A 72089-nucleotide genomic window follows, 5' to 3' on the forward strand; every position below is an offset into this window, starting at 1 on the left:
GATATCTATTCTTGTCAGTTTTAATTGGGACCATAATAAGCATCAGCACAAGAGTACCTAACTTTGTATTGGGATAAGATTAACAATTGTTTAGTTATTTCTTATTTTCTGCATAGACTTATCATGTAAACTGGTGGATTAGTAAATCTATTTATTGATAAGTCTGTAAGAATCGCCAGCTCCATGCTATAGTTTGAACATTCTTGATCCCATTATATTCATATTTATGATTGACTAATCTCTCTCTCTCTCTCTCTCTCTCTACTTCTACTTCAATAAACTTCAGAAAGAAGTTGACGCGCCTATCTGTTAATGCCAATGGGTCCCTGATTCCCAAGGATGCCGTTGATAAGAATCTAATCAAAAAGAGCTTATGGTAAGTCTTTCTCCAAATTGTATTGATCGTTTATTTATTCCAACAAATTCGGGGTTAGTACATCAAATGTTAAAAATTATTAATTTCGCTAGTGAATTTTAATTTTAATTTTACTAATGGTTTGATAGTCAATGCACTTACCTTTGGGTTGTCATTGTCCAAAAATTTCCATAGAGAAATTTTGATAGGTAATTTCCAGAGTTTTTTATTTTTTATTTTTTTTATTGGCACCGGGTTCAAGGAACAACATCCCGACTAATCCCGAGGGTGCACAGACACTCGCCAAGGAGTTTCCCGCAAGTGCATCTCGGGTAATTCAAGAAGAAAATCTTTCAATCCGATGGCCTCTAGAGATTGTTTGCACCCAAGGAGATTTGAACCTTAGACTTGGGGGAAGCATACCCCAAGCGCAAGGCCTTTACCACTTGAGCCATCCCCTAGGGCTTTCCATAGAGAAATAACAAAGTGCTAACATGCCCCTTATTGAAAACTAAGGCAAGAAGCGTGTCATGGATTTATATTAAACTATAACCAAGTTGTTTGACCAAAGTAAGAACAGTAGTCCTAGGAGAAGCTGTAGATTGAATATTTCACTGCCTTCTAAAACCACTTTATATATTACCCAACTTGCTTGGAATAGGAGGTTTGAGAGGCAAGGGAGTTGTGTCCAGTGGAAAGATTTTTTATGCCTTTTCGTTGTGTATATGTGGCAATGGAAAAGTTATTTGTCTAAAGGTGTGAGCTCCTAATGCATAATCCCAAGCTTTTATATTGAGATCAGTTTGATACTTGATACTTCCACTCCTATTTTCGTTTTGTTTTTATTTTTTTATAGTTGGATGGTTCAGATTTTGAATGTGAATTTTCTTTTTGGTGGGTTTCTGATATACCTCTAGTGTACTTGAGTTATATGCTTTTTTGCTTTTGTTAAATGTTAGTATTCATTAAAAAATTCTTTCAAAACCACTTACTCTCCATTGTTAGGATTTATTTTCATTAGTATGTTGCCAAGTTGGACACCTTATTGAATATTAGATGCCAAAAAACTTGTGTTTGTATCGTAGTTCTTTGGTGGCTATGACCTGTTGATGGAAGCCTCAATCTCACTCACTTGTATTTGGCATGTTGGGTGATTAGATCTCGGGTTTTTTGCTTGTTGGTTGGCTAGATCTATGGTTACCTCAAGGCAACACAAAGATTCAAATTGGTTTGTTGGTGAAAATCAAGATTAGCTCGGGCTAGTACTTAACTCTCAAAGATTTTGAAGAGAAAATTCTCATTCCTTGAATAAAGGCATAACAATAATGAATAAACAATGCAATAGCCGAAAATATAAATAGAAAAACCCTAGGGTTAGCGCCACCTTGCCTCCCCTCTCTACCCTTAACCTAGATCTAGATCTAGATCTCAAGCTTAGATCCACTTCTAAGTTCAAGGAATCCTAAGTTTAAATAAACAACATCTAATGTCTAAAATAAAGGAAATAAACTAGGAATTAAACATAAATATATTAAAAAAATAAATAAATCTCTAAATAAAAGGAACATGGCCGGCCACCACTATGAATGGCGCCCCACCCCTAAATTTTAGGAACTTGTCATGTTGTCATCCAACCCCTAAAATCAAGGAATTGGCCAACACATAAAACTCCTCTAGTTGTACTTGTCTTGGATGCCCATCGCCTCACCACCTGAGCTATGCATGCAACCCTGCTAGCCTCGGCACGCCTAGCCCTCCTAGTGGCATTGTGAATGGCTCTTCTTGCATCTCCATCACCTGTATGCACCTTTGGGGCAAAGGGTAAATGTGGCACCCTATCTAGCGTTTGCTTGTTAATATTATTGAATATGCCTTATGGGTGTGGAGGATATCTTTCATGATATGGAGGTTTAGGCTCCATTTGTTTCAGCCTAATGTGTTTTCCTAAAATAGTTCTTCACATTTTTATGCTAGTGCAGCTGAGAAAATGCTAGTCAACAGAATAAATTTATGTGTTCAGCCAAAAATACTAATGGGAAACAATGACTATGCTTCAGCCAAGTGGAAGTCATTTTTCAGACTTAAGAAACAATGGACTCCTTTCTTTTTCTCTCTCGTCTCTCGCCACTGCCACAAACTATTGCCTCTCATCATGGATGAGCTCAGCACAAAGCCCAATAATTTTTCTTCAACTTTCAGCGTCATCAATGAATCTTTCTGGAAAGCAGTCAAACTCAAATGGTTCTACGGTTGAGTTGGATCTCAGCCACATGAGCCTTCCCTTGTCAATTTGAGGCTTTCCTAGGCTCGGTCCTCTCTCTCTGTCGTCAAAAATCCTGCTCCTATCCTTTTTAAGCCGTCTTAAACCCAAATCTGGTGATTCTCAATGAAAACTGCAGGTTCTCCAAATGTGATCCGGTGCATCACCTCTACATCATTAGGATTTTTATTTTGGGAGGCACGTGGAGCTGAATCCCAAGTTGCTGTTTTTTTTTTTTTTTTTTTTTTTTTTTATTCATTTGTATGAAGGTGAGATTTCTAGGTTTAAATGTTAGTGGTAAAGGAGAGGAATGTCCCTTGTAGAATGGTAACTTTTTAATATGCTTTTCAAAAATAAAAATTTGTAATTAGATTGATAGAGGGGTTTTCATTGAATAGATGTAATATGTATGGTGTGTATTCATGATGCCTGTGCCTGGTTCATACTGTGGTTTGTGAATCTGTGATCCGCCGCCTGAAATAGAAAATTGAAACTTATTGTGTTGCAAAAGGATGTGGGCGCTCTAGGAAGAACTGTTATTATTCTGGGGGTCTAATCATTCCTTTATGCACTTTTAATTTGCTTATACCATATATTTTCATGCCTTCATTTATTTTATATGCAAGACTCAACTGATTGTGTTTCTGATTTTGCTGTGAACACAGGTTGAAAGCATTGATATCAATTCCAAAGGTACAACCACGATTTGCTCTTTCTATTTCGAAGAAGTACCCCACCATGAAATCCCTGTTAAGTGTCTACATGGACCCAAGTAAATCGGTATGTATTGGCACAACTTTTTATTTCCAATTGTTTCTGAGCCCTCGATGCAACAGTATGATCTGTAGGCTCATGTAACAATGTTCCATATTGGTGCCTTTTTGTCATCCCCTGGAAATAAAATTACATTTTGCTACCTAGTTGCTAAATATACTATGCACCTAAAATAATAAAATGTATACTAAAGATCTTGAAGAAGGAAATGGGACTAATTGTTCTAAGGCTGTTAGCAGAACTTCGATCAATCTCATTGCGTTGGAGTAGAATTGTGGTATTGAGAAATGCAGTTACTGTACATTGCATGTATTAGAATTATGTATGGCAAAGCTGTACAGGATATCTAAACGAGACCTTTGTGTTCTGACATTTTATTTCCAAAATTATGTATGTCAGCATGCTTATATCTTAACCTCTAGAATAGATAGATTGTCTATTTGAGGAAGAGCTAAATAAGATATGAATAGAGGACTAATCGTCTATTTCTATTTTTACATTAGTGAAAACTTCCATGTTCTTGACAATAATCAATGGAATAGAAAAGATATAGAAATATAAGTGTGTCAATGCAATGATGTCTCTCCATATTTCTCAGAGTTGGGGGCATATATACATCTAACTATCTAGGTAGTGTCATGTTAACTGCTGGGGGTTGGCTCAAGTGGTAAAGGCCTTGGGCTTTGGGGTATATTCCCCCAGGTCTAAGGTTTCTTCTTGAGTGCAAACAATCTTTAAGGGCCATCGGACTGGGGGATATGCTCCTTGGATTACCTGATGTGCACTTGCAGGAAACTCTTTTTTGAGGGCCTGTGCACCCTTGGGATTAGTCGGGATGCTGTTTCCGAACACCTGGTGCCAATAAAAAAAAGTATAGTGCCATATATGCACGAGTACTCATTATGTTTCTGTTAGGGGAATGAATTCTTCTTTTTTCATAATTGTAACTTCTGTACTGCTGGTTACCGAGAAGATGAGTACCCTTAAACCCCCAAATGGCAGGTGCATGAAAAGGAATTTCTTCTCAAGGACTTGACAACAGAAGGGCTGCTTGGTGAGGACAGAAGACTAGGCGAGGTTTGTTCGAAGAGAGTGTACAGAATACTTATGGCACAAAGCGGAAGCATCAGAACTGATGATGTTGAGCACGGTGCTGATTTCTTCAGATGTCAATCATCTTAAATTCTCTGCATTGTATTCTTCGCCAGTCCTCTACATATAAATATATATATATATATATATAAGCAGAGGTTTGTACATCCCTCTTCTTTTCTATCATCTGCAATTTCTCTGCCATGAATCTTTCTTGTTAGCAACTTTGATAAATTCCTAGAATTCTAAAGACAGGTGACCCTTTTGATGTTGCAGCTGGAAGGCGTAGCCCTCAGCCTTATTAGATAGGCCTGATGACAAGCTGATGTAAATCAAACTTATTACTAGTATATATGAAAATTGTACTTTTACATGGCAATCGGGTACACACTTTAATCTCAAAGCCTAATTCAAGTATTTAACAATACCTCCCAAGATGGTGTTAAAAACCTTCACTTGTGTGTGCTAAGAAGTGAAAAACAATCTTTGTGATTACTCTTATTGGCAAAGTGTGCCACTCAACAAAAGTTGAGTGGAGTGTAGATCGTTGGGTGGACAGCTGCCGCAAACAAGCATGCGGGGACCGGGGAGTAGGAAGAGTTCCTCCTCCCTGTGGGGAGAGACTTTTGTTTTTTCATTTTAAAGTTTTTTCGTTTTGTTTAAAAGTTTTGGGATTTTAAAATATATTTTTATGTTTTTTCTTGATTTTTAGTGAATTAGTTGATTTATAATCAAAATATGTTTGAGCTTTTGATTGGCAGACATGTCATATTTGTCATTTGTCTATATGTACCATTAAATATTAACGAGTATTGGACGGAAAGAATTAGTCCTGGTTTGGATAGGGTGGTGATTTCACATAATCTCAACTTATCTCTTTTCATCTTATTTCATCATTATAACTTTTTTTAACTTCCACATAAAATATAATAAACAATTCAATTTTTTAAAATTTCAATTCAATTTTTTCAATTTCAAAACAATAATAATAATGTTTTATTTAACTTTTATCTTTCGTCTAAAACTTCCTTATCTCATCATCTCTGAATCTAAATCAGGTCCAAGTTTTTTTAAACTCAAGAATTAAATTTTAAGGTTGCATTTGGATGTTAAGCTAAGTTCAGTTCTTTATGAATAGTATTAAGTTGAGATAATGAAATGAGTTCTGTGGAGCCCATTTAGGATGAGTTTAGATGTGTTTGAATGTTAAAATGAGCTTAATACTATTTATAAGAAGTTGAAAAATGTATGTGGCTCACTAATAATTGGAAAGTTGTTGTAATGAATGAATAATTAATTTATTAATCCTTTATTAATAACATAAATCAAACATAAATTCCCTCATTGCATGTAAAAAAAATAAAAACAAAATATTTCCAGTGTTATAAAAACAAAATTTTCTTACTCCAAATTTATAAAAACAAAACAAAATAATTATTAAAAAAATTACAATAGAATCATGCCCACATTTTATTATATTATTTGTTGATATAGTATTTAATTAGCGTTAAAAAAATGGATGTAATTTGAAAGAAAAAAAAAAAAAATTGAGTTGCCTAGTGCTTGAGACATTTGTCTCTCGCTCAAGTAGGCTCTAGGTCTGCTACGGATAAAAGAAATGGAAGGTAAATATTTTTGTTTTTTTGTCTTTTTTGATTTTTTAAAGGAAAGAGAGAGAAAAAAGAATCAAGTATGGACCGATGGTTTTAATTTTTGTCAATTGTGAATCATAGTGTCTCAAGATGAAATATACTCAACTAAGACTTAAGTGTGTTTGGATGTTGAATGAAGTCTAAAATTAAACTGCACTCAGATGAGTTTAAGAACCAAACAAGCCCTAAGTCAAAACTTGAGGTTTTTTCTTCGTAATGTGAGACTTGCACTTAATGTGTTCTAATGTTTACGATTCAGTTAGAGATCATGGGCCTCAGCACCATTATGTTATTGAGTAGTGCTACTCTGCCACCTGAGTAGCACCGCTCAGTTTGACCGCATGTTGGTTTTTTTTTCATTTTTTTCACATTTTTTAATATATTTTAGTATTTTTAAAAAATAAAAAAAAATACATCAATACACTTACAATCATTTCCTTAATCACTAAGTAAAAACAAAAAACAAAAATTATTTTCCCGCACGGTCAAATGAAGTTATACACTTTGGGGAGCATACTAGCTTTTTTCTATGTTATATTGTTATGGTGGATTGAGTGGTTGGCGAAACCTCCTCTAACCCTACAAAATAGTTCTTCCACCATCATCGAACTTCATAATGACTCCTCCCCTCCATTGTCTAAAACCTAAACCCATGGGCATAGATGGGGTCATATTCTCATAAATAGGTTGAACCACCATCTCAGCCTGCCAGTTCTTTTCATGATTTCATCGTTGATTAGAGCGACGAGCATATCCTGATCATATAAAACTTCAAATATTGGTCTCATTGAATTTCCACATCAAGAAACAAACATTAGCCATCTATTCTTCCTTTTCCCATAATATCACATAAAGCTACTTTTGTTTTCAAAGAACAAAATATAAAACAAAGCTTAAGAGTAATTTTGACCATGAGACTTTTGTTTTTGTAACATGAAAATCATAGGATCTACATGCGTGGAATATTGTGAAGAAATATCTAAATTTTAGTGTATTTCTGTTGTTACTCTTCTACCTGAGAATTGGACCTTTACCTAGTATAACCATATAAGAATAGCATTGGAATCTCTATTCTTTATGTTCATTTCCTATCTTCTATTTTTCTATCCTCATCATTTACTCTATTGTGTCTAATTCTTGTCATTGGTGGCACCACCGGCCTAGTTGTAAAGTGAATTCCAACCACCAAACAATAAGGCTCGTTTAGAGTGAAGGGCATGAGCGGTACATGGTTGATTAGAGTATGTGTTATGAAATGCAACAGAGACATAAGAGAAAACCTGTTAAATGTTGAAACCTTGGGGTTTTAGTGCGACTAAAAATGAATAGGATGTTTAGATCCAATTTGTCTATTAGCTCTATATCTAATTTAGCCCCTAATATTATTAATGAGGAAGATTACTTGTTGAAGAGTTTGATAGTCCTAATTTCAATAAATAGAGTATTCCTAAGATTGATGCCAATGCCATTTACAAAACAAGTTGGATTTAGTTTGCTTTTTAAGATTAAGTTTAATGTTAAAACTGTTGAACAGACTTATGCTATTTTTAAAACTCATGAAAAATATTGCTTGTTTAATCGAAATTCTATTCATGATTTTCTTATTAAATGTTATAAATTCCTACATATTGGTTCCATTCAAGTTCCTATTAAGCCTCTTACTCATAAGGGTATAAATGCTTATGTGCTTCTATGTTTGAGAGATGGTAGATTTAAAAAAATTTGAAATTGGTATACTTGGTATGATTCAATCATCTTTTTTTAATGACCCTGTTCATTTTGATTGCTTTCTTGATCTAAACCTTGCTTTGGATGAACATAATATTCTTAAGGCTTTAATTTTGAATATTTTAACAATGGGTTATGATATGGATGAAGGTAGTAAACCCATTGCTATTGTTTATCATATTTATATAGAGTGTTAACAACTAATTTAAATCCTAAAGTTGTTTTGAAAAATTTAGAAGATAAAACTTTGCTAATACAAAGTTCTACACCTGATGCTACGATCCAAATTTCGAAAATGATTCATTGGAGAAATATTACCCTACCTAATGCATGGTTATTGGAGCATGAATCTCAACTTGCTAAGTTTGTTTTTGATGAGATCAACCTTGATTATATTCAACAATATCTTGATGACATTGTTAAAATAAGTTTTGATGATAAGATTAATAAATCTCTGATGATTAATGAAAGAAGAAATTATTTCGCTGGATCATCTACTTTAGAAAATCTAAGGAGAGATCAAGATCTTGATGATTTTTTAGAAAGTATTGTTAATCATGATTTAAAGTTAAAAGAAGCTACTAGTAATGCCTCCCAACTTAACACTACTTATTATACTACTAAAAATACAAATTTATCTAAAAAACACATAAAAATGTTAAAGAAGAAGAAGAAGGGACTTTGTCCATGTCTCCTATTGCTTTTGATTTTGCTGCACATACTATTCACAACTAGTTATCTGTGATAAATAGAATTTTTGAAATAGATTTAATTTCTTTGCACAATGAATATAGTTTTGTTAAGAGCAAAGAAAAAAGAAAATGCTATCATGCTACTTTTGATGATAAAGAAAAATTATGTGTTGAAAGAAAATAGAAAGAAAAAATGCATGATAGGCAAAAGCACATAATATTTTTTTGATTTTATTGAAAACTATTATGTGTCAAAGAATGTTTCCCGGAATAGTTTAAATATAGTAAAAAAAATCAAATTTTGTTACTAAAAACAAATCTATAATTCAGTCAAGCCATCCACTTCTAGAGATGGTTCTTAATAGCTACTGGATCATTGAGAATCATCGGTTAGGGTATCCTTGGTGATGTTAACAATTTAATTTACACTATTGTTAAACATTTTATTGATACTCCTTATAATATTACTACTTGTATTTAAATAATTTGAGATGCCTTACTATGCCTAATTATAGATGATATCAAGATATTTTCATTTCCAGAGTTATGCTTCGGGAAGACAATTGAAGCCCTATTAGAAAGAAAAATGCATCGACAGACTGTCTCATCTTTTTGCTCACAAGGTCAAAGATGAAATTACTGTCCCATCTTTTTGCTCACAAGGTCAAAGATGAAATTACTAACGCTACTAGTTTGATTAACTATGATAATTTAACTTATGATGATATTATCGGTTCCGGGGTCTACAAATTTTGGATCAGACAAGACCAAATTGGACTGAACCCTTATATATATTTTTAATAATTTAATATATTATTTTTATATAGTAATTATATAAGTTAATGATGTAATTTTCATCTCATTTATTATTATTGACCATATAAAACATAAAATAATATATGCTATCAATTAATAATAAATCATGTAATAATTTATGTCATTATATGTAAATAGTTAATACATCATAAATTCATACATACTCTAATATTTACACTCAATTAAAATAATTAAGTAATTTGTTTTAAATACCTAAGTTGCAAACAAGCATGAATAATCTATGTACAATGAAATTATTTGATATTCATTAACATTGGCTCGAGTGGGGTGTTGAGTGTAGATAAGAAAACCCCAAAAAAGGGTCACTTGCACATATGTACTAAATAAAAATTAAGTTCAAATATAAGATTTGGCTCAATCAATTGCATCCACCATAATATGTTAAATGCTTGAACCATCTCCCCCCATTCGATCCCCTTAATCAAATCATTTCCTTTCAAAATGACCAAAATGAAATAATACCCAAATCCCCATTCGATCACCGTAAAGACCACCTAATATATTTAACCCAAAAGGGTATCCCAAGAGATCTAGGCAATAACTCCCAAGAGGCATCCCAAGGTTATACTCGAATTAGGAGACCACCTAGATTTATATGCGTTTTTCTCATAAATCAGAAATAACAGCTAAAATGCATCAAGCTTTCTAAGCGTTAGTCAACATTGCTCCTGAGAAAGAAGCGGACCACAACTCCCCCTAGTATTTGGATGGAAAGAAAAATTTGATTCTTTGGTATGAAAAATGGACCTGGAAGTAAGATGGTAAAAACAACAGGAGTAAAAACAGAATGAGTGTAAGGGACAAAGGGATTTACGCGTGCACATTGAAGGCTTTACTTCCATTCTCTTCAATCATTTTCCTTTTACGCTTTTCTTCTTTCACTAGTACCCACTATTTCTCCATGTTATAGGTAAATTTTCCCACAATACCGGAATCAATTATCTCAGAAAAAATTCCATTAACGGGTTTAGCCAAAAAAAAATTATTGGTGAAGAAAATTCCATTAACGGGTTTATGAGTCAAGAATAGCCTTCCAGACCAACGCTACCTAATGTGCTATCAAGTAATACTAGCCTTCCAGACCAACTCAAGAGCAAAATAGCATCAATTATGCAACATAATATCTATAAATCAAAACCTAAAGACAGTAAGTAATAAGTATCCGTAGAGGAAGGAGAAAAAATGTGGCGGTTTCAATTTTAATTTTCAGAAATCCTATTTCGGTTACTGGAATGCTCCTTTACTCGCTCACAATCTTCAAAGTTATACTGTACAATGAAACCAAGAAACAAAGCAAATGACAGCATTACGGGAGAGGATGAAGTGAAAAATTTGAGATCTAAAAAACTAGAGAAAAAAAAAAATAGAGGAAAAAAAACTGAGATCTGAAAAAATTACCTTTCAAACTGGATGTGGCCGTGGGTTTGAGTAGTGGGCGTGGCACCATGTGCCACTGGGTGTGGCCGTGGATCACTGCTGCGTGGGTTGAAGACAAAGAGGGGGGTTGCATGAGAAGAGACCGAGGCTATGCCGCTGCTGTGCCGTTGAAGACCAAGACACGCCGGCAATGGCTTGAGAAGAGGAGAGGCGAGAGGGAGTGTGAGTCTGGACTGTAAAAACAAAAAGAAAATAAAATCTGAAGGGGGCGACGTGGGAATGGTGGGATAATGTTTTTGGGTTAGGGACTTAGGGTTTCCAGTTTCTTGAATTTTAATTTTAAGGATATAAATGTAAATTTAATTTTTTTAACGGGTCAAAACGGATTGACCTGTTAATGACCCGTTAAGCAATCGTGTCGTAATGGGTCAACCCCTTTTTTTACCCAAACCCCTTAAGCCTAAACCCTAACCCACTTTTATCGTGTCATGTTCGTGTTGGGTTAACAGGTCGTGTCACATATTGCCACCCATAGTGTTATGGGTGCACGTTAAGTACACCTAGGGGATACTCGATGGCGTCTGGCTTCCCATTGCCCCTCACAAGTGGCCCCTCCTGTCGAGGACCACACCATTGGATTGACAGACTAGACTAGAGGGGAGCATCTCACCTAGTGGGCATCTAGGCCACCCCATCCCTCTGTGTGAAGTCCACAGACTAGCGTGATGCATCCCGCTAGCCAAGGGGGGACCTGGGATAGCCACAAGTGGCCACCACTTGGGGGGGAGGGGGGGCACTGGCAGTTTCTGTCTCCACTAGAGCCTCCTCCTTCCTGAAAGGCAACAGTTGCCAGAGCCCCACATTCGCGAGGAGAGCACAAGCTAGCGGGATGGATAGAGCCCTACATCCTCGAGGAGAGCACTAGTTAGCAGAATGGATCCCGAACTGGTGGCCACCACTAAGGCCGGCGGCAGTTTCTGTCTCCAGTGGAGCCTCCCTTTTCCTGAAGCAACCGTCATCAGAGCACCCACATCCGTGATGCACAACTCCACAACAGGATCACGATGGCAGGCATGTAAAACCTGCCATCTCCATCATAGTCCACGGCTCACTCCCGCTGTTGTATCGGATGCCCAAAAGAAGCCGCTAGTAGTGGCACACAACTGTTCCCTCGTCGTTGGGAGGTTGAAGGCTAACGGGTCACAACCTTCCAGCTGCTGACTAACTATTGACGCCACGAGTTGGGCATGCTTGCACTAGCTACCACCGGCATACTGGTCATCGGCAACAGAGAGTGCTGGTGGGACCTTTAACACCGGCCCTGCACTTCCTCCGCCCTTCATTGGTATTCTCGCAAGAAACAGACTTGCCACTGCATCGACCCAACTAGGATGATGGCCACTGCATCCAGACTGAGATGACTCTCACTACATCTCGACTCAACCACAACAACTGGACTTACCACATCATCTCGACACGGCCATGAACTCGACTCTACCAACAAGCAATGGAAGTCTCGGCCATGCACAAGCACAGAATCCCCTCCATGGCCGACAAGCGTTGACTCGACTCGGCCATGCATGAGCATGGACTCCCCTCCATGGCCGACAAGCGTTGACTCGACTCGGCCAACAAGCATAGCCAATAAGCATAGACTCCCCCCTCCACTGCCAACAAGCCAACAGGCATGACATGTACACGATGCCCAACAAGCCATGACCCTGGTTTCCACGGCCCAAGATCTATCTTAGCCACCGTCCTAGCCCAAAATCTATAAAGATTGTGGTAGATCAACTTAGTTTTATTACTTTTATAAAAAAAATAAGTTTAATCAAGATTGATTGTGTTTTAGTGAGAATGGAGGAGTAATATTAGATGTTCTTTTGAGTATTTTCAAGAACACAATAAAAACCAAGGAAAAATATCCAAAAGTAGGTTTGGAGAGATCAATATATATTAAATGACTAAGTTCAATATAAAACAAGTTCTGACAATATTACTTCTGGACATAATCAATCCTTGAAGCAGAGTGTTTATCAAGATTAAAAAAATTGAATAGGTTGATGGGATTTAGCTAGGGGTGAGATTCGGTTGGTCCGGACCGAAGAAACTGGTTGGACTTGCCATTTTTGGACTGGACCAAATTGGTTTAGTCCAAATTATATCGAACCGAATTCATTCGGTTCGATCCCCGATCTATGGTTTTTCACTCCAGACCAGATCGAATGAAAATTAAAAAATATATTTTTTATTATTATTTACATATATTACTTATAATTATATTATATACAATTATTAATATAATTATATTAATAATTGTATATGATTAATTATTAATATATCACAATATTACATAAGTATTATATTCTTTAATGTATAACTATAATATGTAGTACAAGTATATATTAATATATTAATATATTATAAGAGTTATAGTATAAATTATAATATATGTATAAATTTATAATAATGTTAGTATAGTTAACTTAATATGTTAATATTAAATCACTACAACTACATAGAGTATTACCAATTTATCACTAACATATAGTATATTAGTAATACTATTAGTATAGTTATTAGTTATAATATTGGTACTAAGTCTATAACTATATATATTTAGATCAATGTATTATTATATTCTTTAATGTATAACTATAATATATAGTAATAGTATATATTAATAATTGTACAATTTATTAAGTAATTTTTATTTAATAAGTCACTTAATTTTAATTTAGTATTTTAAATAAAAAAAAATTCATTAATCAATTTTTTTTTTTAAGGTTGGACCAAATGGATTGACCTGACTGGACCGGTCCGTGAAAAATGATGGACCATCACCCAGACCAAACCGGTTTGGACCGTGCTCACCCCTAGATTTAGCAATGATATTAGCATATGATGAGTAGTAGCTAAAGCAAAGGAAAAACTGATCTTAACAATGGTTGTACTACCTAGGTAGTAAACCAGTTTTTGAGATCAAATGGGGGAAGCAAATTCATGCTTCATGAGTTGCCTGTCAAGGACAGGAGCCTGTAATTAATGAATCAAAAAATCTTTGTAACTAAGTTTTATCAGTTATGATACCAAGAAATTTTTGTAAGTGGGTTTTCTCAGTTATGACATCAAGAAGTTTATCAATAGATTGGATGGATATATTGATAGGACGAATTTGCATTTCAAAAATATCATAAACAAGAAAACGAATTTTGGTTTGGAATAATTTAATTTCTTAGCAGAGACAACAAGATAATTTCTTTTGATGACTTCTATAAATGAATACAAATGTTTCCAGTGTTTTTCAATAAATTTGAAGAAGATAAGAATATTATCAATGTAAACAATGGTGAAACACTTAATAAATTGAAAATGTTATTCATAATATTTAGTAATTTACTAGGCGCATTTTTAAGACCAAATGACATAACATTCCACTCATAATATCCAAAGGGAGTAGTAAAATCAGTTTTGTACCTATCAATCTCACTAATCTGTATTTGCTAGAAACCGGATTTTATATCAAATTTAGCAAAAACTAAAACATCACTAAATCTGTGGATCAGGCTATTCTTCTTGGGAATGAGATACATAATCCATTCTAATATCTTATTCAAGAGTTTGTAATTAATAACTAGGCGATAAGTTCTTATCTCAATCTCAACATTTTTTCTGAACATAGAAAGTGGCACAAGCTTGGGGTGACTTATTATACCTACTAATCTTTCTAGCATTCAAATGATAGATTTCATTTTTGCAAAATTATAAAGTCTCATTATTCATTTGAATATATCTGGTTTTAGTATAAATATTCTTTTCGAATAATTTTTTAACATAAGACAAATCAATAATATGTTTTTTTCTATGTTAGAAAGCATTTGGAAGATCAGAACAAACATCATCAATAAGTTTTCTTTTAATTAAAACTATCAATTTTTTACTATAACAATTTATTAGATAATTGTTTAGCAATTTTTTTGATGTTTAGTCTTAGTAGAGATAAAAGCATTCAAATGCTTATCAGTATCAATATCGAATGTTGAAACAAACTCAAACTTTACTTTCTACCCAAAAGTGTTAGTAGTAATGTCATCATGTTCAGTAAGAAATTGATATAAAGAAGAAATAAAAGGCATACCAAGAATCATCTTATCAGTCAAGTTTTCAAGATGAACAAAAGGGATATTTAAACAGACATTGTTTTAGCATACATGAGCATTATTGAATTCATATTTAATATTTATAAGAGAAATATTCTCAAAAATTTATTTTTCCGTAGACTTTTCATAGTATTTACTAGAAATTATACCTTTTAGATACAATTCATCTAAGCTCCTGAATCAATTAAAGCAACAACATTGAATTTGAATTCATGGCAAACAATAATCCTTACTTTAAAAAACCATTTTTAAGGAATATGATGATCAATCAAACATACTTTATCAGTATTAGAAAGAGGTTCTTGATGACTAGGCCGGTACCATCATCTTGCTAATTAGTATCGGAAAGATTATGTTGATCAAACTATTTTTCAAATTTTAAAAGCAAGTTATCAGTTTTGATATTGTTCATCTCACTCTTGAGTTTAACAATTTCTTTTTTAATAGAAACAATCTCGAGCTGGAAATCATTAATAGAAATTTCTTTAAATTTCTTCTTATTGAATTTTTATTAAGTTTCATCAAGGCTAATTTTGGGTTTAGTGGTTTTCTCATGGTACTCTTTCACCATATTTTTTTGAACTTTTGGAGATATTCTTCCTTATCCTCAGGGTTGGTAATTTGGCTAATCAAAGTAATCAAAAGGTTTTCTTTTCCTTCACCCTTAGAGAGAACATTAATAGTTTTGCAGTAAGAATCACTGTAACCTAATTTAATAGGAGATTTAGATAATTAAGTAACAGAGTGATGATCATAATCACTTGTACTAAATTTATTGATGTAAGATTTTATTCTAAAATATGAATCAATTCTTCTTTAGCATTGTTATAAATGTTTAGTTGATTTATCTTTCTTTTTCTTTTTCTTTTTCATCTTGCCAGTTTTCTAGTATAGTCCTTATTGAAATGACCATACTTACCATAGTTTAAACATTTTTCTTTCGCATGGTTTTAAGTAAAATGTTTTTTAGGAAACAAGTTTTTTTCTTTTTGTAAAAATCATCACCTTTTTTAGACTTGTGTTTTTTAGATTTGAACTTATTAGAATTTTTGTAAATAGGTTTTTCCTTTTTAGCCTGGAAGGGAAAATGGGAGGTAAGCCAAATTGGTCACAGAAATTTCTCATTTCATATGTGGCTTTCTAGGTCTTTTTCAGTTGTTGACGCAACATCTTTTGATCATTACACATGTTGATACCAAGTTTCTTAGCAGTACTTAGGTGTGTAAATCACTTTAGTCAAGTGCTTCGGTCCATCATTTTTCCCGAACTGGACCTAACTGAACATCCATAAGGATCGAACCAGTAGCTATTGGTCAGTTCGGTCTGGCCTAATTCTATTTTTTTTTTCAAATAAATTAAGAAAAAAATTATTTAAATTTCTAAATTAAAATTAAGTGAATTATTAATGTGAATTGTGTAACTAACTCATTAAAAAAATATTCTACTATAATTATATTTATAATGTTGGTAGTTACTATTTACTAACTTAGACTTTACTATTTAGTATGCATAATTATTAATTGTTGGGGTGGAGATTGGTTTTGGAACTAAAAAATCGAGAAACAATGAGTTTGCTCGATTGTCGCTTGACTTAGTGTTCAAGCAAAGCTCAAACCGTGAGTTCGCTCGAGCAAAACTCAACCCATGAGTTCGCTTAAGCATTTTTTTTTTCCTTCTTTAAGTTTTGAGTAAATAGTAAATACTAACTACAATAATTGTTCTTGTTGTTTGTTGTTGTCAGATGAGTGAGGTAGAAGAGCAAAATGAAGATTTTGTTGATTTAAACCCGTTGGATTCAGAAAGTTTTCAAAATGAGGAGGCTAAAGCAAAACAAAAGAGACGGTCAAACATGTAGAGTTTTTTTGAAATGGTTCCTGAGTTTGAAAAAAATGATGGCAAGCCACGAGCCAGGTGCAAGCTGTGTGGAGTTATTTACATGGCTGCAAGCAAATATGGAACTGAAAATATGAAGTGTCTCATTGACACATGCCCTAGGAGAAGTTCATGAGATATTGGTCAATGTTTGTTGGCACAAAATAGTGGATCCGAATCTGTTTCAGTAGGTAATCTTAAATTTGATACTAATGAATATAGAGAATTGTTGGTAGCCGCTATTGTGAAGCATGAATTACCTTTTAAATTTGTTGAATATTCGAGGGTGAGATCTTTATTACAAAATTTGCGTCCAGATGTTCCAATTATTTCGAGGAATACTGCCAAGGATAATTTGGTTAAGATGTATCATCGAGAAAAAAGAAGAATTAAATGTCTCTTAAATAATTCTCTTGGTAGAATTAGTTTGACATCTGACTTGTGAACTTTTATAACCACTGGTGGTTATATGTGTATTACAGCACATTTTTTGGATAAGAGATGGGTTTTACAGAAAAGGGTTTTGAACTTTTCTTTCATGACACCACCACATAATGGCATATATTATTCTGAAAAAATTTATAACTTGCTATCTGAGTGGGGAATTCAACACAAGATTTTTGCATTGACTTTTAGACAATGCTTCTTCTAATGATGTTTCAGTTGAATTGTTAAGAACTCAGTTGAACATTAAGAAAGCTCTTATTTGTGATGGTGAGTTCTTTCATTTTCGTTGTTGTGCTCATATTCTTAATTTGGTAGTACAAGATGGGTTAAAAGAGATTGATCATACTATCTAAAAATTTTGTGAAAGTATCAAGTATGTGAAAGGATTACAAACAAGGAAAGCAAAATTTTTGGATTCAAAAAATCAAATGTCTTTGGATAGTAAGAAAGGGTTGAGACAGGATGTCCTCACTAGATGAAATTCTACTTATCTTATGCTTGAGAGTGCTATTTTTTATCGCCGTGCCTTTAGCTATTTGGAGTTGACCGATTGCAATTTTAAACATTGTCCATCAAATGATGAGTGGAACAAAGTGGAGAAGATTAAAAGTTTATTGAGTGTTTTTTATGAAGCCATTTGCGACTTTTCTGGGACAAAATACCCTACAACCAATCTCTACTTTCCAGCAGTGTTTTTGATTTATTTTACATTAAAGCGGCACTATGAGGGTGAAGATGACTACATGAAGAGAATATCTCGTCAAATGCTTACTAAGTTTGAGAAATATTGGTCTGAGTTCAATGTGTTGTTGGCTATAGCAATTATATTGGATCTTCGATTCAAGCTTCATTTTGTTGATTTTTCTTATACAAAGCTTTATGGAGATTGTTCTATTGAGTTTATGAATGTTCGGACCAAAATGAAATCTCTTTTAATGGAATATAGTTCTTCTAGTATTCCCACATGTTCTACCATGACTTCTGAAAGCAATGTTAGTAGAGTGGAAAGTGAGTTCTTAGTTAATAAACAAGTATTTCAGATAATATCAAATAATATTTTTTGTTTAATAATTTATATTATATTGTTGTTTCATATCACATATCATTAAGAAACATTTTTATTTATTTTTTGTGTACAGGAATTTGATTCATTTAGACATGATAATCTTAGTGCCCATTTGCACAAAAGTCAATTGGATCTTTATTTGGATGAAGCTAGGGCAGATAGAAATGCAAAGATTGACATTTTTTCCTTTTGGAAAGGGAATGAATTTCGTTATCCTGATTTTTCTTATATGGCTCGTGATATTTTGAGTGTTTCAGTTTCTACAGTTGCTTTTGAATCTACTTTTAATGTTGGTGGACGTATCATTGATCAGTTTAGGAGTGCACTAAAATCAGATATTGTTGAAGTATTAGTCTGCACAAGAGATGGTTATATGGCGATGAGCAAGGTAATATTATTTTTAGTTTATTTAATAAATGATTGTAATTTTTTAATAAAATAATATTATTTGATATAAAATTATTGATGTCTTTTTTTTAATAGAAACACAAGAAGTTAAATTGGATAAGTTAATTGAAGATGTAATGGAGTTGGAGATCTACAAGGGCAAAGAGAATACTCCACTTCATTCTTCAAATTGCTGATTTGTTTAGATTCGTGTTGTGGTCATATTTGGGATTGTATCATTAATATGTTTAGAACGTGCGTTTTGTTTATTATATTTGGGATGCAATTTTAATATTATTACAATGTGTGTGGAATGTGTATCATATTTGTGTATCATATTTGGTAATTGGTACTAATTATTAGGATTTTAATGTTTGTATTTTTATTATTTAGATTTTAATTTTAGACTTGTTGTTAGCTTATAATCAGGTTAAACAGGTCACTAACGGGTTTAAAAGGGTCATGTTGTGTCGTGTTAATTTAATTTATTTTTATTAATGGGTCATATCGTGTCGTGTCTTGTCATATCGTGTCAATTTAATTTATATTTGTTAACGGGTCATATCGTGTCGTGTCGTGTTGACTCGTTATCTTAACGTGTCGTGTTCGTGTTGAAGATTTTGACACAAAATCCTTAATGGGTCGTGTTTGTGTTGACCCATTAACTATAATGTACATGCCTTGACACGATACAAACACGACCCGTTGACAGGATTTGACACCCGTACATAGCACCCACACGTTGTTGTGCTTGGCACTATGCATGCCATGCACAACGTGCGTGCTTCATGTGCACTTCCATAATCCTCAGTTGTCGTGTCCTTCATGCACAGTGGGTGTATTCTGCCCTTACTCTAAGCACATAGTACCTACTTATTTTCTTCCCTCTCTTTTTGCATAGAGTGCTTAAAGCGCACTTGCGGCTCAAGTGGCCAGATAATGTGTGTTACCGGCCTCACACGCCAAGTGCATAAAGAAGCACTTAAGCTCATGAAAATAAAAGTTGAAATGTCGAGAATACTTATTTGGAAAACTTTTATCTACTCCTCAATGATTATTTAACGGGCCAGGAAATCGTCATTCTCCCACCTTCAGTGTAAAAAGCAACTCAGATCCCACAGACGACGCCAACCGTTAATGCCTAAAAATAATACAACGGGGCGGAAGGGGAGAAAAAGGCATTCTCGGCTTGCTAATCCGGATCTCGATCAGTGTTATGTGGAGCCCTCGATGATGGTCTGGTGTAGTCGTATAGTGTCTGTGCATAAGTCCATGACAGCGAGTAGTAAATAAATGCAAAGAAAATAAAGAGACGATGACACACAAATTTAAGTGGTTTAGCGTAATACCTATGACCACTAGGGTTTTAGAGAGGGGATAATCCATTATAATGTGATTATTTTACAGTCTCTCATATTCTTCTATCCTCACTATATAATGGACATCGAAGCTCTAGCTTCTGGTGGAGATATCATCACTAGAGTCCCTGTCATGAGGTTGAAGAAGTTAAAGGAGTAAATTGAAGCCTCCTCAATCATCTCAAAGCCTCCTTTATTTCCTACTCTGTTGCTTTATGTTCCCTGTTCCTTTTTTTAGGGCATATCTCAACTTTCCTGAAATCATTTTCCTTTCTTAACTTTTTGTCCCCTCTTCTCTTCTCTCTTTCTTCATTTCTGATGGGGCCTCTCACTTTAGGCTAAACTTAGAAACCCAATATGGGGCTGAGATATTTTATCCCCTCCAATATGAACTATATATATTATTAATTCAAAGTTATTCAAGCACTTGCGGAATACTTGGGAATCAATGTCTGCCACTGCATTCCATGGCCCTATGCATATCTTTCAAATATCCAGTAACCACCATCGATTTGTACTACTTAGAAGGAAGTATCTAGAGTATTCTATTATTTAATGAACTAAATCCACTTCATGGCCCATGCATTCCGCACTACCCAACACAATATATTAATCTATCCACTGGCCACCAAAATTATAATTTACGTACACTACTCAATACATACATTTTAGTATATATGCCTCTTCGGTACCGTTGATTTGGCGTATATTTAACAGAGACAAAAATCAAACCTGGTATCGAATGAATATGTACTTAACATACAGATAGAAGATATTATCTATAAACAAAGAAAAATATATAAAAATAAGTTGGAGCATTTTGAAAGGTCATATCGACGACAGGAGATCAGCAAAGAATAAGATCAGTCCCAAAGATTTCTCACCAATCCTTAATTTAAATGTTACTGGAGCTAGCTAGCTAGCCAAGCTAGCATTGATCATTTATGCCTGAGGCTGAGGAATTTAGGTGGATGGAACGGAGCAAATCATTTTCTGGGTACAACACGAGTACCCCACCATACTCGGACATCCGATCTGGTTTCGAGGACAGGTCCAACTCATACAGCTTCAACAATACTCCCATTAACAGGAGTGGCGGCAACATAGATAGGTCAGCCAGTAGTTCCGGGAATCCATTGCTCAAGAAGAGGAAAAGGTTGGCTTCCTACAACATGTACGCCATGGAAGGCAAGCTCAAATCTTCTTTCCGCAACAGTTTCAAGTGGATCAAGAGCAAGTTTACCCGTAGCTTCGACGACGAGCAAGTTTACCGGAAGAAGAAAACATACGATTTCGCATGAATTTATTAATCTTCAATACCTTCTTCCCTTTGGTTCCATTTCCTTGGATGTTCGAAGAGAGGTTTTAATACGCAAGTCTCGTACGTACTTGCATGGATATTACACATCCATCAGTACGTGTTATAAGTTCTTATGTTTTTAGATTTACTTGTACTCTCTCTCTCTCTCTGATCTCTCTCTCTCCCTCCCTCCCTCTTCAATTTCTAATAAATGGATCCAAGAATGTTCTATATATATATATTTAGTGTTTATATAGGAAGTTTATGGTGCTGTATCAGATCAGATAACAATTCTCATACTTTATTCACCCGAGAAATTTTCTTTTTGATAAAATGGAGAATCCCTTTCACCACCTCATTAATTTTCTTGCTCAATGCCAATGGTCCTAAACATGAATGATTATTGATAAAAGTAAAAAACAAGAAACAAATTAGATCCTCAAGATTTAAATAAAAATTCGATCTTTCAAAGTTCTTACCCAAAGAGACCTTGAGTGGGAGAGAGTGCAAAGTATAAAACCTCTAGGAAGATGCAATATTGTGTGGATTGCATAATGGTTTTACCAAATGCCAGTTTGTACGTGGTAGTTTGAGAGTAATTTAACACTTGATCATTTGGGTGCGAATTGTTAACCCCCTAATAGTTATAAAGGCGAAAAGCATAGTTTTGAATTCCGTCTCATTTTAATTTAGATGATCGGAATTTTCCGTTACAGTGTAATACCTAGTACACTATACATCCTCATTATGTTTTGTACCGATAAATATGTCGTGTCATTCTTTTTTTAAATCATTATTTTCAATACTTTCACGGCTCTATTTTTGTTCTGTGTTTTTTTTTTCGTCTTTTTTTTGTGTCTCAACTCAAACTTGTGATTTTTTTTAATATTATCTTTTGATACCATTATCTCTACTTTTTTTTTTTTTAATATTTTCAACGTATATTCATTTTGTAAATCTCCAATTCTTCTATAAATATACATGCATATACACACAAATTTTTTTTTGTTGATAAATACATGTATATACACACAAATACATATATGGTATACACTTACCTGTATATATAGCTAACCTCAAAATGGTTCATTGGAATTATTGGTACCAAAATATTTCATTCTAGTACTAAATCAAAATGATCAACGAAATGGAATTTAATACATTGGTGGAAATTAGTGTATTATCCTTAATATCCAAATTTTACATAACTACCTTTAATTTTAAACATAATTTTAAAAAATGTTACAAAAATTAAATGCTTTCTGACATGGTCATTTTCAATAGAAAAGTAACTTGTAGTGAAGTTTTATGTATTGAATATGTTCATAGAAGATAAAGATCACGACCAAAGAGAAAGGAAAAAGATAAATGAAACAACTTGGAATTACAGAGCATCTTGGGGTTGAAAAGAGTTATTCTTGATGGCCTGATCTTTGTCGAATCCAAAAACTAGTGATATCTTTTCTGGATCGAGGCTTCGGAAATCTATGGTGGAAAGAGACCTGCGATAATGAGGCAACACTCTGCCTTCATTCGGGTTGATGATATCTCTTATAGAGGCCTGTAGGAGTGTATGGTTCTTAATGTTCTTGAGAGCATTAGGATGACCCACAGTTTTGGGTGATATTTTTTTATTAGAAAGAAAAACCGGGGATAAGGATGCGTGCAGGCTTCCCTCGTTCCTAGTTGTTGTTGTGATACTAGAAGAAGCACTGCTTGCACTGTACCACATCTCTTGGCTGTTCATCTGTGGTTCTGCATACTTCTCCCGCAAAAAGTAAAGAAAAATAAAATAAAAGTGTATGTATGAATGAGCAGAAGCGCAAACACTTTAATGAAAGAAGAAGTGTAGTTCAAAGGGATTGAATTTGATTAACAAATGAACTAGAATAAAAAGAGAGGGAATTCAGCTTTGCTAAAGAAAAGTAATCTTTAGTTGGCTATATGGGTTAAATTTGACATATTCTGGAGAAGCATTGTAAAATAGTGGTAATTATTTAGGACCTAATTGTAAAATGCATGATCTCTTTGGACAGAAATTTAATAGTGGAGAAGGCCAGTCAGTTGAAAAAACCCTCAAAGTGAAGTGTGTTTATCCCCTGCGTTGAGTTTGGTATAAGAAAATAGGGGAGAAAGTGAGGATGAAAGTTTGATTTCACATTCATGGCTTCTCCATTTATTTATTTATTTTGTATTGCTCAAAACTTAATAAATATTTTTTCAAAAAAAAAAAATATAAAAGAACTGAAAATACCGTTAATGGAAATATAAACTCAACTGAAGATCATGTTGCTCAAAGTGCAAAATTTTACCTCTGTATGTGATTCAGCTCCTCTGGGTAGCTCAATCGGTTTGTTTCCCTGGTGACCACCACGTTTTGTTAGAGACGATTCTTTTGCTTTAGAAGTCATGTGCCTGTATGATGAAAAGGCCCACCAAGTAATGCATCGTGTTTGTACATCCAGTGGAATTTGACAATGCTCAGTGCTCACAGAACAAGGTAAAGTGTCCGTTGAGGTTTTGGCAGAATTTAGACGACATTAGTTGGTTATTTTGATAACTTAGGCTTGTAGGAATTCAAAAAAAGTTTCCTTCTCTAATCTGGAATAGAAAGGAACAGGAAAGTTTAGAGAATAATTGTTAGGAGGAATATATTTGTGTTAAAAAAAATACAATTCCCACATACAACTTGATTCTAAGAAAACAAACTTAATAATTATATATAAGATGTGTATCTATTTTCAACTGCATGATTTCAGTTTCTCTTTCTATTTATTATCTTATGGACCAGCCTGATGGGAGACATCATGACCATTAAAGTTGAGGCCTACAGAGCCACATTTATACGACTGCCCAAAACAACATTCATTGCATAATTGAGGAAAAGAATTTCACATTAGCGTACTTCTTCCCTTCGCTGGTTTTAGATTCATCCGTCATTTTCCTGGGTATTGGTAGAGCTGAAAGATGGCATGCCAATGTATTTGAAGTAAAGAACTGAAAGCAGAAAAAACAATTCAGAATAAAGTTCAGAATATGTTGAATCTTGATGACGGGTAATTCATATAAGCAGCATGAAGATATAGAACAAATTCATAAAGACCACTTTATTCCTCTTTAGCTACTTATTTGTTCATGTTGCTTTTAGAACCAAAAAAAAATTTAAGGTTCACTCCGGTATCTGCATTGCCTATACTTCGTGTCTCAGATAACCTTAACTGTTTTGCAAAGACTAATGAATAGGTAAAGTCATCTGCTGGACTTGCAAAGACTGTATGAAGGTTGATACTGTAACGAACTTTATTTTTATGCAGAAATACTTTATGGAAAAGATAATCTATAAGTTCATGCAACTCTTGTCCAGCACCAGAACCTTTCAACTTTCTAAATTTTTAGTCCAAAGTTTTGGTTGGCCAAAACGAGGGCTTAAAAGCTCTTAAGTCTTACACCACTAACAATGACTACACAGAGAGAGCTTTCTGTCTGCTCTTACTTCACTTTGGAGAGCAGAAGCAGCACTGCCATGAGAGGTTGGATATAGAGCAAGAAGTGTGGTTAAAAGACCAAATGAAGAGGTCGGAAAACTGCTGAAGGCTTCTTCAAAACTAGGTTTATAGTGAGGTGGTGGTCGGAAGCTTGCTGGCAGCTTCATTTTTTTCCAATAATCCTCTGAGGGTGAACCACAAAGTTTGAAGATCCTATGAAGCTGCTCAACCTGTGTACAACAGAGGCATGCTAAACTTGTAAACTGCCAGTATAAAATCATCGCATGCATGTCCTTAAAGAAAGCTAGTAATTATGCATGGAAACAGAATCTTTACATTTTTTTCTGGATTTAGGGGGCTTTCTAGATGGTGGAATCATTGCAGATTTCCTATTACAAGTGGAATAAAAATCATAGAAAGATATCTATATGTGTGTGTGTGTGTGTGTAAATACTCAGAAACGACCGAATAGAGAATGTAATTATAGTAGAATGGATGGTTATAGAGATGGTTATTCATGAGTTACTGCCTTTGTAACTGTGACTTCAAATTCCCATTAAGGATAGAAGCGATGCTTTTGTCCTAGTAACTCATGAGAACCCGACAGAGAATACTCAATTTCATGGATGAACAAATCTACAATGAAGGGTCTCAATACCACGAGGTGTCCAAATTGAAGTATAAAAACAATGTATTCTCAAAGGCATTCTACCTCTGTTCTCCCAGGCATAATTGGCCGTCCAACAAACATCTCCGCCAATAGGCATCCTGCACTCCAAAGATCAATACCATCGCCATAATCTGTGGAGCCTAACAGTAATTCTGGAGACCTGTACCAGAGTGTCACAACTCGACTTGTAAGCCGCCGTTTTTTAGTATAGAAATTTGCAAGCCCAAAATCAGCAATTTTTAACACACCACTACTGTCTATTAACAAGTTGGAGGGTTTAATGTCTCGGTGTAAAATTCCATTCTTGTGGCAATGATGGAGACCAGAAAGTAGCTGCTGCATATAACTTTTGACCTGAATCAAAAAACACCCAAACCATTGTGATGCAGTTAATTGGAGTAATCAGTATGAACCACAGTTCAGAAGCGTGTTTAAATGATGTATTATACATTATCACTTCCAAGAATTTAACTCAAATTCTCTCCCACCTTAGATCCATTTCGGAACTTTTTGTTACTTATTCAAGATGTATTCCTGATCACTTCAAGAATTCCACCCCCTTTTTGGCATATAATAATTCACGAATAATCAGTTGATCATTATGGGTCAGATAGCTATAGATAAATTCCATGGCTACAAGAAGCAGGAGGGAAAAGGCCAACCTGTGCTTCATTGAGCCTCTCACCAAGGCATGAGATAATCCCGGTCAAGTCTGACTGCATGAAATCGAAAACCAGATAAAGACTATACAGCATCCTTGACGTGGCTAGTCCTTTAAATGATGTTGGGATGATCGAGCAACTTCAGCATCATTATTTCTCTTGCCATGAACTAGACACTTTCTGGCTCCGATGCTTCAAAGCGCACTTTCTTCATAGCTACAGTCTTTTTGGTGTCCCTATCTTGAGCTTTGTACACATTGCTGTAAGCTCCTTGGCCGACCTGCAAAAGAAAAAATCCAAACCCAATTTTTTTTTATGTAGAAGTAAAATAGAAATATGTAGTACATATCTTGAGGCAAGATATTTTAAAATACTTGGAGAAGTCCCAACCTAATTCCAGACAATATCCTTCTATCTCCTACAGGCAGCCATCCAAGAACTCCAAACCCTCCTCCATTTCAGTTCTTCTTTCTGATCTACCCCTCCTCTATTAATTTGAGTGTTGCAATGAACAAGGAAAAGCAGGACCATTATTTGAAATACTTAAGAATGACAAATATAGCACCTCCAACTCTTAGGAGCAAGAACCTCTCTCAATATATAATTAGTTGCCTCGATATATTCCTACCCCTTATCAGAAACTATAATCTAAATCAGTCAATTCGTCAAATCCAAAAGTTGAGATTTCTTCACCAAGAATGTCACTTATCATAGAATTGAAGCAACATCAACCCAAAAAATGTATAGGATACAAAATTTCCCGTATATCCTCATAACAAAAGGACCATATCAATATCAGTACCAACCTTAGCAATTTTATCATAGGAATCGGCACTCTTGGAAGCCAAAACCGCCAACAAATCTCCGGGTACATTATCAACAAGCCACTTAGGCCACCCATCCACAAGCTCAGTTCCTTCAATCTTCTTGGAGGCAACCCTCTTAGAAACATTTCCACTGCCACCGCTCCTCTTCTCTCCCTTTCCCACAACCACCCTCTCTCCCCCACCATCAGCACCACCTTTAGCATTCACCGCACCCACAATATACTTATATTCCACCTCATTCCTTATGAGCACCTTACGGGCGGGGTCCCTAGGAAGCTGCGTGTGATTGATGGGTCTCCCTCCATTGCCTCCCGGAACATACTCATGCTCCAGTTTCAACCTCTCAATATCATGAGGAGAGGAGTACGGGGAAGAGGTCTTTACCACAGCACAACCCATCACGTCTAAGCAGAATCTAAATCGATGCTCTTTTCGTTAACGAAGAGGAAGTGATTATTCCGTAGAGAAAGTGAGAAGAAGATGAGGAGGAGAGCAGGGGATACAGGAGGCCTTCCGGCCGGCATGGTTTTTGGACGTATGGTAAAGGAGAAGGGGAAAGATGAAGAGCATACAGAGTTGTTTGCGGCTGCTCTCCATTACCAACGCTTGGACTGCCTTCTCAAAGAAGTTAGCGGCATTGGAGAGAAATTTATAATTTTATACAGTCGTCGGTTTCTTCCACAGTTTTGGCGGGTAATGCATTGGATTTATGGCCTATATGAATGATACGACGGATGCATGCGTTCAAAGCAGTGTTACACAAAATTCTCAGAAATTATATGAATAATAAATTTAGAAAAATGGACACCTGATATTCATGTATCAAAGAAAATATATAATAAACTTTCAAAAAAAATATAAAACCCCATATCTAAGGTGGAAATAAATTAAATTTCTTTTTATTTTCAAAATTATTCTGTGACTGTCATATTAATATTTCTTCTGAATTTTAAATGAAAATCCCATCAGGAGACTATTACCCTTAGATAAAATAATATTTACAATCACGAGTATACAAACATCGTGCATTCATTTTGAAAATTCATTTTGCAAACCCGGTGACCATGTTTAAAATGTGTAACCTCGTTCATTTCTTTGAACTTCTCCTTTCACTGACTTACAACTTGACCCTGCATTTGCCACATCACTTTTTCTTTTTTTCTTTTTTTTATTATCGGATTTAAATTATTGCAATGACATGATTTGATTTGTAATAATAGTTTAAAACTAAAATTTTTGGCGATTATAAACTCAATAAACAAGTAGAATTATCAAGATATGCAGCAGCTTCAACATCTCCAACAACATAAGACTCTTGACCGAACAGAAATTACAGAAAGTAGATCATTTATCCTTTCAGTATGGAAAGTCATGACCACCTGGACTATCTGCATGCATATCCATGCAGTCATTTGAGCTTGCGGAGTTGGTATCCCGGTTTTGGAGATGACAATAGTTTGTCTCACTATTCGGAGGTCCTTGTGAAGCCCCTTGTGCGAGATGATAAGACTGAATGCTCCTTCGAACTGGGCTGGAGAGAGCATTAGAGAAAACAGAGTTCTTAGCTTGATTATCGGATTGCCCGGAACGAACTCCCTGACCAACAGTTGCTATATTCACAAAGGGACTGGAAGAGACAGGGGCACCCATACTAGTCAGGTGCATTGCATTCTGGGCGTGCTGGTTTTGAAATGGAAGCCTAGGGGACATTGGGGGCTCATCTGCTCCATATTCAAGCTCATTCTGCCAGAAACAATTGAAAATATATCAAGAACATCAAATTAATCCATCGTCACATGCAGTACAAGCATTCAACATGGACACGTCTCATATAAAACTCATGATCAATATCACGTAGATATATCTCATTCCATTTCATGAACTCAACTCGCAATCATTACTGTAAATCCCACGTTATATAATTACAATGAGCTCCATATGTCATACCATGCATCTAAATGTCCAGCGTAACTTACGTTTCTCAGAGATGAAAGGTGATAATCATATTATCCAATTTATACACCACCTGATTGGATGGATACAAGGTAGTCAACAAAGAGGCTGTAGGGCCTCCTAGGAAAAACAATGAATAGCATTACATTTATTTTGAACTCCTCAACACATGACAAAGTCTGGACCTTTTTTTTGGTAAGTACTTTAAATAGCCAGATATTCATGGCTAAAAAGAAAGAGAAATGGAGAAATAAAGGAGAGCTGTGGTTAGAGGTTAGTGCGTACAGTTTCATCTTCTGGGTAACTATAGTACATTGAGTAGCTGAAAATAATAGAAACCATACAGATGCCTTTACTACAACCTCATATTAAGATAAAAGTCACCGGATTTGAATTATTCAGTCTCCATCCTGCAAATTTCTATAGCCAATGAATATCACCAAAAACATAATGGAAAACCATCTCTTAATGATCCCATCATGGTAAAATCAGCATGTGAAAGGACATCATCAATAGATAAATAAATAAAAATAAAATAAAAAATAAAAAAACAGACCTTTCAATCATAGAAGTTTCTCATATCTACTTCAATAACCTCGCCTGACATGACATGTCCAGACAATGCTTTCTACTAAAACCAAGAAACGTCCTGGGACAGGTGGCTTGAAACAGTCCTACCCTTAGGCTTCTTACATAAAGTGGCATATTTTAACATGTATCAAAACGGGAATCAATTATTGTTTGAAGCTACCATAGTTTATAAAATATTTCCTTAAATTGCTCCCAACTGTAGGCTGTGCATATAAGAGTAGGGTGGGCAGATCTGCTCGCGTTCTTTTATTAGCATATCAAAGCCTAACACCTCTACGAGATAGAGCACAACTCCTCCCTCCATCCCTTGTTAAATTCCACTTGGTCCAAAAAACATTGATGGATATGTTTATGCCCCTTTTTTTTTTCCTGTAACACCAGCAGTTCGTAACTTCATAATGACCAGCACGTAACAATTTTTTAAGGAGAACTATTTCTGGTTCCTGTTAGAGCTGCGCTACATGCCAAGCTAAAGTAGAGGACCCAACTAAGTTTCAGCTATCCAGCAAGAACAAAGGAATTCAATTAATAAATTACACCTCAAGTTTCAAATCACCTATAACAGCCAACGGGAGGAAATTGGCTAGGGACCAAAATGCACCTCAAACTCGTTAATATTCAAAATACAAGAGATACTTCTTGCCTCCCATCAGTGGCTCACAAGGATTGTCTACCAGACACATGCGCATTATGGGCACTTAGAACATTAAGAAATTTAAGTTCTTTGAGCATGATCTTCAGTGCATCTCCTTGTATCAAAGGATTGTATGGCTCACCATTCACACCAATGACTTTTTTCCTCTACCAAGTTTAACAGCCTTAAAAAACTTCACTAAAAGTTTCTATTGCCCTCGAATGAAATTGATCAGCTTCACTGACAAAATTAATACTTAGAAACCAAAACACCATGTTATTAGGTAGACCTACCCTCAATAGTAAACTTCTATATAAGACTGCAAAATTACACGTGATGATCCAATGAACCCAGCCTACATAGATTTGAGTGATGAAATGTGAGAATTGATGATCAATAGCCAGCCTCCCATTTTCATCAAACTTCCTGTCTTCCAATGTCTAGACAGGGAGCCTGCTCATAAGTCCTAGTAATTGTTTACTACTAAATACTTAGCCCATGAAATTTAGAAGCATACAGCAAGATGAAACACACCTGCCACAATAGGGCAACAGAAAGAGATATTTAATATGCAAAACACAAGCATGGAAACAATCTAGCACAAAAGATATAACGTTAGCACACAAGGGATAACACTTAAGAAAGTTACATCACAACTCTATAAAATCAAGAAACAGAGCAAGAACCATTAACTAATGGCAAGCTAAGAAACCTGCAAATAAGCAACAATATCCACAGTTGTCACTCTTGATCCTTCTTCTTGTTGCCTCAAAACCCATTGATATAGTTTCTCCTGCAAAGTATTAAGGAGAGAGACATAGAGTGTTATATATGTGCCTATAAAGGCTACAAGAAAACTGAAAATATGAAAAACGACAACTATCAAAAGAGGGAAAAAAAGACCTGCACCTCTGGCTGAACTCAGAATGGACATATGATGCATTCACTTTATATATTGACAGAAAATAGATTGACCTCAATAATATGGAAATTATCCACAAGTAACAGAATCACACAGACAAACCATCAAGTATCTATAATGAAACAGAAAACCTTTTTTTTATGAAGGCCATAAATGAAACAGAAACTAAAATCACATTACCGAGAAGTTAAAGTAAAATACGTTTCTTAAAGATAATTTCAAAAGATTCACATGCAACATATGTGAATCTCTGTGCCATAACAAAACTTCAGGTGTTTATATGGGTTAAAACTAAATGCTGTCAGCTTTTACATCAACATTGGGAATACACCCCCCAGACTCCACTAGAAGTATTTAATTTCAGAAGCTTTCACTTATAAGTTCAGATTTTCCAAGATAACTGGTCGCCCCTGTTTCAGAATTTGATATTCAGTCCACCCTCAGCTTCTATAATAAATATATGGAGTATTAGCTGGAGCAGAAGTGAGGAAGCAATAAAAGTATAATGAAAAGTACTTTATAAGTTAACTCTCTGCACAATGCAGAACCATTACCTACTATGTAAGCATGCACAAGTGCATTGCTTATAATGATGGAATATAATACACCCATTAAGGAGTAATGCCACTTGATTTAAAAAAAGGTATTATTTTCAGAACATAACATCAATGGTGGAGGGTACAGACACTGTAGAAATGTTGCTAAACTAGGAGGTAGTTAAAAAACTGAAATCCAATACTTGAAACTGTCCAAACTTAAGTTTTTTTCATCTAGCTCACAATCCTAGCCATTAACTCTATTTAAGATGAACATTAATGGCTGCCAACTACTTGGTTGAGGACGAGACGGCCAGAGCTAAATGGAGAAGACAGAGAAGGAGGCCGAAATAGTCCCAGAAATCAAGGAAGCAGGTCTGGATCCGGAAGGTTCTCCTCAACCTACGGACCAGAGCCAGAGCACGAGAACTGTGAAGACCAAAGTTCCAAAGGTGGAGATCCATCTGTTCAGACAGGGTAAGGGTGCCATCGACATGTTCAAGTCTAGCCTGGACGACTGGGACCAGGACCAGCTCAAGCTCTGAGATATCCTTGACAAATACGGGTTCAAGTCAACCTTTGAATTCAATCCTGGGTCGGGGTGCAGCCTCGCGATCTGGTTCACTTGAGGAATGGATGGTCTGTGTTGATGTACAGAGACAAATCGGTGATTTACGTCGATGGGGAGCCCAAGGACTCCTTGATGAAACCAGTAACCAAGATCTTGGTGGGGTGGGGGTTGCAATAATAACCATTTTAATAACATTGGTTTTGAAGGAAACTCCAGTGTGGGTCGAGAAATTTAACATTTTTGGTGGGAGCTTTCCTCCATGGGTCCTGGCTTGTGTGGTTATCATTTTCACACGGATGAGGAAAAGAACAAGGGACTTGTTGAAAAAGTTTGGTTGGTGAAAAAACAAGATTATTTTCCCTTATTTTTAGAACACTACTTAAGATGAAATTTGGATCATATATATACATATATATGTATAGAGAGAGAGAGAGAGAGAAAGAGAGAGAGAGAGAGAGAGAGAGAGAGAGAGAGAGAGAGAGAGAGAAAGCAATGTCTTTTTTAAATAGGATATATAAAGTTCTTCATTTGATGTATGCTAGCAACACACACACTCGTACAAAAAGGCTCCAATTACTACAATAAAGTTTCTTGTAGAAATCTGCTAACGCAAGCAGACAGGGAAGGAAATAGGAATACGAATTGAAAATAACAACTAGAAGCTTTAATGAGAATAAGAAGGAAGGACTAAAAGGAAGAAAAGATCCTGATAACAAAGGGGAGAAAATCTGGTCTAGATGGGCTAGGCACTTAAAAATCACAAACAGAGGATATGATGGAAGGGTTGTTTCTAGAAAATATGAAGCAGCAAGGAGGAAAAGAAAATCTAGAGAGAGATAGAGAGCAGTTGTGGGAAAGGTACCTGCACATTTCTAACCTCGGGCTAGGAAAAGATTTATTAAATCAAGCTTTTCCATGCCTAGTCCCAGTTTTTATTAAAGATCCAGGGTGGGCTATGGATATATAGCAAGCCCGTTGCACCATAATTCATCAAGGTTGATACCAAAGTTGTCGTGTATCCTGCAGCAGTGGTCTCTATTTATTCACCCCCAAGAATGCACTATCTTCCCTTTCAATGAATTCTATTGTAGCAGCTTGAATTGAACCAACGTGAAACAAGAGGACAAAAAACCCTTTACTCATTCAAGGGATCTAAACTCTATGTGGTGGCTAGGGGGATTGCTAGACCAGCTGCCAGATGCAGAGTAAAGAGAGTCTTTTGAACCATTCCTAGAGAGATAAAAGGGAGACTGTGAAGGTCGGTGGCAGAATCATAATATGTTGAGAGATTCCTCCCTGCACTACCCCAGTCTCCATTTCAACCTTCTTTCTTCACTTCCTCACACTCTTACCCAAAGAAGATTCAACATCACGGTCTCTCTCCTCTCTTCCACATTCTTTCAAGCTGTTTTCATCTTGTTCGAATATCTTAGTGCCACACTCCCCGTCTTCCTGAAGTAGCTATCTATAACTTGGAAAGTTAGCCAAGTAACTGACCTATCAAAAAATAGTCAACTGAGCAACAGACACAAGCAATCTACATAAATAAGCCTCAGGCTTCCCTTAAGATAAGAGTGTGAAGAGCAAGTGTTTCATGTGACTGATGTGTTTAAGACACTTGTTACTGTGCTGAGTATGCTAGTGAGTTTTCATTGAATATTTATTTAAGCTTGCTAGATGTTAGGGTGTTGTGTCATCAAAGGGTCTTAGTGCGGTTACATTGTATGCAGTATACTTTGTAGTAATGAGTTAATTCCTGATTAAAGGAGACTTCAGGAGTCTACCCGTGTGTGCATGCTAAACAGTCGAACATAAAAATACTAGGACAATTCCCAGGGTAACCATCTTCAAAGGTTAGAATAAAAAATTCATCATTATCCTTATCAAGGATAAACAAGGAAATATGCCTTCCATGTTATCTAAAGCATTGATACCTAAAAAACAACACCTACATCTTTCCAACCTAGCACGTACACCATACACTCCTTTATGCAGAATGATGCAAAGATCAGATCTTTTTCATTGTGATTACACAAAGAACATAGATCAGATCTTTTTCATTGTGATTACACAAAGAACATATCTAACAATGTAGCATATGCTCCTGAATAATTGAGCAAAACTTGATACACGTCTAAACTTTCTTTTTGATATAACAAAGACAAATGATCTCAAAAACTCAGGTTTGTGTTTATAATCAAGAGCCTTGAAACGTTGAAATAAAAGCATTCCTCGTCTCGCACTAGAGTACATATTATGTTCTTTGTATGGTAGCACTAGCATGCTTCCTCTCCATAAGCGTCTACTTATAAAAAGAACAAAAAAATACCATAAGCCTCTTATCTAATTCAATAGCCCATGCAGAATTATCGGTAAAATAAAGTTAACTGAGACATGGACTCCATAAGAGAACACGAAAAAACTACTACAAAGCAAATATATAGGGGAAAACAACGACCAAATGACAGAATATCAAATAGCTCCGATGGGTCCCAGAGAAAATGCAGGAAAATCAAAGGAAAAGAAATATACCATCCCAGTCTCTTCATTATTTAAACCCAACAAAATAAGAGCCACATATAACAATGCCAACTACAACTAGTTGGCTTTTTTTTTTTTTTTAAGCAATGCAACTAGATGGCTTGTTAAAACAAATAAAAAGCTCAAATTATTATAAAAACCCAAAAACTAGGAACAAAAAAAATGTAGAGTAGAACAATAAATTTCGTCGGTTACAAACAGACTAATATATGCCAAAAACAATACCATAAAACAGGCAAACAACAATAACAAAGTAAACCCATCCGACCAACCCCTTGCATAAAAACAAAATATAAATAAGAAAAGGCAGAGGAAAATGGAAGAGGAAGGAACCAGAGCGTGACGTTCACCGGCTTGGAAGGAGAGGCGCTGGTGGTTCATGGTCTGGGTGTAGAGCTGGGAGAGGGAGTTGGCGGCGCTGCAGAAGGTCGTGTAAATGCTACGGTCCACCTCGTCCATGCGCGTGGCGTCCGACTTCCTCTTCTTCCCCATGGATGGTAATGACAATTCAATTCTCCTTTTCTGTTGACTCTCTTTCGATTACCTGTAAAGAAAAAAAGAGAGAGGCAGAAGATATCTAATGGGAAGGAGTTGCGGATGGGCAAAGAAAGTGTGATAAGAAGAGGCTTTTTGTTTGTGGAAGGCTAAAGAGAAGGTGCGTGACTCTGCGTTTCCGTGTGTGTGTGTGTTTGTACGCGGAAGGAGAGGTGAAAGAGCAGCGGCGATGGGGAAGAAATTGAGGGTTGTCCCGGATGCTTTGACACGTCAGCTCTTGTTCGGCTCCCACCATTCACTGGCTTCTGTTTTTTTCGAATCGGGCTTCGGTTTTACGGTTTACACGATGGAGGTTAAAGGTCCATAAAGTAGCAGGCTAGCAGCAACCCGCAAGAGGAACTGTAGGTTTCGGCCCATGAATTTCCACATCTCCCTTTCTTCCACAATACATTATGAAGAATATCAAGATTGATTTATTTTTCATCCATTTTTCTGGTTAGAAATAAATAAGAGTGAAAAGTATGAATTTTAATACTCAGAGTATACAATGTGCCATTTTACTAAGTTTGGAATGCAAAGTTTAAAGTTTTTAATAATTTTAATTGTTGCGATAGAATTAGCAGGATCAAACCCATCTCTAAAAATAAGATGAGAGATAAAGTTAAGAATTTAGTCTAGAGATAAAGTCTTAAAAAGATAAAACATGTTGACTTAAATTTCTAAAAGAAAATATACTCGGACTCTTAAAAGGAAATAGGTTCACAAAACAAGCTGGACTCAATTACTCTAAAGAAATAGACATCTATATAAGGAGGAGATCTCTAGAAATTTTTAAGGACTCTAAAGGATCTTCTCTAAAGGGAGGCATAATCTTTAACCTCATCAAATCCTAAATTCCTTCATTGACCATTGTATTGTGAGATATGCGAGGCCATGAGATTGTAAAATCACTTATTATAGTGGATTTCATCTCCAAACAACCCGTGGACGTAGGCTTTTATACCAAACCAAGTAAATCCTTGTGTCTCTCTATTTATTTTTATTCATTTATTTATTATTTATTTTATAGATGAAAGTGAAGAGTACCGTATCGAAGCTTGAATCATTATTGTGGATTGGGAATAATTATTTTCTCCCTTATGGTATGTCATGCAAATTTACGCATTAATAGTTAGTGTTGTCCGTGAGATCAACTAATCTTCTGCACCAGAATTGGGAGAAGGACATTCTTTGACTCACGAGATCGCATTCGACAAACCAAATAAGATCTCCTCAACTTTATTATTTCCTATTATTTACTCTTTTAACACTGCAACGAATGAAAATATATATATATATATATAGAGCAAGAACGCAAGAAGCAGACCTCATTCTGGTGCAGAAGAACACTGCGCATATACCATGCACAACACACGTAAGGGGTGCACAACATGCACCCGGCTCTTTCACTAGGTAGAACCTGTAGCCACTGGTAACCCACAGGTGATACAACAACGGTGAAGACTTCTGCCAACAACTCACCGGATTGGAGTGTTGTGCACATTGTGCACAGAGTGGGCAAAGAGTACCAAGTTGCCGAAGGCCCACGCACATGTGTATGTGAATTGGCGAGGATACCATCGGTAGAGACCAAAATTGTTGGTGCTTTCTGTCACTGGCGAGTCCACCATGGAAGTCGTTCACGTTAGGCATAGTGTGAGCAAAGGATGCACGCCATTGAAGGACAACCAAAACCAGACATCCATACACTAGCGAGCACGTCACTGACCACCCTCTAACTTGTAGTGATCTTCTTTCATTGCAGTGGCGGTTCTCGACCACCAAGGTGTTCCTTGCCATCCTCGCCAATGCACACAACAGGAAGATTACTCGACGCTAGCTGTTGCTCATCGCAGAAACCAGTTCAACCACCACCTAGCTTACCGGTGTCTTCTGTAACTAGCGTGGTGGTTCCCGACCAAAACGTCATTCCTCGCCATAGAGGTTTTGTTCACTGTCCAGCCTCGTCGTTGGCCCTAACAAAAGTGGCTTGACACCAAAGTCCCTCACCCACGGAGACCACTTCTACCCAGCCTAGTTCATCGGCGTTTCCCACTATCGCCAAGGCACTCACGGACCCAAAAGTCACAGGTGTTCACCTGCACTGTATGCCTGCAAGCAGAGTTAGCCTAGCTACACCATGCATCTCGCCAGGCCATCTATAACGAACAATTGCTCACCAGCCTCACCCCATGCAACACCTTGCACATGGTGGCAAACTTGCAACATCTTGCTACCCTCATGGCAAGCAACAACACACGAATGGGGAACCACTCCACGTCAGGTATGGTCACTGTAGGGAAGCCATACTCCACCTTTGAGAAACTGCCAAGTCGTTGTTGGGAGCTGTTCTGACACAGAGACGATTCTAAATAAAGGAGGGACGAAATTTAACGTGGTTCGGCAATTGCCTACGTCCACAGCTGCTGTAATTTCACTATAAAAAATGATTTTACAGAAAAATTTTCTCTCTGCTCACCCACTCTCTTCCTCTCTTCTTTCTCTCTTCTGCGCTCCTTTTCTGCACTCTCCACATACTTAAGCTCTCCTATTTATAGGAGAGCAGATCAGTACTATGCAGCAATTTGCTGCATGATTTTAGGGAGGTGGGGAGGTGCCTAACAAAAGCACCGAACGGTGCCTTCGGTGCCTAATATGCCAAAATAGTAAACAGTGAGCCATGCACCGTTTACTTCTTTGTCTCCATCTGCAACAGTCGTTGCTTCACTACCACCATATCTTCCCGAGCAATGACAACAGTGGTCGCTACTTCAAGCCACACTCCCACTAAGTTTGCTCACCAAATTTCACCTTTGCTTGTAGCAAAAGTTTTGCCCACCAGAACCATTTCTTGTCGTTACCTGCTTGCTAATAGCGTGTTTCCTCACCACAGAGACTTCAATCCCGCTTGGTTTTCTCTTCACGATTGAATTCCATTGGGTTTACTCCCACCCTTCAGTCTAGTTGGATTTGGTCACCCACAATAGTTCACTTGCCACAATAAGTTGCTCACTCGTAAGAAGTTGCTCTCACACTAGTTACTCGCCCATAACAAACCACTCAAACAGCAAGTTGCCCACTACACAAGTCGCATGGTACCTAGACCCCGTACAAACTAAGTACGAAGTTGGCAGGCATTAACCCACTAACCAATCAAAAGGCACATATAGGCATGGCGCCCGCTATAAGTGCCACCAAACTTTGACCGACAACCAAAGCCCATAGGTCCATTGGTCTCAAAAGAGATCATAGAGCTCATTGGCGGTATGCAGCAAAACACTAGTACATAAATTAATCTAAAGAAGATGTGAATATTGAGTAACAAACAATCTTAGTCAAGGAAGACTTAAAGAAACAACTAAATCGTCCTGGTTTGTCTTTTCCAAACTTGCTATTTTAATTTCATTTTCACTAACAAATTTGATTTTTGGAGATTTCCCCCACCAAAACTCCACGAGATTTCACAAGAATCCAAGGGACTACATGCTTGGGTAATATACTTTGCTGAAAATAAGCCACACGACACAGAACACCAATTACAAAGTCCATATCAGGCATTGTAATTTGTCTTCATCATAATAGATTGCTCAGTATTGCAGGCACCCCCAAACCTTCATCATACTATAGCAAAATAACTCAAGTTGACAAATCTCAAACTTGTAATTTGTATCATGCTAACCTATTTGGTTTTCGGTGAAAACCTCTCAAGACGGTCAAACTCCACCTCCCACTACAGCAGTGCAGTTGAACTCAGCCTCTCGTCACAATAGTGCATTTGAACAACAACAACCCCAAAGTTGAGTCTAAAGACTCGCAGTGAGGAAAACAGGTGTATAGGTCAAAAGACCTCACGACCCTCAATCATAAAAAGTGCGCGCAGGTCAAAAGACCCCACGACCCTAAAAAAGGGCACACAAGTCAAAAGGCCTTCAACCCTCGTACAGCGTCTTCTCCAGCAAATGACAAGTGATAATACTCGCACCACAATTGTAGCTAGTGGGTTACTTTTAGGAACGAGCCTTCGAGCTCCACAACCACCTCGAACGAGTTTCCTTTGAGAACGAGTCAACAAGCTCGGCAACCACCTAATGGGGACTTAGGGAGTCAACAGTCTTCTTGATCACTTAAGCACGAGTTACTGTAAACAAACTCTAACATCAATTCCAAGATGGGAACATCAAACGACGATTTACACCAAGGGGTAAAAAATCCACTACTACCCACAATTGCAAAAGCGAGCATGAAAATAAACACTATTTGTTGATAATAAACGATCACATGCAACTAATCATGAAAGCAAACAGCAAAAACGAATCATGATAATATGCACTATTCACCGACAATAAACAATCTCTTAGGCAAATATTCAAACAAATAAACAAATTCAAAGTCGAGCTCTACGCTAGCACCTAATGCAGTCGAGGACATCTCTCATCGAAGCTGAGCTTCGGGCTCGCACCTAATGCGATCTAGTATATTTTTCACCGAAACCAAGCTCCATGCTCGCCACTAGCTTGATCGAGCACATCTCCTGTCTATCTCTACAAACTGAGTTCTTCATTGCTTAGCATAAAACAAACAAGAAAACCAATGACTAATTTTTTTAAATTTATTTGTTCTGCAAATGATTGACTTGAAGATTTTCAAGACTTTTTTGTTGAGCAAATCAACCTTAAGAATCGTAGGCAACTGTTATAGAATTGATCGGGTCCAACCTATCGCCAAAAATAAACGAAGAGATAAAGTCAAAAATTTAGCCAAAGCCAAGAAGAAATATGACAAGTTGACTTAGACTCCTAAAATGAAAGGAGCTCATAAGACAAGTTGGATTCAATCACTCCAAAAAAATAGACTTTTATATAAGGAGAAGATCTTCACAAATTTACAGGGACTTCATACATACAAACTTTATCACGCACAATAACTCAGAATGATCTTCTCTCAAGAGAGGTATAATCTTCAACCTCCTCAAAACCTAAATTTTTTCATTATATTGTAAGATATGTGAAGTCATGAGATATTATAAAATTATCTGTTATAGTAAATTTTATCTCCAAACAATCCGTAGATATAGATTTTTATAAAACTCTCATTTCATTTTATTTTAATTATTATAATTTTTTTAAATTTTTATATAAAATAAATAATTTAATTTTTTTAAATTTTAATATAAAGATAATATAATTTAATAATATTTTATTCAATTTATCTCAACTTATCTATTTTTTTTTTCCTCTAAAAACAAACGAGATAGATGGAGCACCTCGTGATGATTAATGCCTGTACGTCTTTCACGCCATGCAATGTTAAGCTCTCATAAAAAAATCGTCACCTTTCGCTTATTTTGAAGGCCTTGAGCAAAATTTATCAACCTTTAAATTCGTATAAATTATTTTCTAATAAATAATTTTATTTAAAAAAATTGATCCTATATATTATTTGTGTGCCATAATTTAATTTAAAAGATAAAATTTAAAATTTAAATATTTTGCTTATTTTGAAGGCCTAATGCAAAATTTGTCTACCTTGAAATCTGTATAAATTATTTTTTAATAAATAATTTTATTTAAAAATTTTATCCTATATATTATTTGTGTCATAAGTTAGTTTAAAAAAGAAATTCTAAAATTTAAATATTATAAATTTAATTATGATAAATGGATGGTTTGTGGGATAAGGATTTTCAAATGGCGCTATATTAAGATTTTCTTATTATAAGTAGGCAAAGACCCACAATCGAGTCAAAAGGGCCGCTGCTACGAAATTGGAAGTAGCTAGATGACCTGCAGGTAACGTTGAAATGAAGAATAATTTTGCTAAAAGCCAAGTAGAAGAATCTGGTACAAGGATTAAAGGGCAAAGCTTGGTTTTTTGAGCAAAAGGCGATGTACCACTCGGCCTATGACAATTGAAAACTTGTTGCCGCAACTCTTGGCTGGATGAACGGCAAAATACCCAAACTCGAGGTTGAAATTAAGGGACATACGGATAATATTATCTCCTTCTATAAAATATTCCAGGTCAGTGGCACTTTGGAAACGTCACCGAGTTCAGTGAAATTCTTTGCATATAAATATTATATATATATATATATGTATGTATGAAAATTTTTTATTTTAAAGAGATTATATAAAAATAAATTTATAAATTGATATAGTTTAATGTGATATTTTAGATTATAAAATTATTTTTATTATAAAATAGATCTAATAGATTTCATGATATATATTGTTAAATACTAAATCATTTATCCAAAAGTCTTAAGACTGTTAGATATTAATTTGGTTCAGCCTTTAAATCTCAGGATTATCACATTCCACCACACTTCCGAATCCGACATCCACGGTTGTCCACTTTTTCAACTTCTTATAAAAAAAAATTAAAAATAAAATAAACTTATGTCAATATATTCCATAAATTGAAACATAAAAAGTTAAATTCATCTTAACTTAAAAAAATTAAATCAATTTTAATAGAATTTATAAAATACTACTCTCCATAACTCAAGTTAATTATTCTCAACAAGTAGCTTTAACGATTTGTTAACAAAAGTTCGATAAAAAGACAGATTTGATCATTTTATGAATTGCATAGATTTTTTTTTAAAGCAATTAATAAATCCAAATTCTACGGTGACTTTTAAAATAAGGAAAAAGCTATGAATTCCATTGGAGCTTCTCGTTCTATTTTTTTTATTTTTTATTTTTACTTAGAAATTAAAAAAATATTATTTAAGAATATTGTAAATTTTTTTCTTTTTTTTCTAAATATTTAAAAGTTTTAAAAAATGATGTAAAAAGAATAAAAAGAAATGGCCTAGCGGGAGCCCCAATGGTTAATGGAAGCTTCACTCGCACTCAAGCGTTTAAGGTCGCGTTGGGTGGATGAATATAGGGTTACCTCGAGGTAACACCAAGATTAGAATGGTTGAATGATGAAAATTAAGATTAACTCAGACTAGTACTCAATTCTCAAAATTTGGTTGAGAAATTCTTATTGAAAAAAATAGCATAATCCTGAATTACAATACAAAACCGAAATAAATAGTACTAGGGTTTGGCTAGTCCTTCCCCAATCAACTTCTTTTAAGATCTCAATCCAATAACAAATCAAATTTCTAAAATTAAGGGAAACAATCCCAATAAACTCCTAGAATTAATGAAATAAATTTACTAATTAACAAATTAATAAAATTTCTAATTTTAAGAAGCAACAACTTAGTCAACTTCATTCAAATCGCATCATCCCCTAAATTCAAGGAATTTGCCTCATCCCCTCCAATCAAGGAATTTGCCTCATTCTCTAAAATTAAAGGGTTTGCCAACAACTCAGTCAACTTTTAGGTGGCAAGTGGTTGTTCCTCCGTGACCTTGCCTTACCCAAAGCATCACAATCCGAACGATGCAAGCACTCAAAAATCGTTCTCTCAGCCTTGACACTCCTAGCCCTCCTAGTGGCAATGTGGATGACCCTTCTTACATCTCCATCAGGTCAATGTAGACCCACCCTTAAAGCAAATCACAAAATATATAACCGAATTCAATATATCCACATAAAAACTAAAAGTATCAAGGTTTTGGATTTTAGAGAGAGATAGTTCGTCATCATTCTCTCTAGAAAAACTCATTTCGATGAGAGCCGTTGCCGGAGAGGAGGGTCCTCTCCTTCTCCTATCCATTTTTGCACTATGTATACACTTTCAAGATAGTATTGTTTCCCTCCTCTCTCCAAAGGTTCAGTTTTGGTAAGATCTGCTGCTCTCCGATCACCTTTTGCCTACACACGTCATACCACCCCATCCTACAGCCATCGATCTACTTGGACGGAGCGGAGCCACGTCAAAATGTTCGGCGCGTTGACCTCGCGCACAGCTTGTTGCCGTGTGTGGCCTTCACGCACCTCCACGCTTCGACGACTGCACGCGTCGTACCAGCAGCTATATCTAGCAAAGATCTTCCAGATCTAGACCACCCCTCTCCTTCCCACTGGTGCATGGCTGCCTCACGCCATCACAAGAGTGCAAGGATGCAGATGATCACTGGCTGCAGATGAGTCCACCTGATGTCATACTTTCTACTATGTTATCGCTTTCCTTAACCGGTGATCTCGAAAAAGAGACCGCATATCTCTCCAAAAATCATATCAAGATAACAAATAACAGTGCACTCGCCACTCTCATCGCTTTCAATTATTGTTCCATTGTTCACATCTTTTTGCGAACAGCTTATTACCGTATTTTAAGATGGCGTCCTCTTTGTAAGATATAGGTGAAGATCAAGAAATTGGTCACCAAACTTTTTTTTTCTTTTTATCCTCCTATTTGCACTATTGTTATTGTTTTGGGGTGTTTGTTAGGAAACTCCACCCCCTCCTCATATATCATCTTTTCTACTTTTTTAATGAAGATTACTTGCTTCCTTTGAAAAAAATAGATTCAGTATATCTACGACCAACTATGCACGTGTCACACCCGTGTGCAAGTAGCTTATAAGTCATTAAGATATTTATGATCTCTAATGTTTGTCTAGGAATACAAATCACTTTGACTAATCTTATTTCAATTTTTTTTTTATAATTTCTTTTCCAAACATCATTCTAAAATAAACATTTTTCAATTTTAAATATTCATTTTTTTCATTTAGTTATTACAACTTTCCTAAACTGTCAAATAAAAGACAAAAAATACAACTTTTTCATATTAAAAAAAAAATTATAATAATATCACATCCGATTTTCTATAATTTTTTCTAAATTTTAGCTAGAAATCACATTTCCTATCATTTTCTCATAAATTTTACTCATCTTTAAAAAAACTTTCTACATCTAATTTCTAGGCTTGTGCAAAATACCCGTTGGGCCGCACAACCCGCACAATCCGATCAGGTCAAACCGGCTAAAGTCGGGTTGAGTAAAGGTCGGTTTCAACAACCATCAAATCCGACTAATATCGAACGGTATTTGAACCCACTCAAATCACTGGAGTCCTGGACATTTGCTGCAGATCGCTGGAGTCCTGGACATTGAAAGATCCACTTACACCAATCTCAACAGGCTCGTTTCCCAGGTAAAGGAAAATAACAATTTCAAATCGTATGAACAACATTGCTAACAGGGGATTTTTTTGTGGGCAGGTGATTTCTTTGACTGCATCTCTACGTTTTGATAGTGCTTTGAACGTGGATCTCATAAAGTTTAAGACTAACTTCGTTCCCTACCTGAGAATACATTTCATGCTTTCTTCGTATGCGTCGATTATTTCAGCCGAAAAGGCCTACCACCAGCAACTCTCCATGGCCGAGATCACAAACAGCGACTTTGAGCCGTCGTCCATGATGGTAAAATGCGAAACTCGCCACGGTAAGAGGTTCATCCGCATTATAAGAGGTTCCCTTCGTCTGGATGTTAAAACCGTCAATGACAAATCCCTGAAAAAGAAAGAGAAATCTTGCATAAATTTTGGGTTTGCTATACAGAGAAGAGAAGAGGAAAATGCAGAAACGGAAAAAAGCCTATAGATTAACTTTGATATGCAGAGAAGAGGAGAAGAGGCTAGATGCCGCTGTTAGACGCCGCAGTTTACAGATCTGCTTCCCTGCCTTTAGCGTAGCGTTGCTCGAGCTAGACGCCGCCGTTTACAGATCTGTTGCCGCCGCTGTCGCTGCCAGTGCTGGGTAGGTCGAGATCTTCTCTTACTTCAATCCTAAGACCACTTCTCTCTCTTCCTCTCCCGTGGTCTGTAGATCTTTGGATTATTGGAATCAGTTTATGTTTCTGGAAGCATTGATAACGACCGTGGTTCTAAAGTCGGGTCATACGGGTTCGACCCGGTTTGCTTTTGATTGCGTCGAGTCAGTTCAGGTTGGCTACTTGGATATGATCCATTGGGTCGGATCGGGTTCAAAACCGACTTTACAATGTCGGGTTGCAGGCCTACTAATTTCCTATCTAATTTCTCTATTTTATTAAAATAAATTTTTCTTTCTTTCTTTATTATTATTTCTACTACTTTATTTCTTCATTTTTAACAATTCTCTATAAAATATACATAAAAACTGATTTAGGGGATGAATAGTGACTCTCTAAATATAGAAAGTCACTGTACACATCCTAAACCTATATCTTAAAATAGGAAATTAGATGAAGTGCTTATTTTGTCAAAAAGTTATGTTGATTTCCTAAAATTTAGAGATTTGAGGAGTATAGGGAAGCGGATGGAACTATTCAACTGTGAAGTGTTGAATAAATATTGAAAATCCCTCTCTCACAACAAGTAAATCCTATCAGTTTGGATGTTGTCATTTGGCTTGCCGCTTATTGATCCTTCAAGCAAATTGATCTGCTTATGCCCTCAACATTCAAGCTTCCCAATCAAACTTGTTTGGTTTTTCTATTGGCAAAGGGAAAACTACATGGAAAATGAAACTTCATGATAGGCATAAATTACTCTTATTTTTTATGATCATTTGAAACGTGTTGCCCATAAGAATAAGTGTCGAAGCTTTTATTCATGTGAACTGCTCTCTCTCTCTCTCTCTCTCTCACTCTCTCTCTCACTCTCTCTCACACACACACACAAGTTCTATGTGTTAAGCCTATTGATTACATAGATCCTTCACATGAAGACAGCTCGTTAGATGGCCCAAATCCCTCTAATTCTACCGTTACATAATCAATAGCTGATCTTGCTCTTTTTTTCCATTTTTAGATTTATTGTCAAGATTGTATAGTTGTAGTTACTGTTGTAATGACTTATACAAACATGTATATATTTAGTACAATCTCATTAATGAAAGGTAACAATTTACTACTGTAATTTACTCCTCTTGTGAAATTCTTCAATGGTATCATAGCCACAAAAGCTAACCCCATCGATTCTCGTGGCAGAAAACTCTTCTCTTTCCCCTGCATCATTTGTTATCCCCAATATCACTCAATTCATTTATATTAAACTCGATCAGAATAATTATCTATTAATTATTTCTATTATCAGTTCACAAAGGCTCTCTCAATTTCTTCATGTGCTATGCACCTATGATCTATTGGGAGTAGTTGATGGCTCAAAGCCATGCCCAACTCAATATATTCCAACTTCTTCAGAGGATGTCACCCTTAAACTTAATCCTGATTCTATTCTTTGGACAAAGAAGAATCAATTTATTGTGAGTTGGCTCAATGACACTCTAACTTAAGGGGTTCTATTGACAGAGTATGTTCTCAATACCTCAAGACAAGTTTGGACCTTTCTTTCTAAACGCTTTGCCTCACAGTCCGAGTCTCGTCTAGCTCATTTAAAGTGACAATTGCAGACTCTTCATCAAGACTCTAAATCTTGCACTGCATACCTTCAATTGGCCAATTCCAATGTGCCGATCAAATTGTAGTTGTTGAGAAGCCCGTTGAAGATGAAGATCTCATCTCTTTTATTGCCGGTGGTCCCTCCTACACACCTTTCATTACAAGTTTTTTTCTTTGCCACTCGAGATCAACCCATGTCTTTTGAAGCCTTTCTAAGCTGAACTTCTCACTTTTGAAACCTTGCTTGACTCACATACCAAAAATGTCTCACCTGAGGTTCCTTTGCCCTTTATTCTACTAAGCAAGGCAAACCTTTATTCGTAAAAATCAAACTCCTCCCAGTCAAAAAATTTTCATTCATGAAATCAACAACCTCTGTCCTTCCCTACACAGCAGTCAAATTCAGACAAAAGCTCAAATGTCTTCAATAATCAGCAAAATGTTCCATGCCCAATATATGGTAACAAGAATCATCAAGCCCTTGATTGTTACCACTTGATAGATTATGCTTATCAGGAACGCCATCCACCTTCCAAACTTGCTGCCCTTGTAGCTCAATCTAATGCCATTCACATTGAGGAAGATGACTAACCTTGGTTTGCAGACAGTGCAACCAACAGTCATATCACCTTCAATCTTGAGAATCAAAGCACAAATCAGCCATTTAAAGGCAAAGATATAGTGATTGTTGGCGATGGATCCAACTTCTCAATTCCAAACACTGGTTCATCTTCCTTTCTTTCCAATGGCTCTCTTCTTCATCTACGAAATGTTCTTTATTGTCCTCATGCATATGCTAATCTTCTTTTTGTACAAAAGTTTTGTCTTGATAATGATTGCTATTTTGTGCTCACTATTGGTTATTATCTTGTGAAGGACAACCACACTGGGAAGATCATCTTACAAGAAAGGAGTGAAGGTGGCTTATATCCCATTCACTTGAAGACTCTGATTCTCAATCATCCATGACAACTCATAGCATTTCTAGGTGTCAAAACTTCTCCTCCAACTTGGCATAATTGACTCGGTCATCTAGCAGTAGATGTGGTCTATCCTGCACTCAATAATTCTTAATTACCTATCACTGGTTCTAAAAATTTCACTTATGTTTGTGAGCCTTGTCTAATGGCAAAAAATAAACAATTGTCATTTTCTTATTCTACTAGATAATCTTGTTGTCCACTTGAACTTGTGCATTCTAATGTTTGGATATCCTCCATAAAATCTAATAGTGGTTGCCATTACTATGTCTTGTTTGTAGATGATTACTCTCGATACACTTGGTTGTTTCCTCCCAAGTTGAAATATGATGCTCTCTTATTTTTTTATCAAGTTTATGTCTTTAGTGGAGAATCTCGTCTCTCACAATTCAGAACTTTCAAACTAATGAAGCGGGTGAATACAATTCCACCTCATTTCAGAATTTTCTAGAAAAACATGGCACATTGGCATCTATAATTGACTTTCCTACCCCTACAAAACCCAACAAAATGGACTTGCAGAGAGGAAACATCGCCATATAATAGAAATTGATCTTACCCTTCTAGCCACCTCACATTTACCACACAACTATTGGGTTGATGCATTCACCACTTTTTTATACCTCATAAACTGACTTCCCACCTCAGTCCTCAATTTCCCATCTCCTTAGTCGTATAACAAAGTTCCTGACTACAAGTTCTTAAAAGTCTTTGGTTGTGCCTGTTTTCCCTTGCTTAGGCCCTACACAAAACATAAATTGGAGTTTCGAATCAAGAAGTGTATCTTTCTTGGTTACAGCTCCAATCACCTTAGTTATCGTTGTCTTAAACCCACTTCTAACTATGTCTTTCTAGAAATGTTTTATTTGATGAGCAAAGTTTTCCAGCAAAGGATGTGACTCATTCTCACTCATTGACTTGCAAGGACTCTTTCATAGGTATTTTTTCTTCTCTCTCTCTTATCTATTCTTCATTTCTTCCTATTAGCTCCCCTTCTCCCTCATCCAATTCACCCATTATCCCCACTCCAAGTTCTGCCCAAAACTAATCTACTCCTAATCTTCTACCCACTACATCAGTCACTACATCACCTGCTACTTCAACACCAACCCCAACCCCAACCCCATCACCACCACAATCCACTCACACCATGGTTACCTAAGCCAAAGTAGGAACCTCCAAACCCAAAAACTTCTCTGACTATCATCTCTACTACTCCACTAAGCATCCACTTAAAGCCTACCACACTACCTTCCTCCCCAAAGAACCTACTTCTCTTTTCCAAGCTATTAAAACTGAGGAATGGAGGGCTGCCACGACTGCTGAATTCAATGCTCTTCAAGCAAATAAGACTTGGGTACTTTGTCCTTGTCCCACCCACCACAATGTTATTCATTGCAAACGGATCTTCAAAATTAAACAAAAGTCAGATGGTAGCCTTGATTGATACAAATCAAGACTTGTTGCTAAAGGATTTGAGCAACGTGATGGAATTGACTTCACTAGGATCTTCAATCTAGTGATTAAACCCTCCACCATTCGATTAGTCTTGATCCTTGCCACTCACTTCAATTGACCAGTTAAACAACTGGACATTTCCAATGCCTTCTTGCATGGCACTTTGCTAAAAACTGTCTTCATGGAGCAATCCCAAGAATTTAAACACCCTCAATTTCCAAGCCATGTATGTAGGCTACAAAAATTCATTTATGGACTAAAGCAAGCTCCTTGAGCTTGGTACACTCTATTCTCATAGGTTTTGCTCTCCCTTAGATTCAAGGAGTCACAAGTTGATCACTCACTCTTCATTTTTCAGCAAGTTGATATTCACATTTTCCTATTTGTGTATGTCAATAACATAATTGTCATAAGCACGCATTTGTCTCATATTTCACTCTTGATTCATCTTCTTAACAAAGACTTTATTGTCAAAGACTTAGGCAACTTGTATTTTTTTCTTGGAGTACAAGCTTATGGGGATCAAAATGGAATTCATCTCAGCCAATCAAAGTACATCTTAGATATACTGGACTGGGCTAATATGGTTGGAGCCAAGCCTTGTTGTTCGCTTATTACATATGGAAACAAGTTGTCACAGCATGATAGTTATCCCTTTCTTGATGGCACTGAATATATAAAAATTGTAGGTGCCTTACAATATTGCATATTGACAAGACTCGACATTGCATATTGACAAGACCCGACATTGCGTATGCTGCAAATGAGTTGTGCTAGTTCCTTCATTCTCCTATAACCACTCATTGGATTGCTGCCAAGAGAGTGCTCAAATATCTTAATGGCTTCCTTACTCATGGTCTTTAATTTTCTCGTGGCTCTCTTACACTATATGCTTATTGTGACTAAGATTAGGCAGGTTCGCTTGATGATCATAGGTCGACTACTGATTTTGGTGTATATCTTGGTCCATGTCTCATCTTATGGTGTGCTAAAAAGTAGCTCGCAGGAGCACAGAGGCAAAGTTGCTCTATTACACTAGTTATAGTCAAACTATACTAGTTAAGGATGCTTCTTTGTAACTTAAAAATCTCACTTTCTTCACCTCCAATTATATGGTGTGACAACCTTGGTGCTATTGCTTTGGTTTCCAATCCCGTATTTCATGCTCATACCAAGCATATTGAGGTAGATTATCACTTCATTTGGGAGAAGGTGTTAAACAAAGACATTCAAATCAACTACATTCCAACATCTAATCAGTGTGCAGAAATCTTCACCAAGGCCCTTACCTCAGCTCATTTCCTTTTTCTTAGCAACAAGCTAATGCTTCAAACTCTCCCCATTAGCTTACAGGGGCTGTTGAGCCTATTGATTACATAGATCCTTCACATGAAGACAACACATTAGATGGCCCAAATTCCTCTTATTCTATCGTTACATAATCAATAGCTGATCTTGCTCTTTGTTTCCATTTTTAGATTTATTGTCAAGATTGTATAGCTATAGTTGCTGTTGTAATGACTCATAGAATCATGTATATATTTAGTACAATCTCAGTAATGTAAGGTAACAATTTTTCTGCTGTAATTTACTCCTCTTTTGAAATTCTTACACTATGGAGGAAGGTCCTTGGCCATTTAGATATTCTAATATTTTACAAGAATCCAATTTAAATTCGGGGTAGTGTTATACTAGATCTCTTCATTTTGGCTGGCTTTGCTGAAGCAAATTCTGATTTATTTCCGCCATTTACTATTAAAGCCATGGACAAGATTTGCAAAACAAGAAATACTCCATGAATATCTTCAGTCTAAAGCTCACAACTTCCTAAAGCAAGTAAGAAACCCTTACAAAGAACATGCCACAGCTTGAAAAGAAACTCTTGGCCTCTTAGAAACTATTGTGGCTCTCTACTACAAGCCTAGCTGTTTATCACAACTTAAAATTTATTGTTGCATTCTAGAAATCATTCTTGGTGTTTGTTACTATCTCTCACCTTTATATAGAGGTTTTGACTAAATTTCTGAATTTGGATAGCAAAGTCAGATTAACAATTCTCTTTTATAATATATTGGGAGAGGGGGTCAAATCCATGATCTCTATTTTAGAGATATGGGTGTTGGGCAATCACACCACAGGCCGTTGGCAAGTCTGATTAAAAGTTCTAAATGTTATTCTTCTAGCTGCTCCCCTACAAGAATTACAAGCATATTGTACTACAAGAATGTTACTCTTCTAGCCGTTAGTTGTCACTACAACATTTGAATATCCAAACCTTGTAACTGCGCCGTGGCTAGCAAATTTCTTCATAGATCACAGACATCCACCCACTACAAGAAAACATAGCTATTACAGCGATATTATTTTCGCCACAATAGAAATCGCTGCAATACCGACGTTATTGCAGCGACTTTTTATTCGTTGGGGACATTTGACAGCAACTTCTGCTCTTTTGATTTTACAGGTTGTATGATGGGTTTTGCAGCGAGTTTTTTTTCCTACTACGTCGAAACTACACGCCGTAATTAAAATCATCTTTTTACGTCGTTAAATATAGATGGTAACTTGTGTTTTAACGGCAAAAATCCAACTCGGTGCCCTACCGCACCAACATAATTCCTTATTCATGCCCTCGATAGCCAAAACACAAAAAAATTATTCCTCTTCCCTTTTTGACGAAATCACAGCACTCACACAAAAATCCCCCTTTATCTCCATCTTCCCTTCTCTATATGATTTTCGCAATGGACCCAGCACCATCTCCCTAGTTGTGCCTCCGATTGTGCCTTCGCATGTGTAGATTTGACTCCTAGCGCCACGAATACAGTGGATTGAACCTTCGGCTAATCCCCCTTCGATTCCTCGCCTCATCCAACGAATTGACTGATTCTCTTCAACTTCGTCGGTGTCTGGTAGGCAGCCCATACAGTGTATGGTGTATATCTGCAATATTTTCATTGCAAGGCGCAACTATTTCAAACCTGAAGGTAACTCTGTTTTAACGTTGGATTTAAAGTTCACTCTTTTAGTTCAAGCTTATTGCGTTGCATTTCCATATATATGGGTACCTCCATGTTTAACGGCTTAATAAAATATGTAGTATTGAAATCCCTCAAATTGTAGAAACTTTGATAATTTCTTATTTCATATTTTCTTCTATTGTGGTTTTATAAAATCATGAACGCGGCTATGCTGAGGAGGACTAGGAAGACTCTTCCCGAAGACTTGATACTAGAAATACTCTTGCGTTTGCCTGTCAAATAATCTTGTGCTTGGTTTCTATAAGAAGATTTCACATCTTTAATTAATCATTTCTTCTAGAGGTTCCAGAGTTTTCGTTCTATTTCTCCTCTCCCACTTACTTTATGTTTGGTTGCTAAGAAAAATTAAAGACCTCTCTTTTTATATCGTCTGAAATTTCTTTCCAACCTCTTCGAATTCCTGGCTAATGAAGATCTAAACCACCTTTGAATTCTATACACTAAGCTATATCGGACCATCAAATGTAAGGTAAATGGGTAGTACTGCATTTAGTGGTAAAGAGTTTCCTTTTTTTTTAAAAAAAAAATTTATTTTGTATTCTCAAGTCAGGATATTTGCTTATATTGATTAGAAACTTTATGTACTGGAGTTTTGTGGTCAAAATACTAGGATTCCTGAAGGTGGCAACAAGGTTTGCTTTAATATATATATACATATATATATATATATATAGATATCGGATACTGGGTTTAAAATTCGGTACCGAATCAGATTTATCCGAGTTTTTCTATATAGATATCGGCTCGAATTTGTTCAAAGCTGAAATTCGTAACCATAACCGGGTTATCAAGATTTCCTGATCGGGCCGGGAGATCATGATGATGATCGAAATGCAACACATGCATGCACTAATATATTAATAGCTACTTGTAAAAATGCACGATATTGCACTATGACTAAGCTAATTATTTTATACCATAATTAATAGAATTAATAGTACTATTTACTCAATAACCTTTTATATATGCCTTATTATATTATACTCTGTTCTTCGATCTATTTCAATTAATCTTAGTGATGATGAGAACTTTATTACTTTGAATTTCAAAAGCTAACTTGGCGCTAAAAATTTATAAAGACAACAGAATATATATAGGAGATAGAATTAAGTGTCGTTATTCGATTATGACCATCTTTTTAAGTATAATTCTCACATGTTGCATATACATATATATATATATATATATATAAAGTATTTGAAGTACTTGTTATAATGGCCCTAGCTCTTGACCATAGCAATCTCACTTGTTACCCCTTTGGAATCTCTGTTTTAGTGCTGCCATTCTCTCTTCTTATTATTTTTTTTTTCCTACTGTTTGTTGGCAATTGGACAAAATTCCATTAGTACTTGTCACCATTGCAATTTTGCACTATTAGCAACGACGTAAGGATGTGGGATACTATATATATACACCTTAAAAACAGCCTTGCATTATGGTTAATGCATGACCCCCGTGGAACATTATTCCCCACTATGATCGATCATTGTTAGAAAATGGAGTACTTTTTCTACGCGTTTTGGTGCATTGTGGTTTCAATGATTGCATGCCTTGAGGTTGGAGATGTGCAGTAAGCCTTCAACCGTTCAGCTATTCAAAGGGCTCACCTATTCCAATTTGCTAGGCTTGGATGTTAATTTGAAAAATGGGAGGTATGCTCTCACGTTGTTGAAATTGCTTGTTGACGTGTTCATACGTGCTAGTGATTTAAGAAAGCTAAAAGTAAATAAGAAAGAAAGAATAATATAGAGAGAACTAATATAGAGGGGGAGAGAGAGAGATATATATATATATATAGGTTCTTTCTTTTTGCTGATTTGCTAGTTGGCATGATAATTCTTAAGCATCCTAAATTTTATTGTCTAGTGCATTCTTATATCGCATAAATAGATTAGATTAGAGGTACAAATGAGGTAACCTAATTGGGAGCGTTGGTCCCTTGCAATTTTGATGATTGGAATGATCAGCAACAGCATTATAGTTGGATAGTGGGTGGGTCAGTGATGTGCTATTTAAGGCTCCTGTTTGTGAAATTGAATTTTGAAAAGAGGTAGGTTTGTGGTTTTTGATTAAAAACTGGGTTGATTAATGAGTTTGACTTACTTGATCTGCAGTTCAATTATTAATTTCTCTTTCCATTCTAAGCCAAGTGGATTAATGGAATGCTAAACCATAAATATATCAGTAATTTGTTTTGCACTAGGGATCTTGATCATTGGTTACAAGAATGTGGGTCCATCTTCTTGCAACCTTTGCATTACCATCAAAGCTTCATCTTTTAATGCTGGAATTGAGCCTTTATACTTTTGGTTTCATCAGTTGTCTCCTACTTGCAATTTTTCACTATTAAAACAGGGAATTATAGTATTTCCTTCAAATGGACCTGTATAGATATATATATATATATATTTTAACGGGTGGTGATATGCAAATTTCTTAGTTAGCATTTACATTGGTGTACTAGGCGTTGTGTGCTTATAGGGAACCGGTTTTGTTTGTTACTTTTCACACATATTAGCAGAATGTCTGTTACCAATGGGAAGCTCCAATTTTATAATTTGTTTGGTTGCCTTTCTAGGTAGGACAGGAAGAGTATTGTTCAAATTATATATAACGAGCATTCCTAACATCACTTTTTTGAGCTATATTACTATGCCTTCTATGGTACGTTTTCATGATAACCAAAACTGTGAAGTCCCTTTTGGTTTTGTACTTTTACATATCCTTATCTATGATTGATTGTGTTTTCAAGTTGGGGACTTCTATGAAGCCATTGGAATAGATGCTTGTATTCTTGTTGAATAAGCAGGCTTAAAACTTTTTGGTGGCCTGCGTTCAGATAGTGTTCCAAGAGCTGGTTGCCTTGTGATAGTATTATATTTTCTTTCCAGCATTATTTACTTGGCTTTCTTATGTCAATTACTATTATCCATTTAGGGTGCTATGCAAGCTATTTGTCTTCTTTGTTGCTACATCTTAGTCAACAGAATTATTTCTTGAATTAGTAAAGTAATGTATTGAAACTATAAATATCTCACTCAACCCATTAATTCACACCAACATTGAAAGCAAAGTCAACATATTAATCTAAAAGTAGCTAAACTAGGAAAATGTTAAGATTCAATTAATATTTGATTTAACTAATGCACCATAAACTCAGATGTACTGCAGAATGTTTCAAGAAAAATAGAGGGGAGAGGGAAGAGAAAGTATTCATCACAAGTTTAAGACAAATTAAATCTGATATGCCCAATCTGAATTTATTGTCTACTTTGAATAAAGAGTTACTCAGCTCAATTCCATCCTAAGGACTAGTACCATATTTAATTACAATCTTATATATATATATCTATATATATTGGTGATTATACCATTTTTTCTTGGGTATGTGCTATTTCTATTTTGATGTTTCCAAGCTCTTCTACATTCTCATCGATCTTTTTCATTTTCTTCCATTTTTTATTCCACACTATATGTTTTAAGTAGTAACTTTCATTCTCATGGTTTTGAGTAATGGTTTGTCATTATAGGATGTCATGACTTCATCAGATCCTTTCATGAATTTTGCACAATACTAGATCAAGTACTCCTCATTTTGCTAACCATCAGTTACTCATCCAAAGAACTTGATGTGGAAGGTATAGTGTGGTTTAACCTTTGTCCTTTGTTCTATTTGTAACTTAGTTTTGTACTCTATTGATTTACATATTTTCCCAAAACTTCTCTTAACACATTTTAGAATTAGAGGGAGACGACATAGAATCTCATGAAAACATGATAAACTGGTCCAATTTCCAATAGCCTCAAGACACACTATTAGTCACTAAAAAGAACTTCTCTAAACACATTCTTTTACTGAGTTTCTCTTTATTTATTTTTTAAGTAAGAAGATTTTATTAATAAGTGCAATGGTGCAACCCCTATACACAAGTAGTATACGTGAGAGACACCTAGCTAGAGTACTCATTACCATGGGGTAACTATCTACTCTTATCAATGACTATTTTCATGGATATACAACGTGCGCTACCTTATACCTATAATTTCCTTGGTTTTCTTTCCTTATAAGAAGATTTGGTATTCTACTAGCAAACAAGGCTCTGAGAAGAAAAATGTATGCCATTTATCTTGTACTACAATTTATCTATGTGAGAAATTGGTGAAATCCATTTGTAGTTGTTACTTTTGGGATATTTTCACAAAATATAGAATTATAATTGTTACCTTCAGATCTTCACAGTTTTACAATGAAGATTGTTTATATATGCGCAAAAGCTGAACATATATGTACAGTGAAGATGGGGACAATCTTGCTTAGACACTAAGCATATCTAGGCATGCATTAGCATCATATACATTTATAATATTAAGCTCTCAAATAATGGCAAAGACCTATTGAAGATACTCATGACTGGAAAAAGTTTTGTTAAGTATTGGTTTTGTTCTTTTGTTATTTGTAAATAAGGAATTATAGTAAGATGTTGTAAGTTTTTTTTTTTTTGTTGGTCTTGAAGGGATTTACACTGTATTCAGATTTTAATGTAGAGAGCTCACAGTAAAAAAAAGGAAGAGTGACATAGAAACATGTAATGTGACATGAGAGTTAGAAGTTTTCCATGTTGTCAGATAGTGATGATACAGGCACTAACGACATTCAGCATGTCAATATGTGTTTCGATAGTTGGGCAAGTGGTTTCATGCCTCACGGAGGAACACTATGTGAGGGTTTTATGTCAAGTGGTTTCATGCCTCACAGAGGAACACCATGTTAATTCATCTTTACACTGAAATGCAGAGTTTTTACTAATTGCATGCCCAGTCAAATGTTGGGCAAAGATGCTAATGGATTTAGATGGACAGTAGATGTTAAAGTTGCTGCAAAGGGCGCGCATATGGACTGAAAGAGAAAGCTGGAGAAAGCTGCATTTCATTGAGTCCTTGTGGGTTTGTGAAATAGGGTATCATTCCTAATTGCTTAGTACTCCAAACATCTTTCTACATGTCTATATATAAAATGCACCGGTATATATATATAGTGGTTTAGTTATATGATGAATGAATCATGATTTTTGTCTTGGCACTGATGATGGTTTATTTAAATATAGCTTCAGCATGGGCGTGAAAGTATATTATATATATGTATGTATATACTTGGGTGTTCAGAATCCTCATGATTGAACTCTCCATATTTATATATATTTTAGGTTGGAGATTTAATTGCATGGGTTGTAAATTAATGGTTAATGACATATATATGAATCCAGATTTACTTGTGTTTATAAACTATTGACGGGCAGATTTTTATGCAGCAAATCATGCATATATATTTAACGTTGACGATCTTATTAATTTGCAACATATAGTTGTATATATATGTACCAAAAACATAGCCAAAACTAGTGCAACACACTACATAGCAGTTTAGGGTGCAAATTTATATATAATTTTTTTACACGCAAATACGTGGGGGTGCATGACCAAAAAGAACATGAATAATCATTGCAAAAAGGCAGAATTGTGGCGAAATCTGTAGTCGTGAATGGCTTCAACCTGTGTGTACATTGGCGACCAAGGCAAAAAATCGATGGAAATTAGTTTTTGCAGCGTTTTTTGTGGTGCTGCAATAGAGGTATAATACAATGTATCAGATAGGGATTGCATCGATTTCAAACTGTTGCCAAAAACATATTCCGGCAATATTAAAACGTTGGTAAAAAGGTAAACAATGTCCAAAATTTTTAAAAGCAACAGCAACAAAAAATGTCGGAAGAACACAATTACAGCGACATATGGGGTCTTTTAGCGATGGTAATTTATGACGCAACATAATTTTTCCAACGATTTAATGTGAGGGCTGTACAAGCTGTTGCGGCAGAAATTAAGGTTATTTGCGTCTAATTTTATTTGCTGGAAGCGGAAATTAAATGCGACGATTTTCAAATTTCGTTGCTTTTATCCATAAATAAGCATTTTGTCCCAACCAACGTGCGTCGATGGAATATCGCCTCTAATACTTTATTGCAACGATTTTAGATAGTATTTGCGACTAAAAATAACGCTGCAATAGCTATGTTTTCTTGTAGTGACCGGACCACCACCATCGAATGGAATTTAGATATTGGAAAGTTAAAAAATTCCATCGCTCTTAAAACCAATTTATACACGCTATTCCATCGACTCTTTCACTTGCATCCCAATTGAAAACCTTATCCCTGGTCCCTTATGCATTCTCGATATAGAGAGGGACAAAGACCTCCCTCCTCCTAATTAATATATTATTACCAATGTAACTTCTAGAAATAAAAAATAAAAGTTGAAAGATCACCAAGCCCTAAAAAGCTTACCCACGTGAATGGACTCATAATTATCACCCACCATTTATAATTTCTTTTTTTAAAAAGCCCTTTAAAAAATATAATAATTTATTTTTACCATGAGTGAACCATCTCATGACATAGCTCTTAAGATTTATTCATATAATCTAAACTTGAAGAAAACTAACACAGCAATCTACCATCATGACATCCCACTTAAATCATAATTTGATCTTAAAAAAGTTAAATCTGTGATATAAAACTTATGTACACAAGTTCTTTCTTATCACTTAGACTACCCACGATGGATAAATATAATAAACTAAAATGAGGTTACGAGTGCCACCAAAATATAACTTAGGGTAGGTTTGGGGCCTTACATGAAATATAAAATTCTTATATAATATTATTTCATCTTATTCACAAACACAATTTAATTACAAAATTTTTAAATTAATCATTACAACTTTTTTAAATTTTTAAATAAAAAATAAAAAATAATTTCAAATTTTCAAACAGAAACAATATTATAAAACTATATTTAAATAATATTTTAACTTTATAATATTTTTTATTTAAATTTTTCTCTCATTATATAAAATTTAAAAAATATTTAACTAGTTATTGTTTGGCCACGCAAAATTCTCATCTTAAATATAAAAAAATTCCCATATCATCATTACAACTTTTTCAAATTTTTATATAAAATATAATAAACAATTTAACTTTTTTCTTACTTTTTTAAATTTCAAAATAATAATAATATTAAAATATAATATTTTAATATTTAATTTTAAAATTCAAAATTCTCATATGAAAATTCTCATTTGAAAATTCTCAATGACCAAATCTCAATGACTTCTGCTTGGCTACTGAGATTTCTCAGATGAAAATTTTGAGTTTTAAAATTAAATTTAAAATATTATATTTTAATATTATTATTATTTTGAGATTTGAAAAAGTAGAAAAAATGTTAAATTGTTTATTATATTTTATATGAAGATTTAGAAAAATTGTAATAATGAGATGAAAATTTTATGAAATGAAAATTCTGTTTATTCAAACAGTAAAATCTTACTGTTTACAAAATTTTTACCCCACCCCGAACACGGCCTAGTACAAATTCTGGTGGGGCGCGCTTTGATAAAACGGGACGTCTCCTCTTTCCCAACAACAAGCGTTATATCGTGATCATCATCGTCATTACAAATGTCCCATCTTCCTTCTTTCCATACCGAAAAAGATCTTCCATCCCTCCTCACCCTCTCGCAATCAAATCATCTTCCTTAAAATTCATTAATATATATATATATATATATATCTTATCGGCATAAAAAATTCGTGTGATGAAAATTAGCGTTGAGGAGGAGTGAAAAAAACAAAGAAAAGGACTTACGTGGCACAAAGCAATTGTCGTTGACATGGAAAATGCGTAGGCCATAGACAATGACCGATTGATAACTTACCAAATTCTATATATATAATCAAAGTAAATTAAAAATATTCTCTAAGATGCCATAATATTATTCTATTTTCCCCTGTAATTCCTAAGATCCCGGAAAATCATTTTTAGGCCTAATTTCGTATAATTATGTGTGTAATTATCAAAAATATAAATCGAGTAAATAAATAAAATGGAAAATGTAAGGCGTATTGGTTTTTTTTCAAGTGTATCAGTCGACCTCTCTCTATCTATTTCTTTCTTTAATGGAGGGGACGGAAGAAACTCTTCCTTATATATGCCGTGACAGCTATTCGGTTTTCAACATGCTTTGCACTTCCTAGTAGCGCCCCGATTCCAGAATCCCGACGCCAGCTCCTTCTTGCTTTTCCTCCTCTTCCTCGCCTCAAACGCTTGGAATTCTTTAGGTAATTCTCAAGAGTTCTTTCTAAGCTGTTGTTTGTTTATGTGGAAACCTCTTCCGGAATGAGAATTGTTTTTTTCCCCCGGGAGTCATGTTCTGTCGTAATAAATGGATTCACTTCACTTTTTTTTTGGTTGTTTCTGTCGTTGTTTTGATCTGTGTTGGAATTTGCGGATTTCTGTTCTTAGAATAACGAAAACTTGTCTGGAGTTCTGTTATGTAATATTGTCTAAGCATGCTGGATCTGTTTTGGAATTGTACAATTCTGCTTCGTTTATTGGCAATACTTCTTTTTTTAATGTTTCTGTTATAGATCTTGCGATTCTGGAAAATATTTCTTTTACTTTTTGCACTTTTCATTTGTTGTTGAAACTCGTGGATTTCAGCTTTTTTGGTATGGTAGGATATTTTGACTGGAATTACGTTTGGAGAGTGGATCAGTTTTAGTGGCTCTTTGGTAATGTTAAGCATTTGCTGGACAAGGGTTTCAATTGTTGGCCTGGAGGAAACTCTCTGGTGCTGAGATACTAAAATTTTAAGAATTCAACTTAAAAAATAAGACGAGCTCATGTGAGTTTGTTCGTCATCTGGTTGCTTAGTAGAAACGTGAATCGAGAGAAGACCAATCAAATCCCAAATATGTGCCAAGTACTACATCTATTTCTCCTAATTGTCGTGAACAATAGAATTTAGCACAAAGGAGGAACCAGTAACCATTTAAGGTTTTACAAACAAAGCTTTCAAATGGAATTTGATTTGATACTGCAGTTCTGGCACAGCTAATGCCTACCTACCTATGCAATGGCTTTGTATATGCATAATAATCGATTAGGCGTGGATGCTTATCTAACATGCCTTTTGGCAATAGCTGTTTCAAATTTTCTGTTTTTTCTTTCTTTAAAATTTGTGCGCATGTGGTTCAAAATCCTTCAAAACTTCTTAGATGTGGATATGCTGATATTGTTCTATAACAAGGTAACAAGGGGGTGTTTGTTACCTGCAAATAGGTTCTTTGGTATTGTCTTGTTCTAACTTTGTGGGATCAACTTGTTTCCTAATGCAGATAAAATTATTGTCTTTTGACATTCAAGTGCTGTATTTGCTTTTGTGAAGACTGAGCAGTGAATACGGGTGATAAAGTCAGCAACAGTAAAGAAAATGACTTCAGCAAAGATGGCCGATAGGAAGGCAACTCTTGATGCTGCCTCATGGATGTTTAATGTTGTCACATCTGTCGGAATAATACTTGTCAACAAAGCCTTAATGGCCAAATATGGTTTTACCTTTGGTAACTAGCCTATTACTAATTTGATTAAATTTTTCTCCTTTGCATTACTTCCCTTCCAAATGCCGTGCTTTGTACATTAAGTGTTACAGAATTTGGGTATAATCAATCCTACTGTACAGTCTGTTCTCTCTTTGATCTCATTAAAGGGGGAGGTGGATATTTCTTATGATTACTTTTTTATGTTAGAAATAATTATTCAATTGGGATAGTTGGAATTTGAAATAAAAATGCCAGTGCGGGGTTTGGTTTCAGGTTAAGACTTTGAAAGGTTTAATACAGTTATATTATAATTTTTTTACGAGGCATATGCTCTTGTCTATTTATCTTCTTCCTTTTCTCTTTCTTTTTTGATTTGGAGGGCAAGTATCTTTTTTTCCCCTTTCAAAGGCCTTCTGCGACTAGATCTTGGATACAAGTTTGTAGGACTGATAATCTGATAGAAAGTTGATTAGTTTAAAATTCTTGAGTTCGCTACTTGTATATTTGGTATTAAGGATTCCTTGTTTGATTCTATCAGAAAAACACTTCAATAGCATAGTCTGTGATGATATACCCTTAGATCCTCAGAATCATGGGGGTAGTCAACGAGTCAGCTACAATGACATTTTCTGTTTACAAGGTGCTAAATATCATTTTTGCATTGAATTTTGTCAGAGCAGAACTGGATGTGGTTTTAGGAATGGTTGGAATTGATCTAGCTTTCGAGTTATTTTGTAGGCCTCTCTTTTGTTCCAGACTCTTAGGCATTTGGAATTAACATACAGAGAATGTCAGGCTTTGTGCTGGCATAAATCAATATTTAATCCTAATGGAGTATAACTATCATAACTTAAGCCCGATGGTTGACCTGGGGCTTTCTGGTCTTATATTGGGGATAATGATAAACTATAGGAAACGTCAGGAAACCTTTGTTAAGAAGCATTGGAAAGCCAGATAATAGTAGATTATGTTTGAGGCTTCCACTTTACTGTCAAGGAAGGGAATAAACTCTCACGGGCTAGATAAACCGCACTTTTGTACAACACAAGAATGACTTGAGGAAGGGATTACGCACAGAGCTTTTGACAAGATAATTCTATGATGGAATGAAATACATACTTTCTTAAAAGGAAAAGGAGAGGATTATTGAAGGAGAAGAAGTTCGTCATGGCCTGTGTATTGATAAAATATAACTTGCTCTTATTAATGAATTGGTTCAAAGTTATCAACAATTCTTTCAAAGCAAGGGGTGGTCGAAGTTCTTATTAAGGAAATGATCCCTATGATGAAATGAAATGAATTTTAGCAAATTGCTCTTGAATCATTTCATCAAACCTGACATTGTCTTCTATATAATGCCTCCATGCAGCTACGACGTTAACTGGTCTGCATTTTGGCACAACCACATTGTTGACTTTTCTTCTTCGGAGGCTGGGATACATTCAGGCCTCTCATCTACCATTTTCTGAACTTCTGAAATTTGTTTTATTTGCGAACTTTTCCATAGTTGGGATGAATGTGAGTTTGATGTGGAATTCCGTGGGATTCTATCAGGTCAGTTTTGATAAACCCATTTTCTGTTCCCAGTTTTGGTGAGATTTTCAGAATTTTGTTATGCCCGTAAACTTGCCAGAAATTACAATATATCTTTTCTTTCTGAACTGTTCTCATCAGATTGCAAAGCTGAGTATGATCCCGGTATCTTGTTTTCTGGAAGTTGTCTTGGACAAGGTGCGATACTCAAGGGACACAAAACTTAGCATAGTAGTAGTCCTCCTTGGCGTTGCAGTCTGTACTGTTACCGATGTGAGTGTCAATGCCAAGGGTTTTATTGCTGCTTTAGTAGCGGTTTGGAGCACTTCACTGCAGCAGTATGTAAGTATTATTTGTTAAACCCATGATCATTTATATAGATGGTATCAACCTATCAAAAAAAAATTATATAGATGGTATCAGATGTGAATGGATTAGGGGTGGTAAAGTCAGTTTTGGGGTTAGGCTGATGGGTTTCAGGTCCATTATATTTGTGTTATTTGCAAGTATTTCTTTCATAATTGTGTGCGCACAGACAGACATGTACCCACACAGCCATAAACATTTGTATGTCACATTGTTTACCATTTGTAATTGTGCAACCCAAGCCATCATGTGATCTCCATATGGGTCAGGATTTCACATTGTTGATTAATAACAGTGTGAGTATCACAATGTAATTTCCAAACTGAAGACTGATTCGAGTTTTGATTCATTTCAAAGGTCACAGATTTCTAATATTACTCATAATATAAAACATATGTTGTTCTCATTCTTATGCTTTTGCAGTATGTACACTTCCTTCAGCGGAATTATTCTCTTGGATCTTTCAACTTACTGGGGCACACTGCTCCAGCACAGGCGGCATCCCTGCTGTTATTAGGACCCTTTCTGGACTACTGGTTGACTGGTAAAAGAGTTGATGCATATGGCTTTAGCCCCACGTCCTTGGTAAGTTTCTTTCTCTTCATTTTAATCAGAACTTTATAAATTTTGGTCAATATGGTGAGGTGTACTTTTCTATTATACAAATATGATACTCGTGGAATTGTCCAACATCACACATATCAGTTTGTCACTTCATGCTTCTGCGTCTGCCTCTACATATGTGTGACATCAGTGTATGATGCAATTTATTAAATACGCGGAGGGCTGTGAAGTAAGCACATAGGAAGTATACAAAATGATATATACAACTACTGAGAAGAAGAATTAGAGTAAAAATCCTTGAAATCTAGAACACTAGAGAAATAGGAGCTGCTGTGAGCAGCGATCCAAACATTGAGGGATTTGAATATTGTGGCTTTTAATTCACAGTTTTCCTTTAGTAAAATTGTTAACTTATCTAGAAAAAAAAATTATATACATATATTATCTTCAGTCATACACTGCGTGGTGCAAGGTGTAGTGTTCTTGGGATAGACATTTGGACCACTTAAAAAGATTTATACAAGTGTAAGACATGTCAAATTGCATCATAAGCCATGTTACCTTTTTCCTGCAAGACCTTCCTTTCAAGTGACATGCAATAGTTTAGAAGGTCTTTTCGTTTTCTGTTTTCCCTTCACTTTTCTTCCTCTATGAATTTTTTTAATTGTTTGCGACTACCTGTCAACTGCATGAATCTATGTATAGCATAAGTTGTGTGGATGTCATAGCTGAAAATAGTCTGGACCGTTGTCTTTTTCATTAATTTCAAATTCAAAGAGAAGAATGGCTGTGTTAGTGTGCATCCTGAAGATCCTTTATGGTATTTGGGATAACGTGTGCTTGATCCTAAGGAGGATCTGACCACTTCACCTGGGGTGTACTTGAGGATTATGATTGACTTGAGGGATGCAATGTTATCACATGTTTCGCTTATATCCAAAGAAATCATTTCTTGTTTGAATGCCTGGTAAGGATGGTTAGATGTTAGCCTCTCCAATAAAATATATTTTCTCTATGATACTTAAATCCTCTGTACCGCTGAAGCATTTTGGATGGGCTTCTCAAATAGCAAGAGACGTCATTCATAAACTAATGATACATTTCAACACCTTTGCATGTTGTATTCCAATACTAGACCAAAGGTTTATATGGAGTTGACTCAGGTGGTAAAGGCCTTGGGCTTGGGGTATTGCCGCGCCCCCCCGGTCTAAGGTTCAAATTCCCTTGGGTGCAAATAATCTTTAGGGGTCCTTTTTTATATGGAGTTGACACTAGCCTTTGGCTACACAAGTCCAAGTGTTGAGTCCAGATCAATAGTTGAAACCATGTAGTAACTAGACACAGCCTCCCAATCTCTGCCCCACCAATTTCCCTACCACAACGTAAATCAAGAACCTGCTCAATTCCAAACAGAACTCAATCTCAAGGCTTTTCTGTAGTCAAGGGAATGGTGGGAATCGCTCGCTTTTTAATCCTGTTGCTGTCCTATGCGGACCTTCTGATGTGGCAGCAGAAATGAGTCCTTAAGAGGGAAGTTTGCCTCAAATTATCTTACCTTTACTCTCCAAAAACCAAGTTTCAGAGATTTATTGTTGCCACCATTTCTAATATAAAGAGTTCAAATATTAAATATATCTGTTTCCTTGTGAATTTTGAATTGCAAGTTGAGTTGACCTAGTTGTTCAAAATTTTTATTTTTAGTGCGGTTTTGGCATAGAACTGAGATGCATCCAGGAGCGCTGACTGTTTGGAGGGTCTTTGATGCCACCTCATGATTGTAGGTTACCCCATTTTAAGGAGAAGTATATAGGCTTTGATCTCTTGGTTGTCATAGCTATTTGCTTCCGCACCCCCCACCCCCCCTTCTCTCTCTCCCCTTTATGTGTGTGGGTATGAGAATGTTTCTCAGCCCATATAGTGTCTTTGTTTTCTGCCTCTTTCGTAAGTTTGGATCTATTTTCTATCTTGATATGTTATGAAAGATGGGGATAGGAGGGCCTGAGAAGATGAAATAAGGATGGGTTGGGACTGGGATTTATAAATGACAGAAAAGGAGCCAGAAGATGAGAGATGGAATTGTTTTTATAATATTTAATTAGAAAATTAAAAGAAATAAAAACTTGAGAATTTGTTAACCGAGGTGGCATGTGCCGCATGGACTTGCATAGTCTGCAAAAATCTATCAAATCGCCATTTTTTAAGTGAGGAGAATTTCAGTTATTCTTTTCATTTGGTGTGGCATTGCAATAGTTTTTCCAAATTAGCGGGTCCAATTATCTAAATTGGAAGATAGTTGGAGCATTGAAATAAGGATGGAAGGTATTAATCTTTTGTACTGTTGTGTGTTCTACGGACCTTTGAGATGTATATATAAATTATAAGCTAAGCAAACCAAAGGATTACCTCCCCTACTTATGTTTTATACTTGTGTTTAATAATTCTGTTTTATACTTATGTTTAATAATTCTGTTTTATACTTATGTTTAATACTTATGTTTGATATTTATGTTTAATACTTATCTTTTATACTTACGTTTAATCAGAAGTATTAAACAAAGGTAGAAGACCACAGAATTTCTTAGTCTGCCATGCTACCTTAGGGAAATATGGTAATCCTCCCTTTTTTTTTTTAAAAAAATAATATGTTAAAAAACCCTCTAAAATGTTGAGGGGTCATACTTCATAACATCTTATGAACGAGAAATTTTGTGGGCAAAACAAGCAGAGGGAGAAAAAATAACCCAATTAATCTAGTGAAAACTAGTGACATGTTATATCATTAACAAAGAATTATCACGACAAGATTGAAGATGAAAGCTCCCTTCGTGTCTAATGAAAATTTCCAATATACATTGAAGCTTCAACATGAAGTGTTACTTCTGTTGGTGTAGCACTACTATATGCGGTGGCTTTTATGATATTTTCCTTCTAATTGCGAGGTAGAGTCACCAATCTAGTTAACCTTTATTATTTTTATCATTTTATAGATGGAAGATACAAGGAATATATGAAGCAAAGGTCAAATAATTTTTTCCGTCTTGTAGCTTGAACCCTCTTAAATCTTATCTATCCGTGCACATAACTCATTCCAATACCAAGCTCGTATGGTTATCTTAGAGGATTCAAGTTTTAGGCCTAATATACTTGGCCCTTGATTTTTTCTAGCTTGACTCTCTCTCCCTCTAGATATATAGACCTTCAAACCTTGATCTCAACCTTCAGGTTTGGTTACACAAAATTAAATTATTTCATCTCATATCATCTAATAAATACAACTTTTATAAATTTTTACATAAAATATAATAAATAATTCAATTTTTTCAAATCTCAAAATAAAAAAAAATATTAAAAAATTATATCATAATAATATTTTATTTAATTTTCAATAAAACATCTCATCTCATCTTATCTATACTGCATAACCAAATGAGGCAGCTTATTACATTCTTTTTGGCCTTGTTATGGACCAAAGCATATAGATTAAAAAAAAGGAGTTAACATGGTTTGTTTTGGACATAGAAGCGTCTCTCATATTTTATTTCTGGCGTAATAATCATTAATGACAGCTTATAATCTCTTTAGATGCATTTATAACTTAAAGAAAGCTTTATTATTACCTAATAATTGAAATTTGGAGCAACTTTGTTGTGTCTACTCAAGTGAATTACATCAAAAGTCTCAAACTGGAAATAAATACCACTAACAATAAAACCCGATTGTGCTAGCACCTCGAATGTTGCGGTATCACTTTGACAGTGCCCCCTGCGAGTCTTTGCTGATGACTGTACTTCTGACCTTGGCTTGTATGGTTCCATCGACATCATGCCCAATAGCTTTGCTGTAGTCCTCCAAAAAGGAACTAACATTACACAGTCTGCTTCTGTGCCCAAAGACTGAATGTGTGTACGGCAGGTGCACCCGCACAAATGCATGCTTTCATGTGTCTTGTACTAGCATCTGGTTGCTATGCATGCATTATTGCACATGGATTTCTTTTTTTTTTTTAACATGCAAGCACAAATATCTATGAGTACGGGAACTTTTTAGTGAAAAAAAAAAAAAAAAAACCAACAAGAATTACTTACGTTCGATGTCTGTCCCTCGCTGTGTTTCAAAGGGACTGTATTAAAATGTTCTTACTTGTTACTGGCCACACATGTGCATGTCCATATGTCTCAGCGCAAAACGTTTTTTGGTTGCATCTAGTTGTGACTACCGTAAATAATTTTTGCCACTATTTTTTTTTCTGTCTGCAGTCATTCATAATACTGTCTTGTACCATTGCGGTGGGGACCAATCTCAGTCAATTCATCTGCATAGGCAGATTTACAGCTGTGTCGTTCCAAGTGCTTGGCCATATGAAGACTATTCTTGTCTTGGTTTTAGGATTTATTTTCTTTGGTAAGGAGGGTCTCAATCTACATGTAGTTTTGGGCATGATCATTGCTGTTGCCGGAATGATTTGGTATGGCAACGCCTCGTCTAAGCCGGGAGGGAAGGAGCGGCGTAGCTATTCAACTCCAACGAACAAATCACAAAAACATGGTGGATCTTCAGAGTCTTCCCTCCTGGATGAAAAGGTCTAAATTTCACTGAAAAAAGGTTGAAAACCAAAAGAAGATTAAGATATTGAGCATTTTAGTCGAGTAGATGCAGGCGTTTCTTTACACCTAGGAGAGGCAGGCAGATCCCTCGCGATTACTATAAATTCTTCTCATCATAGTTCATATTCTTGTTGAAAGAAAAGAATGCTGTTGAAGTGGGGCGCAAGTTCCCCCATTAAAATCACACTGTTCCATGATTATTGTTCATTGTAATTTACTTACCTTGTTCCATTTTGAGCATTTTGCTCCCTTTTTTTCTCTCTTTTTTTTTTTTAAAAAAAAAAAAAAAAAAATTGTCTCGGTACATCACTTGTTCATTGTTTTGGTATCGTTGAATGCGCCCCTCTTGAATTAGATATTTTCACTCATTTCTTTGTGATGGGCTTGAATATACATGTATATCGAATTCAATTCATTTGCTGAGTATTTTAGCCCATGTAACCAAACTTGTTTGGGCAGTGCTACTCCTGCATTTTGAGAATTTTTTTTTTTTACATGTATTTTTTAATACATTTAAATATTTTAAAAAAATAAAAAAATACAATATTAATAAAAAAATACTTACTTAATTATTAAGTAAAAATAATAATAATAATAATTAAAAAAAAACACGCACACACAGCGGTAGACTCCAGCAGTAGAACCAACGGTAAACATAGCATTTTCCAAATTGTTTTCGATAAAAGTATGCACACCCCTCTATAGACCTTGGGAGTACTCTTAACGGAACGTTGGCTGGTAATTCAGCCTTTAATCAATTTACATGCAGCAATCATCTACTACCCCCTGACACGCGCGCGGTAAAACCAAATCCATCTCTTCACACTTCATGGAAGCATTTTCTACGTTGTATTCTTGTTTTTCCCCCCCTCTTTTTGGTCTGAAATCTCAAATAAATATATGCTGCATATCGTCAGAAGGATCTTGAATGGAAGGCCATAATACTAAATGTCTGGTACATGTTAGGTTTGGGGTTTTAGCTCTGAGGAATCCCGAATAATTGAGCTCCAAAGCCTCACATGATTTTCTGTTTATTGTGGTCCTAGATACTTAACACAGATCTGCCTATTAAACAACTTCAACTACTGCAACTTTCTCTCTTCAGGCCCCAAAGAGAGGAACAATAAAAACTTCTGTGAAAGCCAGACCTCGTGCAATAAATCTCATTTTTTGAGACATGAGATGCATTCATTCGAACCGTATTCCATTGGACCTATTGGTTTTTGTAGACATTTATGATGCTTGATGCCTGCATCACCTGGGAACTGAAATCGTCGGCTTTTGGTTTTTTGCCTCTCTTTCTTAATTTATACATTCCTTCTACTAAAAGATGTTTGATATTATTATTGGTTATTTAAGAGACTGTTTCTCTTGATTTTCTAAAAGTTTCCATTTAATAAGCTACACTCAGGCCAACTCCTTTGTAAAGCGTGTGATCAGATGATACACTGACTACGACCCCTGCGTTGAATAATGCGATATTGAAACCAAAAATTCATGGACTACCAAAATGAAGGAGAATAATGTTAGGCATGTCTAAAGTTTGGTTCATTACAGCTGCTTTTCGGGTCCCGCTTTTTGTTCTCTTGCTTCTCCAGCGTGATCTCCTAGTAGTATTAGTACACCTATTCCGGCCTAAAATTTCGGTGACTAAGATATCCGTGTACCACGTTGCTAGATTTCCCATTTGCCTTGATTTTATAATTTTTTTATTTTTTTATTTATTTTAAATAAACGATATTTTCTATTAAAGTATGCAAGTCTTATACATTTTCTTTAAAAAAAAAAAGATAAATATAAAATCTACATGAAAAACTCATTTTTTTGAAAATGAGTACGCAGAATTTACATATCTTAAAAAAAAAATTAAAGATAATGTTACAGAAATAAAAAGATTTCATAAAAATAAATCTACAAACTGGTATAATTTTTTATATGATAAATTAGATTTACTTTACAACAAAAATAATTTTATAATCTGACGTATCACATAAAGTCACTTCATTTTATAGGTTTATTTTTTATAAATTTTTTTATGGTTAAAACATTTTTCGTAACATAAATATAAACTTCGAATGCTTAAAACTATTTAGAGCAACTAAATTCATCATCGTATTATTATTATCCTTTCATAATCTCTTTAATATATTATGACATGATTGAAAAATCAACCATTTTCACCTGTCTATCGATCAATTATTTTGTATCAAATCAGGAAATGAAGAGAAGTAGTTTTTATCAACTACTTATAAGTTATGCCGCTGGTCTTGGTACCAATTCAAATGAGGTGAAGAAGAGACTTTTCTGAAATTCTTTACTGTTTGATTATTAGTAGCTACTAGCATTGGTTACCATCACGTACCACTGCCAACCGAGAAAAATAACACGCTTTTGAGACAATGTTATGTTGGCTAGCAACGTCTAAGCGTTGGCTTTGTTCCCTCATGTCTCTCCGACGCACCCCCTCCATCTCTTTCTAATGCGCACACACATATTCATAACATGACACAAACAATTTTGGTAGGGTCAGACCCTCTCATGTCATCTCCATCTCTCTCGTGTGGCACTGATTTTCATTCTCATTTCTCCAATCCCATGTACTTTCCCTCTTCCAATACAAAGAAAGACCAAAAAGAAAGTGTGACCCACCTCCTCACCCCAACATTAGCCACAAAATTTAATCAAATAATCCCTCCATTAACTTTCTATTTTTTTCCCCCATTGATCTTCCTCTTTTTCCTCCTATCCTGCACCGTGCTCCCATATCTTATCCTACGCACCCCACCCAAAAAAAAGAAGAATTGCAAAAACACAACCCCCATTAGCGGGCCTCCCACCCATTCAAGTGGGTCCCCCACAAAACCCTCCAATAATTCCCTCCGAGTGTTTGTGCACGTGTGGTGTTTTTTCTCTCTCTTTTTCTCTTGTGGGTTTCGCTTTCTTTCCTTAGTTACGTTTTTTCGACTGTTAATGCGACTCCGAACGCATGTTGGTTTAATGGTAGGGGGGGACTTTGGAGCAGTGAAAAAGAGCACAATGAGGGGGGAAGGAAATAGCAATGCAGCTAAAGTAACAGTTACAGACTGGCCAATCTTGTCGGTGACCGAGCATTCAAAGCCCCCTGCAATGGCTGTGGATAAGCCCCCCAAAGATGTTTAATTGGGCCACGTCAGCATACTGGACATGTCCACGTGTTGATGGCAGCCCCACGGGTCCCTCTTTACATCCATCATCATCATCAATCAAAACCCACCAGAACCCTTCCATTTCTCTCAATTTTTCAGTGCCAAAAACTTATTCAAATCGGCCCATCATGATAGGACCCACTTTTGAAATGATAGGCCTGAGTGGATCCCCCATATGACCCAGTGAATGGAGATAGAGATAGAGAGATGTTGACAGACTGACAGTCATATCAGCCCCATCTAAGAAGAATTTTTCAACCGTATGACATTTTACGCGAAATCATTGGATTGCGAGTTATTTCCGTTCGGTAAAAAGAACTGTACTCGCCTCCGC

At 35.6% G+C, this 72089-nt stretch overlaps 4 protein-coding genes and 2 pseudogenes across 7 annotated transcripts in view; 4 read left to right on the forward strand and 2 right to left on the reverse strand.

Annotated features, from left to right (window-relative positions):
* The window catches only part of LOC122303501 (crossover junction endonuclease EME1B-like), a 10688-nt gene extending 5828 nt beyond the window's left edge, over nucleotides 1-4860 (forward strand). For 2 of the 3 annotated variants that reach the window (XM_043115309.1, XM_043115310.1), the window contains exons 10-12: nucleotides 287-376; nucleotides 3281-3395; nucleotides 4392-4860. In XM_043115309.1, the coding sequence (XP_042971243.1) occupies nucleotides 287-376; nucleotides 3281-3395; nucleotides 4392-4571 (385 nt within the window). In that variant the 3' untranslated portion in view covers nucleotides 4572-4860. The remainder of the gene's footprint in view (nucleotides 1-286; nucleotides 377-3280; nucleotides 3396-4391) is intronic. The other variant, XR_006240748.1, reaches the window with a different exon arrangement.
* Nucleotides 4861-17740: 12880 nt separating this feature from the next.
* LOC122304563 (zinc finger BED domain-containing protein RICESLEEPER 2-like) lies at nucleotides 17741-20217 on the forward strand. The gene is made up of 3 exons (XM_043116825.1): nucleotides 17741-18277; nucleotides 18386-18700; nucleotides 20107-20217. The coding sequence occupies exons 1-3, from the start codon at nucleotides 17741-17743 to the stop codon at nucleotides 20215-20217; spliced, it is 963 nt and encodes a 320-aa protein (XP_042972759.1).
* A 2379-nt stretch (nucleotides 20218-22596) lies between these two features.
* Nucleotides 22597-28070, reverse strand: LOC122303504 (annotated as a pseudogene).
* Nucleotides 28071-28221: 151 nt separating this feature from the next.
* On the reverse strand, nucleotides 28222-35535 carry LOC122303503. Its single transcript, XM_043115311.1, has 3 exons — nucleotides 35083-35535; nucleotides 30892-30972; nucleotides 28222-28744 (listed from the first exon to the last, which is right to left on the reverse strand). Exons 1-3 carry the CDS (start codon nucleotides 35239-35241, stop codon nucleotides 28358-28360), a joined length of 627 nt encoding a protein of 208 aa, XP_042971245.1. The 5' UTR covers nucleotides 35242-35535; the 3' UTR covers nucleotides 28222-28357.
* LOC122305530 lies at nucleotides 31961-32549 on the forward strand (annotated as a pseudogene).
* A 24474-nt stretch (nucleotides 35536-60009) lies between the features above and the next one.
* LOC122303505 (UDP-rhamnose/UDP-galactose transporter 5) lies at nucleotides 60010-68810 on the forward strand. 2 transcript variants are annotated; one of them, XM_043115313.1, is made up of 6 exons: nucleotides 60010-60240; nucleotides 61300-61524; nucleotides 62873-63057; nucleotides 63178-63378; nucleotides 63826-63987; nucleotides 65668-67299. In XM_043115313.1, the coding sequence occupies exons 2-6, from the start codon at nucleotides 61395-61397 to the stop codon at nucleotides 65707-65709; spliced, it is 720 nt and encodes a 239-aa protein (XP_042971247.1). In that variant the 5' UTR covers nucleotides 60010-60240; nucleotides 61300-61394; the 3' UTR covers nucleotides 65710-67299. The 2 variants fall into 2 exon arrangements, with proteins under 2 accessions (XP_042971247.1, XP_042971246.1); XM_043115312.1 differs by lacking the exon at nucleotides 65668-67299 and adding an exon at nucleotides 68223-68810 and having other exon boundaries at nucleotides 60012-60240.
* The last annotated feature ends 3279 nt before the right edge of the window (nucleotides 68811-72089 follow it).

The sequence above is a fragment of the Carya illinoinensis genome, chromosome 3 (genome assembly GCF_018687715.1).
Source record: "Carya illinoinensis cultivar Pawnee chromosome 3, C.illinoinensisPawnee_v1, whole genome shotgun sequence".
Lineage (NCBI taxonomy): Eukaryota > Viridiplantae > Streptophyta > Magnoliopsida > Fagales > Juglandaceae > Carya > Carya illinoinensis.

Bases quoted from the DNA above. Each gene is read 5' to 3' on its own strand.
- LOC122303505 (XM_043115312.1), top strand. From the start codon at position 61,395: ATGACTTCAGCAAAGATGGCCGATAGGAAGGCAACTCTTGATGCTGCC. The intron at 63,058-63,177 runs GTCAGTTTTGAT...TGTTCTCATCAG, and splicing joins ATTCCGTGGGATTCTATCAG to ATTGCAAAGCTGAGTATGAT. The intron at 63,988-68,222 runs GTAAGTTTCTTT...TTCTGTCTGCAG, and splicing joins GCTTTAGCCCCACGTCCTTG to TCATTCATAATACTGTCTTG.
- LOC122304563 (XM_043116825.1), top strand. From the start codon at position 17,741: ATGCTTGAGAGTGCTATTTTTTATCGCCGTGCCTTTAGCTATTTGGAG. The intron at 18,278-18,385 runs GTATTTCAGATA...TTTTGTGTACAG, and splicing joins AGTTCTTAGTTAATAAACAA to GAATTTGATTCATTTAGACA. The intron at 18,701-20,106 runs GTAATATTATTT...ATTATTTTACAG, and splicing joins GTTATATGGCGATGAGCAAG to TCTCTCATATTCTTCTATCC.
- LOC122303503 (XM_043115311.1), bottom strand. From the start codon at position 35,241: ATGGGGAAGAAGAGGAAGTCGGACGCCACGCGCATGGACGAGGTGGAC. The intron at 30,973-35,082 runs GTTCCTTCCTCT...AATACTTTGCAG, and splicing joins CCGGTGAACGTCACGCTCTG to GAGAAACTATATCAATGGGT. The intron at 28,745-30,891 runs GTTTCTTAGCTT...TGTTTCTGGCAG, and splicing joins ATATTGTTGCTTATTTGCAG to AATGAGCTTGAATATGGAGC.